General features: G+C 45.3%; 1 protein-coding gene across 3 annotated transcripts; it reads left to right on the top strand.

Annotated features, from left to right (window-relative positions):
- The first annotated feature begins 5,213 nt into the window (after positions 1-5,213).
- On the top strand, positions 5,214-52,186 carry NIPAL3 (NIPA like domain containing 3). Of its 3 annotated transcripts, none has more exons than XM_087446561.1 (12): positions 5,214-5,281; positions 8,561-8,906; positions 25,147-25,215; positions 26,843-27,014; positions 29,847-29,906; positions 33,359-33,504; positions 36,325-36,421; positions 38,809-38,944; positions 40,856-40,944; positions 42,430-42,493; positions 44,251-44,345; positions 48,321-52,186. In XM_087446561.1, the coding sequence occupies exons 2-12, from the start codon at positions 8,814-8,816 to the stop codon at positions 48,518-48,520; spliced, it is 1,221 nt and encodes a 406-aa protein (XP_087302687.1). In that variant the 5' UTR covers positions 5,214-5,281; positions 8,561-8,813; the 3' UTR covers positions 48,521-52,186. The 3 variants fall into 3 exon arrangements, with proteins under 3 accessions (XP_087302687.1, XP_004425792.1, XP_087302688.1); XM_004425735.3 differs by having other exon boundaries at positions 5,217-5,306; XM_087446562.1 differs by lacking the exon at positions 8,561-8,906 and having other exon boundaries at positions 5,224-5,306.
- The last annotated feature ends 13,742 nt before the right edge of the window (positions 52,187-65,928 follow it).

Below are 65,928 nucleotides of genomic sequence, written 5' to 3'. Positions count from 1 at the left end.
TTTGATCCTTTCAAGTTTATAAGCTTTGTTATAGTGGATCCAGAGCAGCTTTTATTCTGGGAATAATTTATCCCCACTACTAAGACATGATGCTTCTGTGAACTCCATCCATTCCCCAGCTAATACAGTGTCTCTCCATTCTGGGTTATGGGAACATGAAGTATCCCAAGTTCTGTGTAAGCCCCAGAAATTGTTCAGCCTGCTGCTTTCTAGTGGTTCTTTCCCCAGTCTTAGTTTCTTCTCATGAATGGGAAGATCACTACTTAGCCCAAGACTTGAGAAGAACTCTCTTCCTATTTCTAAACTTTTTCTGTGTATGTCCCGTCTCTCTGGTGTTCTACTCTATAAATTCCAGCCTCTTTGGCATCCCTGAAATCTCATTTTTATCTGCCCAACTCAGAAAGCTAGGCTTTGTTTGGGTTCCCCCCTCCTCGAACTTGGCCTGAAAACTGGCCCCAGCACTAAGACGGGGCAATTGTAGGGCTCACCTTGTTTTTCTTCTCTTAGGGATTGCAGTACTAACTAAGCTGCCTGTTGTCCAATGTCTAAAAATAGTTGTTTCCTATATTTGTCTATTTTTTAGTTGTTAACAGCATGAGCATGATTTAATTTCCATAGCAGTTAATCTTTCATGGACAAACTTGAGTTTTATTATTTTTTTCTAAGGAACTTACACCATTTATAAATACTAATAAACGAAGGATTAAATAAATGATGTTATGCTCTACCAATACTTTTCTCCTTTAGTATTTGTTCCTCACTTTATTCTGTCACCTTCACAGTAGCAATTCTCAATCTTTTTTGGTTGACAATCTATAATAAAAATTTAATATTTAATAGAATTATTGGCAACACACTCAAAGAAATTAAGAGATTCAAAACAGAAACAGATCAATAATGATCACAGCATAATCATTATTCCAGTATAAGAATGCTTTGCTGTGTCTAGAAAAGCAGCCACTATTCACTTACCACCCTTTGAGGCTGGTTTGGTGTCTTAGTAAGAACTATCTACTTCCCTAGCTGCAGTAAAGCTGTTATTTTTTAAATGCATTAGTGTGCTAGAGTTATGCATGATTAGAAAAAAATTTAAGCTTCTTATTACAATGGTAATATGTTCATATTGTCAAATTTTTGGAAAATATAAGAAGTTAAAAAGATTTTTTCAAACAATCTATAATCCTAACACCCAAAGACAACACTATTAATAATACTTTTCAGTCTTGTTACTGCATACCTGTGAAGCCAGGATGAGAGCAGGTATAACCCAGGTGTGAACGGAGCACTGCCCAGATATGCCTCACTGGTGCACTTGCTTGTACAACTGTTCATGACAGGATGTCATGGGCCTGGAACCTAAGAAAGAGCAATGAAGATATACCACCTTCCTAATCAACAGCATATGTTTAAGCAATTCCCAGGTGAAACCACTTAACCTCCCAGGTGAGGGCCAGTGCAGTGATGAGTATCCAGTCCTGGGTTCAAGGTTATTCTCTGCCACTTAGTAGTTCTGATTTAAACTTTTAAGCTCATTTCCTCCTTCATAAACTGAGAATGATAACAGTACCTTCCTCTCAAGGTATTTGTGAGGATTAAATATGATGAGCCACATGAAGTAGTTAATGCTGCCTCCTCTATGCTTTTATTAACATTAGTTTTTAATGTATGCACAGAGATAATGTATTAACAGCTTATAACTAAAGGTATCATTTATTGAACACTTACAGTCCTAAATGCCTTTTATAGAATACTTCATGCGAAACTTACAATAACCCAGTGAGGCATTATCCCCAGTTTACAGATGAGAAAACTGAAGTTTAGAGGGAAGGATTAAGTGCCTTGCTCAAGGTCACATCAGAAGTCTGACTTCTGCTCACTCTTAACCACTATAATAATCTCAAAGGCAGCACATACTAAACGTTAATAGGCTAAATTTTGACATTTAGCACCCCTGAGTGGGTAGGATTGGTTTTTGGAAATTAGGATATTGCATATAGCTTTCAAAATACAAAACAAATATTTGAGGCTATCTTGAATATTCACAGAATGCTGGTGTTCCCTGGAACTCAGTTTGGGAATTTCTGAGGCAGTTCACTGTGGGGTGGTTCTCACTGCTAGAAAGTTCCTGCCTGTATCAAAGCTGATTCTTTCTCTCTCTCTCTCTCTTTTCACTCATCCTAATTCTAACCCTTGGAATCAGCTCAGAATGAGTCTCATTCCTCTTCCACATTGGTGATTTTCAAAATACAGGTCATAGCCTGTAGTATTTTGTGAAGTTTTGTTTTTTAAGTGCACGTGTGTGTGCTGGGTCACAATATGAAATGCACTTCTTACCATGGGTCACCAACAAAAAGTTTGAAAGCCACTGTTCTATATGACTATTCTTCAAGTATTTGAAGGCAGTTGTCATGTCCCACCATCTAAAGATTAATCCTCTTCTCCACAAGGGACCTCTTCAGCTTCTGCAATCCCTCCTTGTAGCATGGGGATCCCTCCCCTCACTATACTGGGCATCACTCTCTGGCCCTGTCACCCGATTTGTCTGGGTCTCTACTCAAACCTTCTTAGGGATGACCTCCTTGACCACTCTCTCTTAAGAAGTACCATCCCATCTCTCTCCAGGCCCTGACCCTGCCCTGTTTTTCTCAGAACATTTTTCACTACCCAACATGGTATTTTATGTATATTTCTTTCTTTACGATCTTCCTCCCCACCCCCAATAGAATGCTTATCACTGAATCCCCAGTGTGTTTCCTGGCCCACAGTGCCAGAAAAATGGCACTATGCTCAACAAACATTTGTGGAATGAAAGAATGAATATTAGAGGAAGACACATTTTAGCAATAATATATATAGATGTACTCATAATACAACTCTTTCCTTCAGGAGCTACATTCTATTAAGATTAACTCGATTACAACTATAGGCATGTTTTCATTCTGCCATCTCTATGTTTAAAAAAAAAAACCTTTACTATTTATGTTATAGTATCCCATATTTTATACATTTATATATGTATGTTACTGTGGAGGGTATATCAATATGTACCAAGCCATGTATACTGTTATTTTATGTGAAATTTTATGGGATTTGCATGAGTAGTTTTGACTCTATGAGATTTTTATCGACTCAGTTATAATGTTATCTTGGCAGTATTTCACATTTTTCAAAGCACTCTCAGGTAAATAATCCATTTGATATTTTTCATAAGCTGAGGAAATGTGTCAGAGAGCTGGAAGAAACTTTAGCAGCTAGCTAGTGACCACTAGATTCCAATCTCACCCTTTTGTTTTACGGATGGGTAAACTGAGGCCGACAGCAAGGAAGATGTTTGCAGAGGGACACCCAAGTGGATCTGGGATTAGAACTCAGCTCTTTGTGGTCCACCCACTGCCCGGCACCACAGCCCCCAAACGTTTGTACACTCGCAGAGCCTGAGGCAGGGGAGTCAGATGCCCACGCCCCTCACAGGAGCTCCGTGGGGGAAGGCACCGTGGTTATTATCACCACTTTTCAGGTGGGGACTCTGAGGGCACACCTCCAGGGAGGGACGCCTCCAACGGTGACTTCTCCCGCCCTCAGGGCACCACCTAGTAGGCACCGGAATTCCGCAGGCACCTGGCAGGCTGGGGGGCTCAGTGGGTGTCCTATGAGGTGTGCCACGTCCTCCTCTCCACGACCTGGGCGCGCCTCCTCCGACAGAGACTGCCTCCTACCTCGTCTGGTCCGCTGGGCTGAATCTGGCCTGTGCAATCGGCCTGTCGCTATGGCAACCACAGGCCTAACATTCTGGAGTCTGCCTCTGTCCGCCTCCTGAGTAACTCTAGCCAATGGTGTCCTCTGTTTCTTTAGCTTGAAAAGTGGTTGGTCAATCGCTAGAGGGGTTTCAAAAACCGCAGGGAAGCTGCCAGAATTTTAGGGTTCAGGTTAACTACTTCAGGACCAATGGAGAAACTTAATAGGGGCTTATCTAGGCAACCCCTCAAAAATCTTGTGATAGACCAAAAGCCTTAGCATTTTGCTCACCCAGAAATCCTACTTCAAGGAATAAACCTAAAGAACTAACATTTATCCAAGCCCTGTTTATAATAGCAAGAGAAAAAAGAGTGATGTGAACAACCACCCAAGGGCAGCCTTGTGGTGTCCCATGAGCCCCTCTTTACACGCTTCAGAGCAGTGACAGTGATCTTGTCATTCCCCTGTTTAGGACCCTCCGACAGCTCCCATTTAAACTTAGGATGAAATCCAAACATCTTATTATAAACTGTCCATGGCCGGTCCCTCTGCCCGCAGCCCCTACCACCCACGCCCCAGAAAAATCTCGTACCAGCCACGCTGTCCTTTGGGCAGTTCCTACAATATGCCAACCTCGTTCTGCTCTCAGGTGGTCCCTCTGAGCTCTCTCTGCCTCAGGGTCTGAACCATAACCGGCTCTTTCTCCTCGTTCAAGTCTCAAGTCTCTGCCCAAATGTCCTTTCTTCATCTGTAAAATGGGCAGGAGCTCAATGTTTCACTCAGGGGGTTGTTGTGAGGATCTGAAATGAAATGCGTGTAAGTGAAAAAGTGTAAGCTCCATGCACGTGTTAATGATTACAGTTGTATATTACAGAAACATTCTTGAGTGCTAGGCTCACTGGAGGACCTTAAGTACTGCTGAGCCGCGGACGTACTGGGAGGGTTGGTATATAGTGCAGCCAACAGGTGTTACGGGAAGGCAGACAATAAGAGAGATATATGGCCCCGAGGCTTTTGCGGGAACCAGATCTTGAAGAATGTGCAGGATTTGAATACATGGTGAGAGCGTGCAGGAGCAAAGCCCGGGAGGCGGCCCTAAGGATACGAGGAAGGACACCTGGCAGGCTGCCCACCCGTCGGACAGGCGGAGACAAGCAGTCACCTGAGCTCTCCAGCACAGCCGGAGAGGGGAAGCGCGGTTTGTTCCCACGCCCTTCCCGTGGCCGCTAGAGGGGACCCGCTCCAGGTGAGCGCAACGCTCCGGCCGGGCGCAGCCTCCGCAGGTCTCTCCCCCTTCGCTTCAAGCAAGCTTTGCGGCGCAGCCAACGCCCGGGGGCTGTCCCGCCCACCCGCCTCGCCGCAGCCACTGGCCTGCGCGAAGTGCCCGCCAGCTTCTGACTGGCAGGCGGCCTAACAAATTAAGTCGCAGCCTTTGAAAGCAAAACACTACAGCGTCCAGGCAGCTCTCAGTTCGGAAGGAATTAAGGAGGCTGTGCCTCCGGGTTGCGCGAAGAGTCCGAGTCATTTCTCGGGAATCTCTGATAAGGTGGGCCTTGGCGGAAACGCTGCTGGTGAGTAGTGATTAAGACGGAGGGAGGGGGGCCTTGAATTCAGCCTTCGTTTCAGGAAAAGCGAAAGCATTTGTAATCACCTAACGTGTCCTAGTAGAAATACTCTTCCTTCCTGCTGTCACCAGCCTTGTCAGTTTGGGTCTCGTCGCCTCAGAATGTTTTTCCCATTTTTGCCTCGAAGGTGAGAGGAGAGGGGGCGTAGGTTTGCCCTTATAAAGGTGATGCCAGGCTTTATCAAATCAGGAAGTGAAATGGAGTAACGTTGCCAGAATTATTCTTCTACACGATAAGAAGAATATTCTGGCGATAGCGGATGGTGGAGTCAGCAGGTGGATGCGGCGAGGCGTTCTTGACCTGTGCTGGCCGCTGGAAGTTGTAGTTTCCAGCCCAATGGGAGGAGACTGAAGAGTGTAAGCCTTAGTGAGCCAAAGCCCAGGAAAGGGAAAGCTCTTTGCATGTTACTGGCGCTCACCAGCCTTAGGATGAATCGTCAGGTGGTGGGAAAGGGCGTGTTTTATTTTTTCAAATAAAGCCGAATTCTGATACGGATCCTACTCTTAGCAGCCATGAGCTATGGTTCTCTCATCTGTAAAACCTGCTCTGTGGGTTGGTGAAATAATTCATTGAGATAAGGGGTGGGGGGTGGAGTGGAAGCAAGCCCCTCGTGAATTGTTTTTGCGTCCTTGAGTCAGTAGATCCTGTGCCCACTGATGCCTGTGAGGGCCTCAGAATTAACGGGCGGCTGGCAACACAGAGTTGGCTACTTGCCTCTTGGGCATATGTTAGTCATGGAAAAGTGCTTTGAAGTCAGGAAAAGAGAGTCACTAGGCAAAAAATGTGTGCCTTGTAAGGGAGGACAGCTTGCAAAGAGTTCTTCCAAGGCCTTTAGTCCAAACTCCCACCCAGCTGAAGGAGAATCTTCTGTTTTTGATGTCTCAGAGGCCTGGGGGTTCCTGAGGCAGAGAGGAAAGCTGCTTTTTTAAAGCGAATTAAATGACAACCACCACCCAAAACAGAAACCCACCTGGACAAACCAGCTGGGGTCCAAAGAAGGTTAGGAGGCCTGGATTCCCATCACCCACTTGGCGTGTCTCCAAGGCCCACATGCTTTCTGTGACATCCTGTGGGTGGGGCTGAGTATATCTGTTGTATCTCTGGCTTTGTGGTTGATTAGGTGTGAGTAAGCCTTTCCGTTCTTGACTGTGAAGTGGCCACAGTGCACCAGGTGCACTGCCTTTAGCCAGTCAGTAGGTACGTATGGAGGTCACTGTGCCAGGTTCTAGGCTAGATCTCCAGAGGGAGCAGGTGAACAGCGGATTCAGCAAACGCTTGCCCAGTTTGTGCTCCACGCCCCCTTTAGCTCCAGGTTGAAAGCCCCCCAGGGAGCCCTAGGCCACTCTTCCTTTCTAAGGCTATTATATTAAAAATGTTAAAACAGGGATACACAAATTTAACACAATGGTGCTTTTCACACACACATAAAAGTATAGTGAAGAATAATTATGTTTTTCACAAAGTTGCAGACAGATATTCATAGGGCTTTACAGGGAGCTCTGGTTATGGGATGTGAGTTATAAAGTTGTCTGATGAGTGTACCTCCTGTATGTATATATGGAATGTATAACCTCATCTGGAGGCAGCAGCAATAATTTAATTTCGAAGCTCTTTGAAAAAGTGAGATCTGGACCAAATGGTCTTCATGGCTGCCCCGGTGCTTCACCCTGTGTCTGGTGTCTCCTAGATGCCCGACACAGTGTTAGCCCTATTTGAAATATGACTGTGCTCTTCACACTGGGAACCAGAATACCTGGGCCTAGGGCTAGATAACAGAAGGAACTGGAAGCTACAGGAAAGGCAGGAGGCAGCCTTCTGAAGCCTCAAGGCATAGCAGAGACTGTGTCTGTTTGGCACATAGCAAGCCCTCAAGAAATATTTGTTGCCTTAATGCATGAGAGAAAGAAAGGAATATTCAGGGGCTGGCCCAGTGGTGTAGTGGTTAAGGTTTGCGTGCTCCGCTTTGGCGGCCCAAGGTTCACACGCTCTGATCCCAGGCACAGACCTATGCACTGCTCATCAAGCCATGCTGTGGCGGTGTCCCGTATATAAAGTAGAGGAAGATGGGTGTGGATGTTAGCCCAGGGCCAATCTTCTTCAGCAAAAAGAGGAGGATTGGCAACAGATGTTAGCTCAGGGCTTATCTTCCTCACCAAAAAGAAAGGACTATCCATGGGTAAATTAAATAATTAAACTGGTAAGAATAAAATTAATACTAATAATAGCTGCCATTCATGTAGCACTCTCTCTGTGCATACATGTTACACATATTGCATCAAATTCTCACAACAACCCTGTGAGAGGAACATCTGTGTTTTACAGCAGAAGAAACTAGCTGGAAAGTTAAATGACTTGGCCAAGGTAAAAGAGGTAACACATGACAGATCAAAAGGAATGTAAAGTATTTTTATTTTAAAATAAACATAGATTTTGCAGTAAAATCCAAATTTGTATGATTTTTTTTTTTTTAGATATAAGAAGACCTCCAAGTTAGCACTTGTGGTAGGGTGTTTTGGCTATGTCTCCCAGAACACTAGGGGAGTTCTTTCTTTTTTTTCTCTATTTGGTAGAAAAGTTTAACATGCACTGAAAATATCAGTCCAATGAAGTTAACGGGAATTACCATGATTGCTGGTTTTACTTGCGGTCACATTATTACCCCCACTTTACAGATGAGGCGACTGAGTCTCCCAGAGGTGAAGTGATCTGGTCACACAGGTTTTCCACCTCCCAGTCCAGTGTTCCCTCACCTGTGCTAGGCTGACCCTTGGTAGCAGCCCAGATCTTCCATCTTCCACGGAGATAACTTTTCTTCTCATTCTTTCTTTCCTACGTTGGAACCCAGATGGTTCCCTTTTCGTGGCAGTGGGATTTTTTTATTTGGAGTCCTGGAGAAGTAGATATAGGCAGTATTCTACTTCTTATGTAGAGGAGCCTATGGAAAAAGTCAGATTTAAATTAGGATATGATGGGAGGAAGGAAGCAGAGGGGGAGAGGAAAGGGAACTTTTAAGGGCCAGGGAAAAAGTTTTGAGATAGATGAGCCTTATCTTTATTAAGGGGCATGATATAAATTTTTCACTGGCCTCACTTCTCATGGCGATTGTGTTTTGTCCTAACAGTGTTGTCTTCTCGGGTAACAAAGCTGGGCTCAGCGTTTCATTGTACATGCATTTTTAATGTTCCTTCCCATCACCCTAGAGCCGCACCAGAATCAGGAAACACACCCTTGTCTGTCTGCTTGGGAGAGACAGAAGTTGGCACTTCTGAGTGAAGATGAGGAAAAGGCTGTAAACCAGCCAAAGGAGGCTTGAAGTACTCTCTGGGTGTGAGAAAGCGATGGCTGGTGGAAGGAGCTGAACACCCCAAGGAAAGATGGCTTCCAGCTTCAGTCCCGCTTAGCAGCAGCTCCAGCTCCCGAGGCAGGCCTGGCAGGATGTGCCATTAGACCATCATGGACGGAGCCCACGGTGCAGCCCTGCAGCTGCAGCAGCTCCTGCCCACAAGCAGTGCCGACTCTGCCAGCGAGGGCTCCTTCTCCTACAAGGCAAGAGCTTTTTTTGGTTTTGGGTAACACAGTACAGCATTGGCTAACAGACATGTCCAGGGTCCGCATGCCTATTGCTGGCAGAAACAGACAGGCAGGAGAATGTGTAATCAAAAGAAAAGAAACACTCATTAAAATACATAAAAATAGAGAGGTAGAGAAATATTTTAAAAGGATTGCATTCCCACTTAGAAGATTTGATTTTTTAAAAATCACCTACTCCATAACTCAGAGACAACATTTATTCATATTTCAGTGTATGAAATATATATATATATATATATATATCCTTCCTGATTTTTCCTGGTAGTACAAATTTGTGATCAGATTGTACATAAAGTTTTGAATCTTGGTTGTTTCACTTAACCTTGTTTGTGGAATATTTCCAGTGTCAGTGAGTAGTGATTGAAAGCATGCTTGTTGAATGATTGCCCGATAATCTGTTGAGCTGCTGTTTTACAATTTTCTGGACAGATCCCCTACTGTTGGATGTTCAGATTGTCTGTAATCTGGGGTGACTGTAAACCCTGCTGCAGTGAACATCCCAGAGTGCATGCTGCTTTGCCATCTCTAAGATGGGTAGCCCTGGGAGAGGCAGTCTCTCCCCAGTCAGCGAGGTTACAAATGCCAGAGCATCAGGAGTATGGAAAATAAGAACATAAAGTTAATACAGTTGGCCCTGTGATGAATGGATACCAAATAGACAAATACAGAATCTAAGAAAACACAGGACACTCGCCCTGATGAGATTTCTAATAAGTTTCCATGTTAATCACATTTAATTCTGTAACTGAATTATGGAAATATTTTTGTGCCAGAGCAAAGATAAATAGGTGTGATTCTACCAAAGAGCTTAAAAACTGAGGTGGGAGACAGGCATGTGAACAAAGAGCTATGAGCTGGCTGAAGTACCAGTGGGATAAAGGGAAGAAGACCTGGGTTCCAATCCCCTCTCTGCTCCTTCCTAGCTAAGTGATGTTGGACACGTGGCTGAGCCCCTCAGAACTTGTTAGGGGTAGAATGGTGGTAGTAACACCTCCCTCCATCCCTCATCCCTCCGTGCATTGTGGATCAGTGAAAAGGCACCCAGCCCAGGGCTAGGCATGCGAGAGGTGCTTGACTCAGAACTGTCTCTGGTTACAAAGAGAAACAGATGCAGGTGCACAGAGCAGAGGAAGGTGTAGTTAATTCTGCCTGGGAGTGGGGAAGGGGTTTTTAAGAGGAAGCTATCTCCTTCCTCCTTGATTTTGGTTACAAGGAATAAAAACCCATTTCAGAGAAGCTGAGGCAAAAGGGAAAATTATTATAAGGTTACAGGGTAGCTCATGGAAACCAGGAGCAGACAGGGCAATGGGACTTGGAAGGTGCTGGAACTCTTACCACCACCCTCAAAAGAGAGAAGATCTGATTGGCCCAGCTTGGGTCAGGTGTCTACATTGGTCCAATCAGTGGTGGCCAGGGGGGTGGGGTCACCCAGCAAACATGGTTTCTGGGGCTTCATCACTGTGGGGAGCTCTCAGAGAAAAGTGGTCCTGTGGGCCTAGCAGGCTGCCCCAAAGTCATCTCTAACCGTTAGGGAAAACATTGAGAGGCTCCAAGTCCAGCTTGATCAGTGGGATGAAGTCAGGAGCAAGCAGTCTGCCTTGATTTGCAGCCCTGCCCTCTGCCCCGCCCAGCAGAGTGGATTCTGGTTGTTGGGGGAGGGTGGTCTGTGAAAGAGAGAGGACAGATGGAGCTGCCATCCCAGCAGGCCCCTGACCCTGGAGGCTCTGCCTCAGCCTGGAGGAGATAGGCCTCAAGTTCTTCTGTTTAGCAAACAGGCATTTCAGCTGAGTACCTGCTCTATGGATGCCTGTGCTGGGTGGGGGCGGGAGCTGTGTAGATAATTGAGATATCTCTTCCCTGAAGGAGCATACAGTATAGGAGGGAGGTGGGGGAAGCCGTTTCCATAAGTATTTACCCTTCAAGACAGAATTTGCGGCAGAAATAGTGATACAGCAGAGTGTTAAGAACATGGCCTTTGGAATCAAAATAGAGATACAGCAGAGTGTTAAGAACATGGCCTTTGGAATCAAAGACCTGGCTTCAAACCCCAGCTCTGTCGCTTTGTGGCATTACAACTTGGGGAAAGCCTTGTTACTCCTCTGCAGGTCGGTTTTAAATCCATCCTCTAGGGTGGTCATTAGAATGACCTAAATGTGCAGCCTAGGGAACCAAAGCTGCCGGCACCTCCCCTGTGTTCTGCCTGAGGAAATCCTGCCCAGCCTTCCAGCTCCAGCTCAGGTGTCACCTTTTCCACGAAGCCTTTGTCAGTCTTCCTGGCAGGAAAATACAGTCCTTTATCTGCACTTTTATAGCCAATTCAAAATTACTACAGTAATCATTATCGTCATCATAGCAGCTAACCTTTGTTGAGTGTTTACTGTATGACAGGGACTGTGCCAATCCTCACAAAAGCCCCGTAAGATAAGTACCATTATAACCCCTTTTACATGTGAGGAAAATGGCACAAAGAGGTTAATTCACTTGCCCAAGGCCACACTGTCAATAGCTAGTAAAACTGGGATTCGAATCACGTCTGTGCACTGCCAAGGCCGTTGGTTTTATCCTCCACTTCCTGCTGCCTGCTTGTGCCAGGCACTCTACGAGGCCCCTCTCTCCCTGACACTGGTTATTAAGTGTTGAGTGGCGGTCATGGAGGAGGTAATGCCTCACCTGCTGGAGAAGGGAAGCGTCAGGGAGCTGGCCTGCAGCCAGTTACAGGTGTAGCAGAGCCTAGTTGACCATTCTCCTGCATCCTTTGTATTTGAATGTGAGTAGCCCTTGGAGCCAGCCAGCATGCAGTTTATGCTTAACTGTTAGCAGTCTGAAGCCCAGGGATTGGGGGAGGTCGGTTTAAGTAGCAAGTGATGAGGGGCTGGCCCGGTGGCACAAGCGGTTAAGTGCACACACTCAGCTGTGGCGGCCCGGGGTTCGCTGGTTCGGATCCTGGGCGTGCACCCACACACTGCTTGGCAGGCCATGCTGTGGCGGCGTCCCATATAAAGTGGAGGAAGATGGGCATGGATTTTAGCCCAGGGCCAGTCTTCCTCAGCAAAAAGAGGAGGATTGGCAGATGTTAGCTCAAGGCTGATCTTCCTCAAAAAATAAATAAATAAATAAACAAATAGCAAGTGAGGATTGGTCTTGTTACCATGGTATTTCAATAGGGACAGATGTGAAGCAGACCTGGGAGCTGGAGATCTGAGTTGAGGTTTCACTTGGATCCCAATATCCAAACAAGGGTTCCTGCCTCTGTGACCTTTGGCTGCTTTTCTGGGCACAGTTTATTTTCTTTCGGAGTTGTAGCTGGTAAAGGATCAATGTTGGATCAGAGAATATCAGAACCAGAAGGATCCTGAGAGCAGTTGCTTATAATAATGATAATAATAAAAATGAAAACTGTAAAAATAATAGTAAAAGCTAGATTTGTTTTAGTATTTATTATGTGTCAGGTGATGTTTCAACATGTGCCTTATTTCATACAACACGACAATTCTATGAGGGTTTCCGATCAGCTCCGCTTTTCGGAGGGGAAGCTGAGGGTCAGAGAGTTAAGGTAGTTCCCCTGAAGTCACACAGCAGTAAGTGGCAGAGGCAGGACCCCAGCACACATCTGCTGGTCTTCAAGGTCCACACAGGGAAGGTGGGGCAGTGAGAGAAGTGACTGATTTTGTGCCTCCTCCCCTCGATATTTGGGTCTTTTGAAGCCACAGCTTGAAGCAGCTGAGTCTGAAATCCTGTTTCCTGCACGTAGTTTTGCCCTCACCCCACCTCCCTCGTGAGTAACACGTCCCATTCAGGGGCTGCGCTGTGAGTACAGTGACCAGAAGTCCTGGTTTGTGCCTCATGTCCATGCATATTAATCGAGTCCCCTTTCTTTCTCAAAATGGCCCGATTTCGACTATATATGTCCCAAATATAAGGTTCCTGATGCTTGGGAGGCCTCACTACTCCCTCACCTGTAGTATATTGGGGACCAAAGTGTGGGGAGACCTGTGTTCAGGTCTGGCCCTGCCACTTGCTCACTCTGCGACTTGGGCCAAGTCTTGGGCCTTCGCAGGTCACTGAGACTCTCCAGCAGGGGCAGCCCCCACTGAGGTGTTAGCCTCCAAACGCCTCCCTCCTCCCTGCCCTTCCAACTCAGCTGACCCTACCCAGTGAAGTGGAGAGACAGTTGGGAACCCACTGAGGTGTTGCCTCGGAAGAATCCTCCCCATCTGACATTGCGGGTGAAGGAGCTCAAGAACCAACGATGCCGCAGGTGAAGACGCTGGCCTGAGGCCGCCTCAGGGCAGTTCTCACAACCGGCCCCTCAGTGGGAACACCATTTGTTTCACTCTACACCTTTTCTTAAGGGAGAAAATCACTGATTCTGAGGTCGAATCCCTGTTCTGCCTTAGCCGTCCACGTGTCCTTATGAGCACTAACACTTTAAATAACTTCCGTGAGAACATGTAGGGTGGGTGGTCCAGAGGCGGAAGTTGCCCGGGTACCGCCTGTCACTTCCCCTCCTGCCCGCAGACCTGGCGACCCCCATTTTACAGTTTGCCAGCTCTGAGGTTTGGAGGAGGAACTCCACGTCAGGAGTCCTGCTGGTTGTCGCCCCAACTCTGCATCGTCCTTTGCCAGACGCTTGAGGGCGGCTAATAGGTGTGTGTTCAAACTGTGTAACCCCTGGGCTGGTGGGAACGTCTTTGTTTGACTTTAAATGCTCGTAAAATTGAGCCAATCACCACTTCACAAGGGTTTGGGGTGTAATCAGTGTTGATGAAGCCGTTTGAAACGGTTGGATGAAAGGGCGTTAGTTATATTGTGCTCTTACTAACCTGTCTGTCTGTAGCCAGTTATTATGCATGGAGATTAATATGCTTGTGGAAATGGCTCTTAAAAGAATCCTCAGCTGCCTGTGTCATTAGTGGGAATGTAGCACTTACAAGGTGGGGTTATTTTTTTCCTAATTTATTTTGCCACCTTTGAAGGACACCTCAGAGAACTTAATGGGAGACAATGTGGAGGAGTAATTCCCATCAGGATACAGGAAGTCAGACCTCTAGCTTCAAATCCTCCATCCTCACCTTGGGCAAGTTATTTCACTTCTCTCAGCCTTACTTTGTTCATCTATAAACTCCTTCCAACTTATGTGCTAAAAAGAGGACTCATCATAATACCCACTTCTTAGGGCTATTTGTGGCCTAAAGGATGCATAGAAAGGGCTTAGGGCCATGCCTGGTATATATATAAATGCTCTGTAAATATCAGCCTTTATTATCATAGTCACCTTTTAACTGTGCTTTTTGGTTCTTAAATTGTGAGTTTTACAATTTTCATTTCTTGGTTTCACCCCTCACCACCCTCCTCCCTGAAATAGCATTGATTTGTCTGTATGGCCTAAGTGGCTTGTTTCCCTTCTTTGTCTCTTTCCTTCCACTTGGCAAGTTGTGAACAACACATTCTCAGGCAGCCTTGTGGATTTAGTCAGCATCTCATCAGAGGACAGCGTGGTCTCTCTGGGTAAAAACAGTATAGCAGCTACCAGTTACAGATTGAACCATAAGAAACTGCCGCTTTTGTAGGTCAAAGATGGTCACATATTGGCAGTCTCATATGTTTTACCTTAATATTAAGTGCTTTCTCCAAATTATCTCAGGAAGTTCATGCATCAGCCCTGAGGGAGGGGTGCTGTCATCCCAGCTAACAGAGGAGTGTAGGGTTGGAAAACTTTTCCCTTCTTCCCTTCTAGGTTCTTTGACTGGTCTAATAATTAAATTGACATAATATAAATTAACAGGAGAAAAACAAATTTAATTTCATGTATACGGAGCCCCATTAAAAAAACATATGAGGGGCTGGCCCCGTGGTGTAGTGGTTAAGTTTGGTGTGCTCTGCTTCGGCAGCCCAGGTTTGTGGGTTTGGATCCTGGGTGAGGACCTATACCTCTCATCAGCAATGCTAAGGCGGCAACCCACATACAAAATAGAGGAAGGTTGGCACAGATGTTAGCTCAGGGCAAATCTTCTCACCAAAAAAAAAACGAGAGAGACTCTCAGGCAGTCGGGCATTTGAGGCTTGTATACCATCCTGAGCTAAGGAGAAGAGAGTAGGGGTCTGGGGCTTCAAAGGGGAGAAAGATAATTCACAGGAAGATGAGAAGAGCAAATGTTTGGTAAACAGATGTTTGCCCTGCCATGCAGACAAGTCTTTCTGATATAAAAAGTTATCATATGTCTCTTCCTGGTCCAGGCCACCTATCCAAATTCTTTTAGACAGTTAAGGGAGAGGCAAGAAGCTTTTCCTGAGTCTGCTGAGTCTTAATTGCCTTCTGATCAAAACAATCCACTTGCCCTTTCGGGCTGGTGAATGCTGCTCCCACTCAGGAGAAGGAATGTAGGTTTAGCAAGGCACATATCAGCCAGGCTGCCTGCCCTTGAACCTGCAGCTGTGTGACCCCCATGTGTCCTCTGAACAGCCCTTGCTCGGGTCTTGGGTCTCTGCACAGTTCCTGGAGCCTGTTTCCAGCTCTCCTTTGTCTCCTGTAAAGATGATAAAGCAGCTTTCAGGAGCTGTTGGAGCCAGAATCCTTTTGTCTCCTACCTGCAGTTCCTGTAGAATGGCTGCCAGTTAACCCTTTTTAACAACTCCTCCTCCTCATTAGCACAGGTAGATGAGTCACTGGGCAGAGCACCTGCCTGGCCTGTGCCCTCTGAAGAAACACCGTGTTTCCTCACCCATTCTTTCAGACATCTAAAACGTAAAACTTTTCTTACAAGGTTAAATATTTGCAAAGTATGTAATTCCTGGTACATTTAAATACTGGTTTTTTTTTAAAAAACTTACACACACTTAACTGAAGCCCCCCGGAATATAAAGACCACTTGATGCCTATCATCAGCCTTCTGAGAAAGCTCTTCTTTTTTCTTTTTTCTCCTGGAATTTGTATTTCCTTCTCATTTTGCCCACAGAATTTTATCCCAAAATTGTATCTATCTTTTAACACTTAAAAATGTTACAGACACCTGTCATACTTCTCTACAAGAAAGACTGTAGAGTATTAATCAAATTTCATTTTAAAAAATTTCCTTTGACATAAATCTCCTAAGTATTGATTCAATCTAGAAGTTTTTTTTATGGATACAATTGAATTAAAGCAGATGATTAATGCACTATGAATTTTGATAAAAATTTTAAGGAAAAAATAACATTGTATTAGAAATGAGTATGCGAATGAGAAGAATGGGGCTTTTCTTTTCAATATTCAAGACAGATATTACTGGTTGCTAGAATGAGATAGAGTTTAGCATCAGTTCTGTTACAAGTTTTGGTTTTTATAGCTAGACATACTGAGAACCTCATTCATGTAAGAACTTGTAATAGAAGGAGTGTTGTTATAACAATATTACTAAGTTCTTTACACTCCTTCCAAGTTTTGTGCTAAAAAATCACATAGTGATAAACTATTTTTATTGACCTATCAGCTAACAGTATGATTTGGGCCTCCTTCATTTTTGTTCAAAGCAAAGTACTAGACACACTTAATTTACAACAGGATGTGTTTTGTTTTCGCAATTTCTGTGAAGTTTACCAAAAAGGCATTATCATCAATCATACTGGTGACTTTTTTCACTTAGAGACACATTGGCTTAACGTGATATATCCAGAAAGGGTTGGGGAAATTGAAATAGTTCATTTTACTATACCTTTGCCTATATTGTATTGCAATACATATATTTAAAATTATAGCATATAATGCAAATACTTACTACAAATATTTGTGCCTATATTATAACTTATAAATTTGATTGTAATGCTTTGTCATGTGCTTGAGTATAGATATAACCTAGTCTAGTATAGTATACATGCTTGAGCTGCCGATATAACCTAACCAACAAAGCTAGTCCTTAATGTCCAACCGTCAGTCAAATCAGACTCTGATTTCAGAATATCCCAAAAAGGGCCAAAGTGTCCCCTTTTGATGTCATGCCTTAACAGGAATATGTATGAGAGAGGGAAAGAAAGCAATTCCTTGAATGGGTATTTGTCACCAGAGAAACCTCCTGGGAAACAAAATTTCAAAATTCCCCGTGGTTTCCTGGTGGTTTTACAACTTGGGGCAATGTGCCAGAGTAAGAGTCTACAGGAGTGAAGGACAAGCCTTTCTTTGATGAAGTGGAGAAAGCTATTGTGAAAGGTGAGACAGGGGAGCCATAGGGAGCTCGGAACAGCGTAGAAGGAAATGGGGATATGGTGGGCGAATCCCTTAAAACTGCCAGTGTCTGCAAACCCTTTGTAGAAGAAAGTCTCTGCGGCCCCCAATCTGAAGAGTGTGGCCTTCTAGACCTTGCCACCTGGTTTCTGGTTTGGAAACGTAGTCCTAATCACGTCACTCAGAGCCTCCCTATTATCTCCAATCTCAAGACCAAACCCTTTGAGACAGAGAAGCCCTCTCCAATCTGGCCAGCCTGCCTTTTAAGCCTGCTTCCTGGACGCTCTGGTTTCCCCCCATCTTCCCTGGATGCCTGCCTCAGCCACACAGAAGCCCTCACCTCATGTCTCTCACAAGCTCTCACACACACACACACACACACACACGTCCCCCTCTTATCTCTCAGTGCCTTGAGCCCTTTTCCCCTGGGTCTTATCCTTCCACGTCACCTTTCCATTCCTCAAAGGCACCTTGCTCATTCCCGCCTCGGGAGCTTCCCATGCGCTGTGGAATGGCTTTCTCCACCCACCCCCACACTCTAGGTCTGCAACCATTCCTCAAGACGTCTCCCCACACACTAGATCAGGGCCCTGTGCTTCTCCTCCGTAGCTCTGACTGCAGTGTGATTAAATAGTCAGTTGTTTAATATACACTACAGGAGGACAGGGACAGGGCGTGGCGTGTTTACAGTCTGCATGGCTCGCACTAGGCACTGAATGAATGAATAAATATCTGGAATGCCATTCCTCCCTCCTCTGTATTTCCAGTGCTCTTGTACCCCTCTCTAATATATTGTAATATTTTAAGTATCTGTATTCTGCACTAGCCCGAGAGCCATTGGGTCCAGAACCAATTCCCCAGTCCCTGATAATAGCTCCTATTTATTGAATACCTATCCTGTGTCAGGCACTATTCTAGAGCTTTATATATTACATAGTTTGACATAATAGTTAAAAGCATGGGCTCTAGTATCAGACTACCTGGGTTCCAATCCTGCTTCAGCCACTTACCATCTACCTCTCACCCTCTGTGCCTCAGTTTCCTCACTGTAAAGTTTGGTAATAATAGTACCTACCGTATAGGGTTATTATGAGGGTTAAATGAGTTAATATATATGAAGCACTTAGAATAGTACTTGGCACGTAGTAAGTGCTCAGTAAATGTTGTTGTTTGTCATTATCATTGTCATCATCGTTTCTAGTCCTTACAACAAGTCTGCTCTATCAGTTTCCAAAGGCTGAGCTCTCTCTGGTAGACCTGACTGCCTCCCACTAGCACATGCCTGGCACATAGAAGGTTCTCATGATGTCCTGTTATTGGCTGGTGGATGTTTCTAACTATGACAGCTAATATTTATTGAAAGCTCTGAGAAGTCCTGTAGTAGAGAAATCTGTTTCTCTGAACCTGCTGGCTTGTGCCAGGAACTGTGCTTTATCATTTCCGTGGGATTATCTCATTTCATTCTTGCAGCCACCCTGAGGGTAAGTACTCTTAGTAACTATTTTATTGTTGAGGAAACAGATGCTCAGAGATATGACAAAGTCAGGCTGTCATGAGTGATGGAGGCTGGATTTAAGCTGAGGTCTACCTGACTCCAGAGCCTGGCCTCTGAATAACCACCCTCCCACCCACTTATTATTCTGGAGCAGTTCCTTAGGGACATAGTGTCCTCCCAAAGTTTCCAAGAAATCCTGTCCCTTGCAGGTTGCCTTCTGCAGACCTCTTCAGTCCACAAATGTTGGTTGAGTGTGTTGGGTATGCTCACCCTCGGGCTGGGTGTCATGTGGAGGTTGGAAGAGGCGGCCAGGCATATTAAAAGAACTCAGATAATCACTAAGAAATTAACTCAAAAATATATAGTAAAAGAAGTGCTAAGGGAATTAAAATGGTACAGTAGAAAATATATCTAATACAAAACAAGGCAGTGATGGAGGAACTGAGGAACACAAAGGGACATAAGACATATAGAAAACAAATAGCAAAATGGCAGAAAGCCTTCCTTATTGGTAATTCTATTAAATATAAATGAATTAAACTCCCCAATTAAAAGGGAGAAATTGGCTGGCAGAATAGATTTTTTTAATAATTTTATTTATTTATTTATTTTCCCCCAAAGCCCCAGTAGATAGTTGTATGTCATAGCTACACATCCTTCTAGTTGCTGTATGTGGGACGCGGCCTCAGCATGGCTGGAGAAGCAATGTGTCGGTGCACGCCCGGGATCTGAACCCGGGCCACCAGCAGCGGAGCGCGTGCACTTAACCGCTAAGCCACGGGGCCGGCCCAGCAGAATAGATTTTTAAAAACATGATCTAAGTATATACTATTTACAAGAGACTCAGTTTAGATTCAAAGACAAAAATAGATTGAAAGTAAAAAGATGTTCCATGCAAACAGTAACTAAAAGAGAGCTGGAATGGCTATACTAACATCAGACAAAATGGACTTTAAGACAAAAATTGTTATGAGAGACAAAGAAGGACATTATATAATGATAAAAGAGTCAATCCATCAAGAAGATATAACAATTGTAAAATATATGCACCTGTAACTGAAATGAACAGCTTTATGAGGCAAAGATAAGTTTTAAAGAAAAGTGAGGCTTTATTAAAAGGTTTGCAAACTGGGAAAGTACACCTCAATCTGCAAGTTGATAGGTGAGCCCCCCTTGGTCTTTGGGTGGCTGGTGTTTAAAGGCAAAAAGTGCAGAGTTTGCAAGGCTAAGGCTGAGTCCAGTTCTGATTGATTGCGCTTCCCAGCCACCATGTATCTTGTTCCCTGGGGCTTTCTAAATATCCTAACTGTAGGGAAAGACTACTGCATTGTTCTCCAGCCATCTGGTGACAGTCAAGGTTAAAGTGTAATTTTTTATTTCTGTCCAGAGTTCAGCTTTGAGGTGGTCATGGTAACCATCATGTTGACTCTGGCCTTGTTCTTATCTTTTTCTTTTATCACACCTAACAGAGCCCCAAAATACATTAAGCAAAAATTGACAGAATAGAAAAAAGAAATAGACAATTCAGCAGTAATAGTTGGAGACTTCCGTATCCCACTTTCAATAATGCATAGAACAACTAGCAGAAGATCAGCAAAGAAATAGAAGACTTGAACGAGACTATAAACCAGCTAGACCTAACAGACATCTATAGAACATCCCACCCAACAATAGCAAAATACCCATTCTTTTCAAGTACACATGGAACATTCTCTGGGATAGAGCATATGTTAGACTACAAAAAAAATGTCAGTAAATCTGAAAGTTGAAATCATACACAATACGTTGTCTAATCACAATGGTATGAAATGAGAAATCAGTAACAAAAGGGAATTCACAAATATGTGGAAATTAAACAATATACTCCTAAATAGCCAATGGGTCAATGAAGAAAACACAAGGGAAATTAGAAAACACTTTGAGACAAGCTCATCCTAAAATTCATATGGAAATGCAAGGGACCCCAAGTGGCCAAAACAATCTTGGAAAAAGAACAAAATTGAAAGATTTCAATTTCTTGATTTCAAAAATTACTGCAAAGGTACAATAATCAAAACAATGTGGTACTGACATAAGGACAGACATACAAATCAATATAGAGTCCAGATATAAACCTATACACCTATGTCAGTTGATTTTCAAAAAGGGTGCTAAGACCTCTCCATGGGGAGAGAATGGTCTTTTCAACAAATGGTACTGGACCAACTGGATAGTCACATGTAAATGAATGAAGTTGGACTCCTTCCTCATATCATGTACAAAAATTAACTCAAAATGGATCAAAGACCTAAATGTAAGAGCTCAAACTATAAAACTCTTAGAAGGAAATATAAGTATAAATTTGTAACCTTGGATTAGGCAATAGTGTTTTGTTTTGTTTTGCTTTTTTAGTATCATCCAGGGTGCTTGGTTGAGACTAGGGCTAGAGAATCCAAGATGGCCTCACTCATGTCTGGAGCTGGAATGGCTTAATCAGCTAGCGGTTGGCTGAGAGAGCTGGGCCTCTCTCTTCTCTTGGTGTCGACCAGGCCCACTCATATATCTGGTCTCCGTGTGGCCCCTCTCTCTTCCTGTGGGTAGGCTGAACTTCTTTACATGTGGCTGGGTTCCCCTCTGAGCAAAAGTAGAAGCAAAAGGCCTAAGCTCAGAAGTCCCAGACCATCATTTCTGTCTCTATTGGTCACAAAGCCAACCGGGATTCAAGTGGTGGGGAAAAAGCCCCCTCCTCTTGATGGGAGTTGCGGTGTTTGCATACAGGGATGGGAGAAATGGTTGGCAGCCATCGTTGCAATTTCTCACAAATGGTAACCCCAACTTTGGGACAGTATAGCTGTGAAAGTAAAATGGTAAAAGTCCTGCCTCTCCACTAGGCCTCCACTGATACCACCCCAGTGGGGAGGGGAAGGAGTGCTTCATTATTGCCAGATAGGAATAGAAGTACAGTCTCTACTGACGCTGTGAGGTGGGAGGAAGTGCCTCACCACTGGACACTGTCTCCCTACTTGGCCTTCTCTGATAGTCCCAGCAGGAGAGTTAAGGTGCCTTGTTACAGCCTCGAAAGGGTAGAAATCTTGGCTCCCTCTTGGCTTATGCTGGCATGGGTGAGGTGGGGTCATTTTATTTTCCTATGGTATTTGGAGTACAGCAATTATTATCTAGAAGTTTCCCATCTTGCTTATCTGCTCATCTCCTGCTCCTTTGACTAAAGAGAGTGGGCTTTTCTGGGGACTTTTTTTTGTCTGCGTCCATTGATATTTCCAGGTTGTCAGTTTCTTCAGCTCCGAGTGGGAGCTATATGAGGCAAAAAGAAAGCCCAGAGAACTCACCACCATGTCCTTCCTCAGGTCCCCAGGTCCCTAGTCTGTCTGGCTTCTTCTCTCTACCTTTCAGAGTCTTCTTATGTTTGCTTTCTAAATCACGTCCGGGCTTTTTAGTTGTACACAGCAGGAAGCATAGGAAAAAGTACGTCTACTCCATCTTGCTGGAAGCGGAAGTCCTGTAATTTACTTTTTAAATGGAAAGTTATAAGAGAATTTTATTGTACATAAACAGCATTGAAATATTTAAGAGAACTTGATTCCTTATATTCATAGGTGTAATTTATTAGACTTATAAGAATTACTTAGTTCCTTGATAAAGGTTTTGTTTCTAAAAAGCTAGATTCATGAGTTTGTTACTTTTATAGCAAATATAATTTTTAAACAAAAAACAAAATAATGCAGATAGCCATTTTTGTCTACAAAAGCCACCCCTCTAAGAAAAGAAAAGAAAAAATGACAACTTATGTTTACTAGGAGTTCCCAAACTGTGTTCCATGAAGCACTGACTCCATTAGGCTTTTTGGTTGCAAGTAATAGAAACTATCTCTTAAGCGAAAAAGACTGTGGGGCTGCTCCCAGAATCAAAAGAAGAGCTAGAGAAGCAGGCTTCAGGAAGGACAGGAACCAGGAAGAGTGCAGTGGTCTGGCTTGTCCAGGCCTGGCCTTGCGCAGGAGTGAGCCCGGCCTTTTTTCAGCCTTTGTGTTTCTCAGTCCAAGATCTGGATCCTAGAGAGAGAGTTTCTGACCTGCCTGGTTTGGACCAAGCTTGGGTCATGGGCCCATCCTTGTCCAGGGGAGGATGGAGCACTGTGAATGACAGTCCCAACAAGACTGTCCAATCGGGAGTCCTCCACAGCACAATCAGGGTGCTATTACCAGAAGAAAAGGAAAGTGATTAAAATGTCAGGCAGGTAAGAAGCACAGACCCCTTTAGCTCTGAGATCCTGTGATCCTACAGGGAAGATATGGTGTCTCTTTAATTCTATTTAACTGAGAAGAGACAAAAATACATGAAACCACAGAGATGGAGAAGGACTGAGGGAGTGCAGCTCAGGCTGTGAGAGCCATCTTGGGAGGAAGTAGAAGCGGCTCCCTTGGGTCCCATGAGATGCCCCCAACGACCTCCCGTTAATGAGCTATTTTATCAAATGAAGTCAGTCAAAGCCAGTTTCCCATCTGGCCTGATCATTCACTTGGTTTCTGTTGGCAGTCTGGCCTGATCAGAGGCTTAGGTCAGGGCTGGAGAGGCCCGTAGAGGTTATCCGCGCCAGCACTTACATTTTCCAGACAGGGACTCACAATCCTGATGAGGGGAAGGGGCTTGTCTAAGATAGTGCAGGGATGAGGCCGCAGAGCTGGAACTGGAACCCAGGTCTCCTGGCTCCCAGCTCAGCGTGTTTCCTCTGTGCTGCAACGCTGCCTCTTACTGGGGGAGATGTCATGGACAGCCGTGGCGGTTTCCATCAGTAGGCCTCCCGCTCCCTCCTCCTGCCCTATCCCGCAGCCAGCTGCCCCTTCTCAGGAAGCGCCCTCAGCTGTCGAGGCCCTCAGCACTCCAGGAGAGAGAAGGGAGGGGGATGGAGGGTTGACTTCTTCTGTTATTCGTCGCTAATTATCTGTCCTTCCAGACGGACTGAAGGGCTGTGTTTTTATTGTTCACTGCTGATGCACTAGGGCCTGGCCCAGGCCCTGAAGAATGGGCAGGTTTCACAGGGAGGGCAGCTGGATGGGAGAAACCTCTTGAGCAAAGGGGGCATTGGGGGAAGCCTATCCTGGGAAGGGAGGATTCATATTTGACTAAAATAGAACATTTGTTTGGTGTTTAGTGGTGGAATAATGCTGCAGGGTGTTTTGGGGACATAATATGTGTGGTTTAAATGCTGAGCCAAGTACACTTTGACCCAGCAGTCCCACTTCTAACAGTTTATCCCAAGGGAATAATCTTCATAAATGCACAAAAATGTGTATACTGGGATGTTCAATCACAGTGTTGTTTAAAAAAAGAGACACAGTCTAAGTATCCAATAATAGAGAAGCAATGATAAAATATGGCACATCCAAAGGATGTTTGACATTTATTTGACATTTATTAAAAATGATGAATTAAATATGCCTGACAGGAGAATGTTTATAATATCTTAAGTAAAAGAACAGGTTCTAAAACAGATTTTAATCTTATTTTTATAAATTAAATTAACATTTCCATTCATATCTAAATTTATGGATAGAAAAAAAGTTTACAAGAACAAGAACCAAAATGTTTGCAGTAATTATCTCTGGGTTTTAGAATTACAGGTGGCTTTTCTATTTTGTTAGAAAACATTTCTTTGTTAGAAAAAAAGGTTCTTTTCATTTATATTTCATAGTTATTCTACAATGAATATGTGTGGTAATTGTTTTTTAAAGTTAAAAATGCCATGCCAAGGAATCTGAACCTTATTCTTAAGGTGATGGAAATTAAATTTTTGTAAATCAAATACTTGAAAATGCCCTAAGCAATTTAGCCAGTTAAAAGAATCTCCTTGAGACCCCTCTGGGAACACGAAGGCTCCATTGATAAAATGGCAAATTATATCCCTTCCTGTGTTTCTCCCATAAATTCTGATTTCTGAATGTTTTTTTCTTGAGCCAGACCCTGACAAGTCAATACATTAAGGGGACTAGTAGAGCAGATTTAGGCCTTTCACCATCAGACAAAGGATGGTGCCTTCTGGAAGTGTCCAGTTCAGGGCTGTGTTGTGAAACCATCAAGGCAGCCAAATCACCCTTGGGTAGTAAAATTCCAGCACAGGGTCTTTTTTTTCATTTTGTGAGGAAGATCAGCCCTGAGCTAACATCTGCCAATCCTCCTCTTTTTTGCTGAGGAAGACTGGCCCTGGGCTAACATCCATGCCCATCTTCCTCCACTTTATATGGGACGCCACCACAGCATGACTTGACAAGCAGTGTGTCAGTGCGCGCCCGTGATCCAAACCAGCAAACCCCGGGCCGCCACAGCGGAGCGCACGCACTTAACCACTTGCGCCACCAGGCTGGCACCCTCAGCACAGGGTCTTGAGTGTGGCTTTGTGGTGGTGCTCTTCTGGTTTGTTTTGGGACAGCAAACACTTGGGTTTCAAATGTGTGCTGGGGCCCCTTAGCTTAGGCCCAGCTCATATCTGCTCCTCTGAACTTTCCTTACAGGAAAACTTGATCGGCGCCCTTTTGGCGATTTTTGGACACCTTGTGGTCAGCATTGCGCTTAACCTCCAGGTAAGTTTCAGTCGCCAGCACTGTCTGGGGCAGAGATACAGCCGATAAGCCAGGATGTAGGGTGCAGGCCCAGCTGCCTCCTCACTGTGGGATGTTGCCTGTTCCATCCCTGGGCTGGGCCCAGGACAACACCTTGTGGGTTGTTCCAGAATGTCCCTTGATTCTTTGCCCCCACTTCATCCCGCCATCACCCATAACACTCATGACAGTGCTTTCCATTACTTAAAAGTCTCTGGGGGTGCCTGGAGCAGCTGTTGTGGATGCCCCTCCCCAGATCCCCTTGGCCCATGAGTTCGCAAGCAGCTGTGGCTTGGAGTAAGCTGATAGCTTGGAGAGCTTCTCCTGAGGGCACACGGGAACTGGTTCCACAGGCATAGCTAGGAAGCTTGGTGTGTGTGTTGGGTGGCGGGTGTGGATAATGCCTTCAACCAGTGGGGGATGGGAGTCAGTGGATAAATGCCCCAGGCTCCATCCTTGGGTAGGATGGTTCTGAGGTGAGTTCACAAGGTTTCTCAGAGGGTCCCCAGTGGGACTGAGGCCCAGTAGCCCAAGGCCCTAACTGGCCCATTAATGCCCTCTTCATTGGTCCTTCTCCCTTCCCTGTCTCACTTTCCTTCTCCCTTACTTGTGTTTCCTGGAATCACCTCCCAAATCAACTACCTGCTCCTGAGTCCTTGTCTCAGGGGCTGCTTCTGGGAAACCCAGACTAAGCCTTGACACCTGCGGACAGCATAAATCCCACTGCACGCTGGCCAACGCCTCTGGTGGCGCTACTTGGCTTCCAGCTGCGGTGAGCCGCTCTCCCTCCCTGCAGCAGGCACGTGAACACGTGTACCTGGTACATCTCGGGTCCCACGCACACACGTGTGTGAGAGTGTTTCTGAGGCCACGTGGTCTCTTAGCTACTTGTCTGGTTCATTCTACAGACCAGCATCTCTGCTTCCGTATCTGCTTCTGTGCAGCCCACATCATGATCCTCCCCAAATGGCAGCCTTGGTCCTCTAAGTCAACATGACTTTCTAGCTTTCCTTAGTCACTGCCTCAGTTTCTGTGTCCCCAGTTCACATTTCCAGAAAAGAGAATATTGGCCATACTTGGGCCAGGTATCCACCTGAGGGGGAGCAGGGTCCACTGATGCCCACAGGGCTGCCTAGCAGAGCTGCCAGCGCTTGCACAGAAGGGAGTGTTGCTGAGCGGGCATCCTGAACATGGGGACGCCTGGGCCTTGCAGTAAGAGGGAAAAGGTCAACTGAGGCCAGGCTGACGTGGGGGTCTTTAGACCATGGCTCCCACCCCAGACTGCACATTGCCTGTGATGTGCATTAGAAATGCACATTTCCAGGCCTCATCCACACCTCCCCTGAGAGTGACTCTAAGGATGAGACACATGTATTTTTTCAAAGCTTCCCGGGGAATTTTTAAGGCTTCCTAGGCAGTTTGAGAACTGCTGTCTTAGAATAGCAATCTAGAATTTAGATCACTACTGCTTGACTGCCCTCTGAGTAAGGACTCCAAAAAACCTGACAAATCTTCCCAAATAGAAGTGAGGGGTAGGTTTAGGATACGTGCATTACAGCATCTTTTCCCCAAACATCTGGGCAAATTGCATTCTTTCTCGGATTTCTAGAAGTACTGCCACATCCGCCTGGCAGGCTCCAAGGACCCCCGGGCCTATTTCAAGACCAAGACATGGTGGCTGGGCCTGTTCCTGATGCTGCTGGGTGAGCTCGGCGTGTTTGCCTCCTACGCCTTCGCCCCGCTCTCGCTGATCGTGCCCCTCAGCGCTGTCTCCGTGATAGGTAAGACCAGGTGCCCCCTCCCTCCCCTGAGAGTCGCCGCCTGTGTGACCACAGTGTCACATCCAGGATCAAAGACACTTGTTAAACAATCCAGCTATTGCTTTGATAATAATAGCTCACACTTAACAAAAGGCTTCACACACACCGGGCCCTGCTCTAAGCACTTGGCAGATATTAGTTCTCGTCCTTCCGGCAGCCTTTTGAGGGAGATACTGTTATATCCCCATTTTACAGGTGAGGAAATCGAGGCACAGACTGGTGAAGTTACTTCCCCCAAATCACACAGCTAGTGAGGGCAGGGCTAGGATACAGACCAGGTTGTCTGGCTCCAGAATCTGTTTAAATTTTTTTTTATTTCTACTGCGGAAGGAAGATAAACCTTAACCCATTCATCCTAGCACCGTTAAGATAACCTAAGCTTTTATAGAGTTCAGATGTCTTCTGCCTCTAAGAAATGCACATCCAGCTTATTCTCTGATCTTTTTACATCAACAGACACCATTTTTAAAACATCATTAACTTTCTCATCTGCCATTTTTCTATGATTTTTGTAATCACTGAGCCAGTGTTTCAGAACATTTGAACCAACTAAAAGACAAAGGAGCTTTAATGTCCATGAGGTCATAGATAAAATAGAATTTGGAAAAGAATTCTTTTCTTCTTAAATAAAAGATGTTAGGAGATTAGTGAACAATAGCTTTTTATATATAGGAGCAGGGCCAGTGAACTCGCTTTGGAATGTTTCCTCCCATCTTGCTGGCAGGCACTTCACTGCCTAGAAACTCTTCTGCTCTTAAGGGAGAAAATCATATTTTGAGTCTTAATGCTCCTGGAATTAAGAGAGTCTCTTCTCCACCAGGGATGGCATATGCTTAGCAGTTATGTGCCCCTCCTGTACCCACGGCAGACATCACTAATCAATCACAGCATTCCTTCCTGGCGAGCCTAGATGGGGCCTCAGAATTCCCAGAGCTTCAGGCAGTCACTGCCAATTACCAGGAGTTGGCAAAGGAGCAGAAGCCTATTTGTGTTCCCTGATCCTATTAAAAACCCCTCTTTTTCTTGACCAGGGTTGGTAAACTGGCAGCCCACAAGATGAGTGAGGTCCAAAGACACACTGTGTTCTTTCCTGCACAGTATGTTTTTTAAATATAATTGGAATGCCTTTAGTTGAGGCAAGTGGTCTGCCATTGTCTGAACTTTTCCCTATTGTCCTACATCTGGCCTGCTTTCTACGTTTGTGTTATTGCCCAGCCTCAGCAGGTGTTTAGCTTCGTCCTCTGCCCATTGCTGACCTCTCCAAAGGGCTCTCAGAACCTTTATGCACTATGAGGACTAAGTGACTGACTGACTAAGTGCTTTAAATATTAGTCTTTGAATTTTGATAAAGATCAAATAATCAAATTCTTAAGAATAAGAGGCTGAATTATAATGATGGGACTTCAGGTATCAGCCACAGGAAATTAAGGGGTTCTTAGAGCTTCTTAAGTCACCCAGTGAAATTAATATTAAAAATAAATAAATATTAGGGGCCGGCCCAGTGGCGTAGAGGTTAAGTTTGTGCGCTCTGCTTCCGTGGCCCAAGGTTCACAGGTTCAGATCCCAGGCACGGACCTACACACCGCTTATCAAGCCGTGCTGTGGCGGCGTCCCGTATAAAGTAGAGGAAGATGGGCACAGATGTTAGCCCAGGGCCAATCTTCCTCAGCAAAAAAGAGGAGCATTGGCATCGGATGTTAGCTCAGGGCTGATCTTCCTCACATACATACATACATAAATATTAAAAATAATAACTACTATTTATTGGGTACCTATTACTTATCAGTCACTGTTCCAGGTACTTAAATAATAATAATAGCAGCTCAGTTATTGAGCATTTACTGTGTGACAAATGATTTATATATATCATCTCATTTAATTGCCCCTGTAACTCAAGAGGTAGGTATTTTCAGTGGGGCTGATAAACCGACTCAGAGAGAGAGAGAATGAGAGAAGAATACAAAGAAGAGGAAGGGAAGGTGGGAAGGAACAGAAAAGTGAGAAAAGAGAGAAGGAAGACCTGATTTGTAGTGTTTTTTATCTATATGGTGTAAACACCCCCACTGCAGCTAATTTCAAGCTACCAATGGTTTCCTGAATATTTAACAATCAGCCAGCTGGTGCAAGCTGGACCCAGCACACTATTTCCTGGACTAGGAAACTGAGACCCCAGTAAAGTGACTGACCCCGGGTCACAGCCAGAAGAGGCAGAACTGAGAGAGTAATCCAGGCCTGTTCACGGTGCATGCCAGCCCCTTCCTTTAGGGCAGTCACAGGGAAGTTTGGATGAGTCTGCAACTGTGGCAGAGTCACAGAGAGAAAGGAACCAGGGGAAGATGTCGGAGGCAGGCCTTGCAGTGGAAGAAGCAAGAGCCCTGGTCTCTGACAGTCCTGGTCCAAGTCTAGCCTTCCCTTACCAGCTGCATGATCTCGAGTGGGTCCTTCACCTCTCTTAGCCTCTGTGTCCCCATTTTTCACATGAGAATAATAATAGCACCCACCTCAAAGGATGAACATGCCAGAAATAACTTGTGTAAACTGCCTGTCGCACAGCAAGTACTGAACAGAAGATGCCCCTGGCCTTGTAAGAAATCCTCAGGACAGCTCAGAGAGGGGCCTCCCTTTCCAAGATGGAAAACCGGAAGGGACTGAGCTCTTGGGAGCATGAGTGAGAGGTTAGGAAGGACCAAGCTCCAGTGCAAATGAGCCAACCCAGAGGGCGTGGGGGAAGGGACTCAACCACGCGTGTGACTGACGGCGGCCTCCATTCTCTTCCCTATGCTTTTTTTATAGCTAGCGCCATCATAGGAATCATATTCATCAAAGAAAAATGGAAACCTAAAGACTTTCTGAGTAAGTTCACTGATTTGAGCCCTGTTCTTAATTTTATGCTTGTGCTTTTTTCATTATAAAACCAGCTCATCCCAATTCAGAGATCATCTCTCTCCTGTTCCCTCCTGTGGTTCTATATTCCACCCTCCTCAGCCTCCTGAGAGCTGGGTTTTTAAATCGGTGGTTCCAAACCTGGCTACACATCAGAATCCTCCATGAGACTTTTTAGAATGGACTTCCATTCATTTTCGTCAGTCAATATTTATTGAGCGTCTATTGTGAGGATTTTAGGAGGCCCAGTAAAAGGCACCCTCTTCCCCTAACTAAGTTCTAAAGCAATGGAAAATAAACACGGAAGTCAAACCCAGGAGGTCGGAAGTCAGGCTTTATTAGTACTAAAATCCAGACTGGAATGTGCAGCTTAGCTGTTCAGCCAAAGGAACTTGCTCTCACTCCCAACCCCTACACCCCAGCTCCCAGCTGGACCTGGGGCCGGCCTCCCAAGGAGAGATCTGGGTTTACAGAGTGGAACACTTGTGTAGAATTACTGCCTCACAGTCTGGGGCAGAGAAGGAAGGAAAAAGAGCTCAGCCTCAGTGTTTAAATTCTGTTGATTGATTAGCTCCACTCAGATGAGAAAGGTGGACCAGTGGGCACGAGGTGGGAGTATCAGTCCAACGGAGGTCCCTCCACGTGCGAACCTGAGGAGTGAGGAAGGAATGTCCCCCAAGACGCCTGCTAAGTGCCACACTCTGTTGTAAATACCAGGAATATAGCAGCAGGGCAGATGGGGTTCCTCCTCTCATGGAGATTGTAGTCTAATGCGTGTGTGTTGAGAGAGAAGGCATACAATAAATAAACAAGTAAACAACTAAATAAAATAATTTTAGATCATAATGAGTGCTTCAGAAGAATGGAATACTTCTTGATGTGGGACTGGAGAGATGGGGATATTTTGCCTAGACTGGGCAGGATTAGACTCTGAAAAGGTGAAGAGCCCAGACCTAAATGATGCTAAAGAGACTGTCATGTGGAAGGAGCAGCAGGTGCAAAGGCCCTGAGGTAGGAATAGGCTTGGCGTGTCCAGGATCAGTAAGGCCAGTGTAGCTGGAAGGTGATGAGTAAGGGAAGGAGGACATGAGAGCAGAGCGGCATGGAGGACTGGATGATGGAGTGCCTTATAAGCCATGCTAAGGAGTTAAGGAGGGACATGATGGTGGGCCCAGGCTCTGTCCTCTGAGATTTTGAAGTCTGGGCTGGGGCCTGGGCATTTGCGTTCTTATAAAGCTCCCCATGGTGAAGTATATATGTCAGCAACACGCTTTGAAATGTATCAAAAAAATAAGATGGCTTGATGAATGGATGGAGAGATGAAGAGAATGGGTAGATATGTGATAAGGCAAGTACCATAAAATGTCGTTGAAAATGTAAGTGGTGGGACTAAGGGTGCTCACTGTACAACTCTTTCAACTTTTCTGAGTGTCTGAAAAATTTTAAAACAAAATATCAGGGAGAAGAAGCTCCCGAGATGCTGTGGACACACAGCCAGGTTTGGGAACCACTGTTCTGAATCGTTGGTGTAGAGGAAGAACAAGGTGGAGCCGGAGGATGAAAGAGGAAAGAATCTTAGAAAAGAAAAACGCAGATGATGCAACAGATGATGCCAGGAAGACTGAAAGACTCAGGCTGATTTGCAATAGTCCTGGTGGTGGGGCGAGGGGGACCCTGGGCTGGTTCTGAGGCCAGTGTATAGGTTTATGTCCCTTCCAGGGTCACTCTAGATAGTTCCTGAGTGAGAGCCATGCTAGTCCAGGCAGTCCCCTATGTAAATTGGAAAAAGATGTCCCTTCTGGGCATCTGTTGCCCTGTGGACACATGCCTTAGTGAGCAGAGCATGGGCTAGATTTTACCCCTCCTCACTCCTTTAGCTAGGGGCCCTTGTGCAGTGAGCAACCTGCACAGCTGTCCATGGCTGTCCTGCCTAAAGTTCCATTAAATTCAGCGAACACTCGCTCAGTGCTAGACCTGTGCTGGATACTGCGGGCACAGAGATGAGTAAGATCTATACCTGCCTAAAGAAAACTTAAGACACAGACTTGTGTATCTTAGCACAGAACTTACTATGTGAAGTTTAACCATGGTTAATTCAATTATTGAACAATTGAACAGCCAGTTTTTGAGCCCTTCCTACATTTGTGAGGCCTTTAATGAAAATAAACACATTTAATATGATATCACATTTTGTGGAGACAGTGGAATGGGTATAGTTAGTTCTATCCCAGAAAAATCCAGAGGCTTGTGGTCGCCATGTGTGCAGCTCAGAACTCACAGCCCTTTTCAGCTTGCTTGGGCTGGACCTCGAGAGAGTTTTCACCAACCCTGCAGCGTTCATCTGTGTGACAGGACCCTGGGGAAGAGTCGGGGACTCTTGTCCTTCACAGGGGCATGTCTCCTGGGCCACTAGCTGTCTCTAACAGGTCTACGGAGGAGAATATTGATGGTATTTACGTAGTTCCCTCGGGAGTAAGTTAAATAGCCACTTGGGAAAGGGTGAGGTAATTTCAGAAAGGTACATAGGTAGGCTCTGAAGGTTTGCTTTTGAAGTTTTTTAATTTGGTTTTGTAGCTTGCGCATAAAGTGATTCTAGCTTTAAAATATTCCCTATAAATACACGTTGAGACCACAGTGCCATACCAGAATGGCTAAAATGAAGAAGAAAAAATAGGCAGTTTTCCTCTCATGCTCTACTGGTGGGAGTGTAAGTTGGTACAGCCACTTTGGAAAACCATTGGACAGGAACTGCTAACCTGAGCATCCACATCTTCTGTGACCCAGGAACTCCACTCCTAGTGTTATACCCAACAGAAATACATATCTGTGTTTCCAAACGACATGTACAAGAATGCCCGTAGCAGCATGATTTGTTATAAGCCAAGACTGGAGACTACTGAAATGCCCGTCAACAGTAGAAAGGATCATTTGTGTTGTAGTCACACAATGGACCACTTACAGCAGTGAGGATGGAGGAGGCCCACTGCATGCCCCAACACAGGTGAACCTCACCAGCATCATGTCACGTGAACACAGACACAGGAGGACATACTGAGCGAATCCATTTAAATAGAGTACAAAACCATGCAAACCATCAGTAGTAGTAGAAGCCAAGCCAGTGTTACCCTGGGGCTGGGGGCTGGTGATTGGAAGGGGGATCTTGATGTCCTGCTAATGTTCCCTGTCTTGATCGGGTGCTGATTACATGGGTGTGTTCACTTTGTAAGAATTCATCGAGCCTTTGTTTGTGTGCATGTTACACTTCATTAAAATTTTTTAACATGTTTTTTAACAAGGTAACCTATTTTTTAAAGTAAAGAAAACCCAAAAATGCAAACACCAAGAGGTGTTGCCCCAGAAGCGCATCCTGGCCTGGGGCCCGCCCCGTGGCGAGCCCTGTGACAGCCTCCCCTCCCCCACAGGGCGCTACGTGTTGTCCTTCGTTGGCTGCGGTTTGGCCATCGTGGGCACCTACCTGCTGGTGACATTCGCACCCAACAGTCATGAGAAGATGACAGGCGAGAACATCACCAGGCACCTTGTGAGCTGGCCTTTTCTCTTGTACATGGTAAGAGAAGCCTCTGGTCCTTCCACCTGAGATGGCGAGAGGGGGGATTGAGTCCTAGAAACCAGAAACCTGAAGGCCCAGCAATAGGGGATTCCCACGAATTGTGGCGTATTTCACAGCACTGAAGACCTTGCTCGTGGAGGGTACGTAGTTCGCGGGGAAATGGTGTTTTGTATGTCCTGAGTCATGTCTGAAACTGCATGTATAGTATGACAGCTTTATTTTTTAGAGGTATTTGTAGGTGTGTGCATATAATGTGTCTAGAAAGGACACAAATTCCATCAGTAGTTTCTCTGGGAGATGGAGTTATGATTGAGTTTTTATTTTGTCTTCATCTTTATGTATCATCCAAAACTCCTTTGGTGAGCATTTAAAACTTTTATGGTAAGAAAAAAAGTTAAAATTGTAAACAGTTATAGAATGTTATTTATTTATTTTGGCCCAGTATCACACAGCTGATAGAAACACGGGAGACACTGGAAACTTCCGTCTCCTAAACCCCCAGCCACAGCCCCGGTTATATCCTGTGCTAGGTCTGCGAATAGCTAACCGAGGAAAAGATCTAAGGTGTTTGGTAAAGCTACTGGTGTACTCCTGTTCCACGCCTGGCACCGTGCTAGACACTTTTTTATGTATCATCTCAGATTCTGTCAACAGAATCTGACATGATAGAGTACAAAAGCAAGTGTTTTTCTCTCCATTTTATGGATGAGAACACTGGGGCTCGGGGAGGTTAGCTAACATGCTCAGTCCTGGAGAGCAGAGCTGGACTTGAGGCCGGGCCCGCGTGGCCTCAGGTGCCGCCTTCCTTCACCAGGGCCTGCTGACGAAGGCGTTCGCTGTTTTCCCTCTGACGCGAGCAGCCTGGGGCTGCTCCAGAAGCCCCGGAATATCCTTTCTCCTCAGACTGCCCACAGGCAGAGGATAGAGCTCCCCAAACTGGGGTGTGTCACCTCCCTACCCCCAGCCAGCGCCAGCGTTCACCTGGTCGGGGTGGAGAGATGTCCGCAGGACAGAGCCAAAGACCCAACCCTTCAGGAAAAGCTCTACCCAGAACGCAGACTTGTTTCTCAGGGACTGCTGGCCTTGGCCAAGTCGCTTAACCGGAAGCTCTGACTCCTTCTCTGTAAGCTGGAAACCACCCAGCAGTTGGCAGGTGCTGGGCGACTGACTCAGTTTGTCTTCCTTCATCATGTCTGTAAGGCCGTGCTGCCAGCTAGAGAGATCTGGCTGAGTCAAATTCAATAGATATTTATTGAGTGTCCACTATGTGCCAGACACTGTGGATATAGCACATAAATGCGACGTGCTCACAGAACTGACGGTCTCTCAGGAGGCGCCAGCGTCTACACGGCCACCTTGCGATAGAAGACCAAGTGCTATTCCAGCATTGATCTAGGCATCACGAGGAATGACTGAAAAATCGGGCCCCCCCGAATGCACGCACGATGGTTGGAGATGTTGATGAGTAACTCTGCATCTGCTTGATGGAGTATTCAGTGGCAATTAAAGATAATTATGACAACTTCACAAAACATGAAAATTGTTTATGGTATCTAAAAATGGCCCTATACAAAATTGTGCGTTGACTATGAGGACAAGTAGATAAAATATGTATTCACTGTGACAAAGACAGGAAGAAACAGGAAAATGAAAACAGCTGTGTTTTATGGTCTCTAATTATGAGGAATTTTTAAAAATTTTCTTTTCAAAATGCCCATTAATGTTTCAGAATTGGTTTTTATAACAAATAAACTGTGATAGGAGGTTGGGGTAGGCACATGGAGCTGAGCCATTGTCGAGTTTTTCTGCTTCCGTTTTGCTGGGAGCTGGGGCTGGCTTTACTTCTTGGAAAAGTGTTGCGACATGTCTGGGCCTTTAAGGAGTAGAAAGGACAGGCCGTTGATGCGAGCGGGGGAAACTTCTCAAACGTCAGACTTGCCGTTGTCTAATAGTGAGATTCACTGACTGAGCACCTTCTAGACGCCAGGCACTGGGCCTCCTGTCTTCAGGCGGTGAAGCCCAGCGGAAAGCACGTGGGCCCTGGAGCCGGACTGTCCAGGTTCAAATCCCGGCTCTGCCGTTTACTAGATTGCCATAGTGCCTGCTTCATAGAATTATTGTGCTGATTTAATGAGTTGAGTGTAGATAAAATGCTTTCAACAGTGCCTGGCGTATTTCTGAGTTTAAGTGCTAGCTGTACTTATGGCCCTGCAAGGTGGGAATTATTATCCCCGTTTCACAGAGGAGGTAACCGAGGTTTAGAGAAGTTAAGCGACTTGTCCAAGGTCACACAGCCAGTTGAGAAGCAGATCCAAGTTCAAGCCTGGGCCTCCCTGAGCCCAGACGTCCTCTTCTTTCTGCTCTACCAAGCCGCACACATCGGCGCTTGGTTAGGGGACAAGGGGCGTGTGTGCTTGTAGACTTAACCAAAGAGCTCTTCTCCTCGGTGGACAAGCGTCTGCCTCTCTGACTGCCCCCCGGTTTTAAGGGGGTTGCCCATGGAGCAGTGAGGTGGGAAGAAACCTTGGCCATCCAAACAGGGTGGATCTGAGGCCAGCAGGTCGCCCTCAGCCCTCCCTCGAGGTGGACTCCTTCCCGGTATTGTCCAGGGGTTAGAGAGATTCGCTCAGCGGTCCCCCCTTTTCCACAGAACATCTGTCAGGCGTTGGGGGAATGCTGGGTGTTGTAGTTCCCTTTCATCTCTGAGGGTTGTGCCTGACGAAACCAGCAGCATAGACTCCGGGAGCCCGCCAGGGTCTCCCGGTCCCGCCTGTCTCCGGGGCCCCCGCTGACCGCCCTGCTTGCGGCTCTCTGCAGCTGGTGGAGATCATCCTGTTCTGCCTGCTGCTGTACTTCTACAAGGAGAGGAACGCCAACAGCATCGCGGTGATTCTGCTCCTGGTGGCGCTGCTCGGTAAGCGGGGGTCCGGTGATGAGCGTTTGCCACCACCAAGTGGCACCACAAGGAAACGTGGGTGTCGTTTACAGAGCTGTGGCCTTGGGACCCAGAAGCGCTTGAGGCCCGCTCAGGTTGGTCCGTCCCCTGCGGCGGCTGCAGGAGCTGGGTCCCTGCTGACCGCAGGCGGCTCCCGCCGGTCCCGTCACACTGCTGACCGCGCTCGGCGTTCTTGCTCAGATCCCGAGTCTCCTAAGGGCCGGGAGTGGTGCTGGACACCGGCTGTGCGGTGAACAAGACAGAGCCCGGCCTCGGGTGCCGCCATTCCAAAGGGAGCAAACGGCAGCAAACAAGTAGGCAGATACACAGATAATCTAAGTTCGGGCAACAACTAAGAGAAGAAGAAGAAAGCAGAGTGAGGGTGAGGTGGGTTAAGAGGTCATTTCAGAGAAGTCAGAGCAACTTCCCACAACTGAGTCCTTCAGGGTCCGTGTAAAACCTATCAGGTTAGGAATTCATTCTGGATTCAAAGGCAAGAATTAATTTCTCTCTCTCTCTTTTTTTTTTCTTTCCTTTTAGAGATAGGGGTGCAATGGGGGAAATGGCTCCTAAATCAATTGAGGCAAGGCTCTAACCCCGCAGAGAGTTTGATATACTAAATAGAGCTGTGAGAAATACCTGTTCTTCCTGAAGGAGACGTGGAGGCGGTGGGGGTGACCCCCCACTGCTGCCTCCTAGTGACTCTCCCCCTTTAAGCCACACTGTCCTCTAAAAGGGGCAGAAGAGAGCACCCGGATCTCAGGGGGAGAGGGGATTAAATGTGATGAGCACAAGGGCCCAATATGTGTCATTTCCCTTCTGTCCTTCCCACCTCGAGCCCCCACTCCAGCAATCGGCCATAAACCACAGAGTTATGTGTCACCATAGGACACAGTGCCATCATTTTGTTTTCAAAAACAGCTTTATTGAGATATAATTTTCATACCATAAAGTTCACCTGTTTAAAGTGTACAATTCAGTGGTTTTTAGTATATTCACGGAGTGTGCGACCATCATCATAATTGAATTCTAGAACATTTTTGTCACCCCAGAAAGAAACCCTGTGCCTATTAGCAGTCACTCCGCATTCCTGCCTCCTCCCAGCCCCTGGCCAACCACTCGTCTACTTTCTATCTCTATAAATTTGCCTTTCTGGACATAGGATATAAAAGGAATCACACTACGTGGCCTTTTGTGACTGGCTTCTTTCACTGAGCATGTTTTCAAAGTTCATCCCTGCTGTCGCATGAATCAGTAGTCCGTTCCTTGATGATCCTGTTTTCAAAGTGGACTGGAAGATCACAGTCCCAAAAAGTTCTCTCCTGGCGAGTAGGAAGGCCAGAAGGTTCTGAGGCACACTGGCCATTCCCCTTCTGTCCCCTTCTCACTAACAAGGGCAGCCTGATGAAAATGCTTGCCTTAACTGGCCGGCCATGTTTGAAAACTGTAGTCTAAGTGGCTGAGGGGCCCAGATGTCGCTGTGTGTGACGGGCTGTTGGTAGGAGAAGGCAACATGAGCAGAAGTTGAGAAAAATAGGAAAGCAGAGCATTTCGGCCAGAACAACGGGCTTCATTTGTACCATTCTTGGGAGTTGTTTCTTTGAACTGCTGCTTTGGCATGGGGATCAGACAGTTTAGAGTTAGAAGTCATTTCTGCACCACCAGGTGAAGCAGTGGTCTCCGTAGTGAGGTGACCAAGATGGCCCACTGGGTGTGTGGGAAGAAAATATTAGAACTGATATTTTTACCTCCACCTTTTAGGTGATTCTTCCTGCACATTTTATAATGTACATATCATATAAGCCCAGTGTTACACGACTATAATTTTAAAATAAATAAACATATTTGAAAAGTATGTGCATATGCATAGGGGTATGCATTCCAAGCATTTGGAGACCTCTGGTCTAAAGACGTGTTTTTAAAAATATAAATGAGTAAGCATTAAAAAAAAAAAAAAAAACTCTTGAGCTCTTTACAGGCCATGTTTTCCTGTGATTGCCATGAGAATGATACTCACAGGAGGTTAACATATCCATTCAAAGATTGTTTTGGCCTCCCAACATGTTCCAGGCACAGCGCTGCCACTCTGGGGTCCAGAGACTGGAACTCAGTGCCCTTTCTTGGTGGAGTTTAGAAGTGACATTTGGAAATACCTGTCGGAGTTTTGCTTTCCTCTCTTCCTTCACGGGAGAGGCACAAGAGATCTGATGCAAACAGCGTCTTCTCACCGTGAAAACCACTGCGTTGGCTCTGCCAGTGTTCCCTCCATCTTTTTCACCAAGTCCTTTGGGGTTATAAACTGACTTTCAGGGTCTGACTCCCTCCCTCCCCCTGAGGCTCCCACACATCCTTGTCACCTTCTGCAGGCTCGATGACAGTGGTGACGGTGAAGGCTGTGGCCGGGATGCTTGTGTTGTCCATACAGGGGAACCTGCAGCTCGACTACCCCATCTTCTACGTGATGTTCGTGTGCATGGTGGCGACTGCCGTCTATCAAGCTGTGTGAGTTACAGATCCTTTTCCTGCTGGGTCTCGCCACGTGGGTCTCTTCTGTTTTCCAGGCCTGATTACACTTGGAAAGGCAGAACATTCAAATGCAGCCTGTCGCCAGGGTTTGGCATCCACTGTGGAGAGAGAGGGGTTGCTAATTTGCTGCGTTGTCACGTGGAGGGCTCTGTGAATGACGCTTGAAAGACGAAGCCTGGAGTGGACGTGTTTTTTCGCTCTGCCTCAAAATATGAGAAATACGTGCTCAGAGGCAGCCTCACTTCCCACCTGCTCCAAGGCAGGCGTCCGTCTCAGGGACTTCAGAAGAAGCTGTGTGTCCCCATGAGGCACCAGTTTGTCTGCTAGATAGAAAACAGAAAGTTGTCATTTCTTGTCCTCAAGAAATCTTCCCAAGTAGAAGAGTGAGGTCATCGTTTCTCTCTCAGGAGCAGAAGTGCTGAGGGTAGGCCTGGGCCTTGTTCCCGTCTGAGCCCCGGTGCCCAGCAGAGGGCCTGGGAGGGCATGTGAGAGTCCTGCGTGGGGACGGGAGGTGAACTGTGCAGGTTTCAGTGTGGTACGTGAGGCTGGTTCGCCCTGGGCAGCTCAGGCCCCGGACTCCGGCAGCCTGGCTCACCGTCCACCAGCAGTGGCCTTGAGGGGATGGTAGGAATGACCACTACTGAGCAGGTGCCCGGTGCAAGCCGGCTCTACTGTCACTGCTTTCACAGAAATTTGTGAATCCATTTCATCCCCACAACACCCCTTCGAGGCAGATGATAGTATCCTCATTTTGCACGTGGGGAACTGCAACAAAGCGAGGTTAAGGGGCCAGGAAGTAGGGAACTGAGATTTGAACCCAGGGGTCTGGCTCCCCAGCCCACGACACCTTCCCCTCAGCCTCTCTAAGACACAGATTCCTCATCCGCAAATGAGAATAACAACAGGCCCTACCTAAGAGAGTCACAGAAAGCTCTCCGCACAGTCCCCAGGATAACATCCAGTAAAGATCGGCTTCTTTTATGAGGATTATTACCATTGCTGTGTCCATTCTTACTATTCTCTGTCCTCCTGCAACAATTCCAGTCGTCACCGCTGAGCGTCTGCCACGTGCAAGGCTCTGTGCGCTCCAGGAGCTACAAGACGAGTCAGATGCCCAGCCCGCTCCTGGGGAGTTTCTCGCTCACCAAGTCAGAACACATCCACTGAGGGCCTACTGTGTGCCAGGCCTGTGCTGGGCCTCCCCACACAGAGACGTGACAGTAGTCACTGTCTTCCAGGTGCTCACAGCCCCGGTGAGGGGACAGCCCGGTAAGCAGGTGATTACACCTGAGTGGGCAGTGTGTTACGGTGTAAGCAACTCTGCAGTAACTAAAATACCATGCAGAGAGTGGACAAGGGATATGTTCCAAAGTGATGGAGTGTTTATCCTAGGTGGAATGATTTGGAATGACTCTAATTTTCTCTCTTTTTCCTGTATTTATTGCAGTGAGCACATTATTTTTGAGTTAAGAAGAAAATTTGTTTAAAAAACTAATTGCAATGATAGGCAAAACGTGATCAGTGCTCTAAGAGTTTCTTGGAGTGTTTAAGAGAGCGGGAGTGGCTCTCTTTAGTGGGGTGGGGATGCAGGGGACACAGAGGTGAGGAGAAGGGATTTCCCGTGATGAGAACCGTGTGGTTAAAGCTGTGAGACCGGGAGTGCACGGCCCACTGGGGGGGTGGGGACAGGCCTCAGGCTGTGTGTCTAGGGGAAGAATGGGAGCAAAGCCTGGACCCCAGACCCAGAGATACACAAGGATGGCATCTTTATGAACCAAAGGAAAGTGCGTCGTCTTCATACTTCAAACCAGTCCCCTGTCATCAGCTTTCACCTCAGACTTCCCAGCATCCCCACAGCCCGCTGACTGGAGTGCTTTTGTGTTGAAGGTTTTTAAGTCAAGCCTCGCAGATGTACGACTCCTCTTTGATTGCCAGTGTGGGCTACATTCTCTCCACTACTGTCGCTATCACAGCAGGTAAGGGTGGCCGATCGCTAGGTTTCTGTCTTCTACCTTAGCAGCCTACGTTACCCCAGCGTGGAGGGCGGAGGCTCCCTCTCTGTCAGAAGGCCAAGTCCACTGACTTGTTCTGTCCATTGGAGATGCGTATGGTTTCATGGAGAAAGTACAAGATTTAGAGCCAGAGAGATCTGAGTTTGCGTCCCAGCACAGACACAGAGCTGAGTGGCTCTGGGAAAATCACTTAACCTCTCTGAGCCTCGGTTCCACATTCATAAAATGGGAGTAATAACACTTACCTCCTAGAATTGAAATATGTACAATCCAAACGTCCCCTACTTTGTATTGCAAGGTTTCTTTGATGATTTTTGTCGTCATCTGCTAGCTCCACAACCTCCGTTGGCCAAGTGAACACAAATTTCTTCTATATGATTTTTAGAGATCACGAGCATATGAAGTGTCTGTATCATAACAGGTGCTCGATAAGCCATCATTATTATTTATGCCCCTTTTCTTCTACCCCACCTCCAAATTTTTTTTTTCTTTTTCTTTCTGAGGTGGCTTCAGGGGCTGCAAGTCTATCAGTTTATGTTTGTTTGTTTTTTAAGTGGCGATGGTGACTAAAATCTTCAAAGTATAAAGGCCAATAAGAACGAATGTGCCTGGCCTGGCCGTAAAGCCATATGCTTTGTCCTGCATTTCAGAGAAGTGGTGCCCAAATCCTGCTCGCAGAGGTGGGAACAAGCAGGGCACACAGCCTGCCAGGGCCTGTGCTGTGAGCAGCACCAGGAGTTGAGTGGGGCATTGACCCAGAGCAGCCGGAAACCTAATGCAAAGATTTGAGTCGTGGTCAAGAACTTTGGTCCAGTCGAGGTGAAAAGGAATAGCAGACACCAAGGTTGAGTCAGAAACAGAAGTCGAGGCAAGGAGTCAGGAGCTCAGGAGTACAGCATGAAGCCTGTGGAGGTTAAATGACCTAGACAGACTGGCTGCAGGGTGAGGGTGGCAGGCCCAGGTCACTCCCACGCCGTAGGCGTAGACCTGCGGGCTTGACATCTGCCGGCCACGTGAGGTTAGAAAGCTCTGACAGCTTAAAATGAAGCCTTGTTCATCCATCTTAAGAAAGATGGGGGAAAGGAGTGTGTGTGAAGGCTGGTGGATAAGGTCTGCAGCTTACTTCATAGTATTGTTTCTTTGGGGGAAGCTGGGTGAAGGGTATATAGGAATTCTGTACTGTATTTGAGAGTCTAATATTATCTCAAAATAAAAACTTGAGAAAAAATAGATGGAGATAAGAGGGGCCTGGGAGGGGGAGAAAGAGAAGACAATCTGTTCCCCTAAATGGCTTTTATTCCATTCCTCTAATATTTTACTAGGCGCAGGCATAAGATTTTTTGGTCGCTTTGGTTTCCTGCAGGAAAGAGAGCTTAGCCCAATCCCAGGCAGACTGGCAAGTAGATTTGAAAACAGCTCACCCATGTCTCCTGTGATTTGCGGCCACAGGTGCAGTGTTTTACCTGGACTTCCTCGGGGAAGACGTGCTGCACATCTGCATGTTTGCGCTGGGGTGAGTTCCGCCTGCTCTCTGGCCCCGGGCATTGTGTGTAGAATTCAGGCAGCTGCCTCTCTCCCCGCATTATTACTTCAGCCTCTCAGGCAATCCTTTAGAGCCAGTGGAGCCGCTGGGATTGGAGCTTTGTCCCTGGAGGTGAGCATTTACCCCAAAGGGCTTTATCTCCTTCCCCTTTCTTCTCTTTTGGGCTTTAATTTCCTTGTCATTTCTAAAATATCACATTTTGACTCATGAAAAGACACTCGACCTCATCTCAGATCAAAGAAACGCATATTGAAACTACATGAGACACCATCATTTTGCAAAAACTAACAGGATTGATAATATTCCAAAATGGCAAGAGGATGAGAAGACCAGCTCTCTGCCACACTGTGAGAAATTCTTTAATGCGGGAGGACAATTTGGCAATATCAATAAAAATTTTAAATGAGACTACTTTTTGATGCACCATTCCATTTCTAATCATTTATCTTAGAAAAATCATTGAAATGGGACACAGACACATGTATGAGGCTATTTATTAATTTTAAAATTAATCGTGTAAGCAAATAATTGGAAGCAACCTAAATGCCCAGTGGTAGAACACAGGTTAAATAAATTATGGTGTATCCCTATAATAAAGCGCCATGCTGCCATTTTGAAAAATTGAGGCCAGTCGTTAGGTGCTGGCATGGAACCAAGTGTAGGATGCATTAAATGGAAAAAGTTACATATTTTTATGTTTATTCTACCCTATGATCCAGCAGTTCCACATCTAGATATATACCCACAAGGAATGAGCACATATATCGACAAAATGACTTGTACATGAAAATTTATGGTTAGCTTGATTCATAATATGCCCAAATTGGATACAACCCAAATGTCTTATCAACAGGAGAGTGAAAAACAAATGGTAGTATATTCAGACAATGGATTCAACACAACAGTTAAAAATAATGAACTACTAATACACACAATAAAGTGGATGAATCTTAAAAACGTTTATCGAGTGAAAGAAACCAGACATAGAAGAGAAACCATTGCATGTCTGAACTCACAAGAAGTTCAACAACAGGCAGATCGAATCTGTGGCGTCCTCTGGGGAAGGGTGAGCGTGATTGGGAAGGGGCACAAGGAAACGTTCTGGGATGGAGGGGATGGAAATGTCTTCTCCACTGATCTGGGTGGTGGTCACACAAGTGAATACACAGGTAAATTCATCCAGCTTTATATTTAGGATTTGTGCATTTTACTGCATGTAAATTATACCTCAATTTTTAGAAAGTGTGCTTGTTTATCTAAGCTCTAGGGAAAGGAAAAAGACACAAAAAAGATTCTGGAAGAATATATGCCTACCTGGGGGAAGTACAGGGCCTTTCCAATTGTTACTTTCTCTACTCCTGTATTAAATTTAGGCCATAAAGAATTTTTTTAATTAAAAAAAAAAGAAACCTTTTTAAAGGCAAGGTTCTGAGATGCGGGCTAAGTGGAAGTGAAGAACCACGCGAGTTTAGCCCAGGAGAGTCTGATTTACTCAGATGAAGGTTTGTGTGGAGTGGAGGGCGTGTGGGCTGCACTACCTGTTATTATTCATCTCGAGTCTGCTCCCTGCTGACCTCAGGCCCAGCAGCCTCTCCTGCTCACCAGCGAGCCCCCCGCTGCAGCCTCAAGCCCTCTTTTTACCTTTTTCCCGTGGCCTGGGTTTGAAAGTCTCCCTCCCCACCTCACTCCGGCCTTACTTCTCTTCCTCCCTTCTCTCTCTTCCTCAGGTGCCTCATCGCATTCTTGGGCGTCTTCTTAATCACACGGAACAGGAAGAAGTCCATTCCATTTGAGCCCTATATTTCCATGGATGCCATGCCAGGTAACGCTCAAACCCCATGTGTCCTGCTCGCCAGCCCATCCATACAGAGTGACTGCTACTTCCTGTTTAAAAAGAGGCAACCAGCCGCGGAGTTTGGTCCAGGGAAGGTGTGCTGTGCCGTTATGGTGTGACTGTCTTTTTTCTTTTAATCTCCACGTGCAAAAGAGGAGGCAATGGCTGAGGCGCCTCAGTTGGTTTTGAGCACATCTTGCCTGTTCCCATGTCTGGTGTCGGGTCCTTTAAAGATGATCCTGATTCACACTGGATATAATGATGATCGGCAGCACCAGGCTTCATGTCTGCAAAAGGAATTCATTGAGTTGGAGTGGAATGATCAGAGAGGGGAGGGAAAATAGGATGAATGAAATTCAGATATTATAATCTTATTCCCTAGATTCCACAAAGGAGTGGATTGTTCTGGAAAGCCTAATTTCCCAGGGAGCTGAGGGTTCACACTGAGAAGCACAAGTTCAAAGGCCTTTAAGCCATGACAGTAATGTAAATGTGTGAATCAGCCGAGTGCTGCACAATAGGGAGTGGTGGGGCCTGTGGAGAACTGGAGAGTGCCTGTCCAGCCTAAAGGGATTCAGATTAGAAAAATTAAGACATGGGACCTGCCCATCTAGGTTTACTGACCTAAATTCTATAGGGTGCCAGTGATCACCAGCTTTCACTCTTTAACTCACAATTAATTTTTATTTTTGACACATAAGATGAAACTCCCTCCAAAACAGAATCTCTCACCCTTCATTAAGACAGTCTCATGAACAACATATACTCACATTGATGGCATAGAGTGCTGCCTAATAACTTTATTAATAACTCTGTAATGCAGATGTGTTCTCAGGGCTGACTGAGGTGCCCCTACTTTAAATGGCCCCAGGGTTTGTGTGTCTACTTTTTATATTATTTCCTCATCTCTTGCTATAAAGCTATTGTCTGTCATTCTTGTTGTTACCAGCCTGCCTGTGTATAGCAACTCGGTGTCAATCTTCTCATTTGACCCAACTTGTTCGAATTGTGTATAAAAGTAAAATAAATAAGCTCTGAGTTGGGACCTTAAGGTTTCTCCTCAGAGTTAAGTGCATGAGCTCTAGTGCATGGACTTTTTAAACATCTAATCTGGCTGCTCAGATGCCTTTTTTGCTTACTTCCTTGTTTCTCGGCTGTGTTCCGGATAGATGAGGGCGCTGGATAGCTGAATTCCAGATAGGTGAGGTGTCAACTCTTGTGTGTGTGCTAGTATGTGTATGTATATGTGTGTTTGTGTGTTAATGAACTGTGTATGTGTATATATCTATATAAGTATTTGTATATGCATATATATAGTTGTATTTTCTGGTAGAAAATAGAAGGTAACCTAAGGTAATCTTAGATATCAACATGCCGTGGTCTGTTTGTGGATGTGGCTCTCGCTTCCTCTTTGTCCACTGTGACCAGTGGGAAGTCAGATGTTGAAGAAAGGAGACCTTGCCCTGTTGCTGTGGCATGTCAGGACCCTTCTGAGCAGACTTGTGTTCTGTACTATGAAGAGCATGGGCTTGGAGTTCAGATGGCCTGGATTCAAATCCCAGCTCTCCCGCCTAGCCGCTGTGTGACCCTGGGCACCTGTCTGGCTCTCCCAAGGCCTCTGACCCTCACTTGTAATTGGGATTCCTTCTTTCAGAGGAGTGGATAATATGTAAAGACCCCTTTCACAGTGTCTGGGACATGGTAGATGCCTGGTTAAATTTGGTTTCACTTCCCTTTTCTTTAAAAAACTTTGAAAATGTCAAACACTTGTTTGACCTGATGACAGGTAGAACATGAAGAATAAAACTGCTTGGACAGAGTTGCTCTTCTAGCTACTTGGTCTCCCTGGTTGGCATCAGGACCTTGCTTTTGCTTTACCTAGATTCGTATCTTTACAACAGACCAGTAGCTACTGTGCAGGAGGCATTCAGATTCCAAAAATTCACTACCTATTAAGTAATTCTGGCACCTGTAAGACTTCTAAAAGATGAGGGCGAGAAGAGCAGGCCCGATGGTTAGGAGCTGGCGGGGCGCTCACAGCTGGGCCTTGGTGTCCCTGGCTGAACATTAACAATTTCACAGAATATCAACATCAGACAAGGCCACTCTGTGACCGTGATGGATCAAGATACAAACAGGACCGCTCAGTTAGCATGTCTGAACACAGACAAAACATGAACGTTGTCCAGACAACAAAAAGGACCAGCCATCCCCCTGACGTGAGTGACAGCTGCTGCTTTACCAATCTCAGCCAGCCTCCATCTAGCCGTCTCCCCTTCCAGATTATTAAGATCCCCAGTTACAGAATGATCCCCGCTTCCTGACAGCATCTAATTCAAAGCAAAGCCCTGCTTCCTTAAACCCTCCCCAAAATCACCTCACACTAGCCCAAATCCTATGTTAGTCTTTTCTAACACCCTCTTACTGAGGCACCCCACACTTCTCCATGGTGTCCATCTCCCTCATTGCAAGGACTCCATAAACCCAAATTTGTTAGACTGTAGGTGTGTTCCTGGTGGTCTTTGGCTGGAGAGCATTGACCAAAAGCTAAGCCATGCCCGGAAAGCCAACTCTCTTCCCTGAGGAGCAGGCACCCCTCATCCTCTTCCAACCCCCACCCCGAAAAGTCCAAACCAGAGACTCTTAAACTATACCCTTCAAATGACCATCAGCTAAGGCTTGTGCAATGTGGAAGCAAAGGGACTTCCTCATGCTGGGTCTTCCCAGGCCATTTGCAAAGTGGAGAAGAGCATGAGCTTTAGTGTCAGATCCCAGCTCTGTTTCTCATTAGCTGTGTGACCTTGGACAAGTTTCTACACCTCTCTGAATCTCTGTTTTCTTATGCAGAAAATGAGGACAGTAGTATATCTCTGTCATAGGATTTGGGGGGATTAAATACAGGTGTATAGGAAGGCCACAGCATTCCAGTTAAGAATGTGGGCTTCAGAGCTTAAACCACCCAAGTTTGAACCCTGGCACTGCCACTTACTGTGACGTCAAGCAAGTTACTTAACCTCCAACTGCCTCTTTTTCCTTATTGGGAGTTGTGAGGATCAAATGCAATAAGACTTAGATAACTGTTCAGAACAGTGCCTGCCACCAACGGAACATTCAGTCCACGTTAGCTATTACCATTATTGCTGTTGTTACTATCACTATTTAGAGCACTCGGCCCTGTACCCAGGGCATAGGGAGCAGGCAGATGTCGGCTGCTATTATCATCATAGTTCCATGGAAGACACTTTGCATTCAATGTCTTAGGACTCAGCCTGGGGGCCAGAGAATTTGAGGGGTCTTAATTCCCTGCCTGGAAAAGAGTTGGCCTCAGAGAAGACCATGTCCTGCCTGATGAGGAGAATTGTAGAATAAGGTTAAAGGAATTGATGGTGAAAGTCTTAGCCCTCAAATGTAGGTAGACATCCAATATCAGTGTGCCCAGAAGTAATAAGCAAAATCGCACTTTACCCTGTATGTGGATCAGGGATGTTAATGTTAAAGGTAGAAACTCTCCCTCTGAGCATTGTGATGCATCTGTCACCATCACGTGTCTGTGACACAAAATTTACCCTCTTCTCAACAGCGTAATGAAGTTTTCTGGATCTTGATTTCATTCAGCAGAAAAGTGTTGGCATCTACCACGTTCACAGCACAGCGCTGGTTCCACTCTCCCTGTGGCCCAAACAGACATTCCCACCTCCTTCCGGGCCAACCGATGGTTTCTCTCGACAGTGGCTGGTCTGGGTGCATATTTCCTGAAGATTCATGCCTGGTTGCTTAGCAACTGTAATAGTTCTGGTGTATATTTATGTGTGTTCTTTTTTCAATCTAAAGCATTCAGGAAATTGACAATGCACATGATTAGCTCCCAAGCACTATAATTAGTGTGGGTGGGATGGAGGAAGATACAGCCTCCTTTGGCCCCCTTACCACATAATGATTTGGGGAAAATGGATTTCATTTCAGGTATGCAAAACATGCATGACAAGGGGATGACAGTCCAGCCTGACCTCAAAGCTTCTTTCTCCTACGGGGCCCTGGAAAACAATGACAACATTTCTGAGATCTACACTCCTGCCACGCTGCCCATCATGCAAGAGGAACACGGCTCCAGAAGCGCCTCTGGGGTTCCCTACCGAGTCCTGGAACACACCAAGAAGGAGTGAGCCCCCCTTGAAGGAGATTCACCTTCCTCCATTTATAGCTGCTCAGGCCATGCTGACCGTGGTTCAACCCTTGATTCTAAAACTTGCCTTTTAAGTCTTATTTTTTTTAACTGAGAACTCTATGGATGGGGATCTTGAAAAGCCTTTGCTGTGGCAAAGGATGTGTTATCTTGGTCTTGGAAATTTCAAATGTTGGGGCTGGGGGTTGCGGGGATGGAGGCAGTATTCCAGGTGGGTGGTACGGAATGCAGCCTCTGCCTGGGTTAGCCTGGCTGGATTTGGAAAGCCTTTATCATCCTCGAGGATGTAGCTGAGCTTCCTCAGTCAGTGACCCAAGGTTGCCACATTCTTCAGAGCTAAAGCAAGGCAGAGATTCTGCTTTTCCTTTCCAAATCCAGTGACAGGCTGGAGACCTCTAAGTCTAGTCTTCCCCCACCTCACGTGCAGGCCGGATCTCTTCCCATCTCACTCATGATTCCCTGTTTGCGATAACGTTTGTGTCGCTCTCCCATGGCAGAGTGGGCCAGCCCTGGTGGAACGTTCTGTCATTCGCCTGTAGGGAAATGCACTTTGCCTTCCAATTGTCTGTGTCCCTCCAGTGAAAATGTGCTTGATGTGTTTATATTGGATCTACTCTGCAAACTAATTTGTTTTTGGTTCTGTGAACTACATGATTGCTTTTTCTTCCCCCAAAGGAACTGGGAAGTTAAAAGAAGGGGGAGAATAAAAAGGACAGAGGCAGGGGTGATGATACCTCAGCCCATAAAGGAAGAAAAATCCCTTTTCATCTTCTAGAAGGTGACTGCATCACTTATAAGAGGAGAGAGAGAAAATCTGCATGTTTTCTGTGTGTTTTCCTGCACGCCAGTGCCCTCTGGGAAGATGGGGGGCGGTGCTCATTTCAGAGACAGCCTCGCTCATCTCTCCTCCATCCTCTCCTTTGTAGAGCGACAAACCAAGCTTGAATGATGGCTTAATTTCCCTGGAGTGGATGGGGACTCTGGGTCCTCCTCCCTAGGGCACGTCTGGGAGAAGCAAGCATTCTCAGAAATGGGGCTGCTGCTTTCCTTCTGGCTACGTGCATGATTGTCTTCCCCCAGACCCACTGTATGCTTTTGAGAATGGCAGGTAAAGGTTTGCAAACTTGAACGAGCATAAGGATCCCCTAGGGAGTTTATGTGAAATGCAAATGCCTATACCCCAACCATAAATACTCTGATTAAATGGGACTGGGGTGAGGCCCAGGAGTCTGCATGCTTAACTGGCAGCACGGGTGCTTCTGATGCAGGTAATCCAAGGATCACACACCTTGCACGCCTAATAATGGAAAGAGATGGACTGCTAAAACCCCTGGGGGCCCACGCACACCTGCGGGAAAGTTGAAATTACTATTTCTTGTTTCCTCCTTGGGGTTCTTTCGGCAGGTTGAATAATCCCCTTAGGATCCGTGGCATTTCTCCATCCAGTGATTACTACTTAAAACTACGCTTACTGCTTCCCTAGGCAGCCGTTAATAGGCAGGATAACAGTGTTAATAGACCAGTGTTGATAGATCATTAACTTTTATGGATTGTGCTTAATCCTGATTTAGTACCTTGACTTCAAAAACTGACATCTGTTGCCTGTGATAACTACTTCTGTATTGTGTCTTAACCACTTCCGTATTGTGTCTCCCATGCCTAAGAAGGCAACCGACAGTGACCTTTTTTCCTTTAGGACAGATATCAGCGTAGTTCAATGATATTTATGAGGGGTTTACTATGTCTTAATCATTTGGATGGTGAGGGCTACAAAGAGTAAGACGTGGTTCCTGCCCTCCAGGCAACACAAATAGCCAGGAAACTATGGCGGGGCCGACTGAGTGCGATAGCCGCCACAGAAAGTGACAGTTGTGAGGCCCTGTTCAAGGTCAGGCCCGAGCCCAGAGTCGGGTTTTCGGAATTGGAGATGATTTGGGCCCCACTCATTGATAGGTGGTAAATCTAGCTAGATTTGAGCAAAGCGTAGAAAGTAGAGTGATCACCCCCCAGGCAGAGGGGCCAGCATTTGCAAAGACACAGAGATAGGGAGGGGGAGACGGCAAAGAAAGGAGAGCCAGGGAAGGTGGTGGGAGATGAGGCTGGAAAGATAAGCAGTGGAGGCCAAATCCTGGAGGGCCTTAAATGCCTGGCCAAAGAGTTTAAAGTGTATCCTAGAGGACACGGGAGCCGTTGATGGTTCATGAAGAAGAGAATGACAGGATCAGCCCTGATTGGAAAGGAGACCTTATGCAGTGTGGAGGAAGAATCTGAGGGATAATAATTCACTTTTCACAGTCAAGCTGCAAGTCTGTAAGAAAAAAACACAAAAGGGGAATTACAATCCAGCTTCACTGCTATTCAGATTTTCCAGGTGATTTTTCTAAGGTGGGCGGGGTGGGGTGTGAGGGCAGAGTGGATGAAGGGAAGGTGAGCGGGGAGGCCATTTATGTTCAAACCCAGGTGATCAGTTGGCATATTATGTGCTCCCAACCTTACTCTGCCCCCTTCCCTTTTTCTGTTGTGGGCCTTTTAGCCTCGAGCCAGTGGAGAATGAGACGAGTGGATAAAAGTGCAGGTCTGCTGAAAATCATGGGTTTAATGCCACCGAGGCACCGCTGCTGGGGCCTGGGCAGCCCTTCTGCCTTCAGGTTTGGGGCAATGGCGTCGTCCTAGGAAGCTGAGCTACAGGAAGGCTGAGCAGAGAGCTGCATGGTGGTTTCCTGAGTGGAAGGCGGGGGCGGGTCACCTGGGTGCTCAAAGAGTAGCTGGTGTGGGGCTACGGTCTCCAGAATTCTGCCTCTGTCTTGGGCTAGCTTCTCCCAGTCTTTGCCCCCAGGTGTAAATGGACTGTTTGCTGGTGGCAGGTACGCAGCACTTGCTGTTAGGACAGGAGTGGAGGAGGGTGTCCACTTTCCACTCTCAGCCCTGATCTTTATTTTTCCTTGTGGCTCTGACACCGCCAAGCCCTCTCGAATGCTCCAAGCAACATTAAATGTCACCCCTCCATCCTTCCTAGCAGCCAGTACCTAAAGCAAGGTCACCAAACTTGGGTTTAAACTTTCCAGTTGTTCTCTGGTCTTCCTCTCCCCATCCCACTCTGTGCCCCTCTGGAGAGGCTGCGACTTGGGGTTTCCTGATCAGACATTAGCACCAGTTCTTCACAGACTGGTGCCTGTGGGTTTTGACAAGAGCTCCGCCCGCTCCTCCCCCTGACCCCTCCCGTGAAGCTGCAGGTCTGATGCCATCACATTAGGCTTCAGGTCCTGTGGGGGTTTGCAGAGAGGAACTGAATGCTGAGTGAGGAAGGGAGGACTGACACCTCCACTGCTCTTCTGGTGGAAACTGGCCAGCTGGACGGTGCTGTGTGGATACAAGCCATCCGTCAGGGTAGTGTTGGGGCACCTTCACCCTGCAGCCTTGTGAATTCCAAATCTGGCTCAACCCCGGCGGAGAGGCAAAAAAATGTACTGTGTGTTTCCGAGAAGCTATGTAAATGAAGTCACCTTAGAATATATATTCTATGTGGATGCTTATATTTTGTTAACTTTGTGACTAATATGGCATGTCTTATTTTTCAAAAAATGTGTGTGCTAGTTGCAAATAACATTATGAAGTGGTATTTAATTAAAAAAAAATCTATGTGCTACCTACTGAGTTTGTCTTATTGTTGGCTAACACTTTCTAGAGTTGTCTAGAACAGCACTGTCCAATAGAACTTTCTGCCATGATAGAAATGTTCTATGTGTGCTGCCCAACCCGGCAGCCACTATCGACATGTGGCTATTGAGCACTTTCAGTGTGGTGAGTGCGACCTAGGAACTGGATTTTTTGTTTTATTTAAGTTTAATTAATTGAATTTAAATATCCACACATAACTAGTGGCTGCTGTACTGACAATACAGATCTAGAGATGCCCATGAATGCAGTTAAGGCTGAATTAAAGCATTTTCCCCCCTACAGTGGTTAAGAGCATAGACCCTGGCCATACTGCTTAGGTTTGATTCCTGGCTCCACCACTTATTAACTGTGTGGCATTGGGCAAGTTACTTAAACTCTCTGTGCCTCATCTGGGAAACACAAATAATAACAGTATCTACCTAAGGGTTATTGTGAGGATCAGATGAGTTAATAGATGTAAAGTCTTGGAACTATGTCCAGCATCCCATCAGGAAGTTATATTATATTGAAGGAATGGTTTCTCTGTTTATTTACTTATTCATTTTTAAATTATATAATGAATGCTTGTGATTTTTCTTAATTAAGCAATTCTAAGCACACATGTCTCTCTTCATGCTAAGTTTCCAATCTACAAAGGCAGGTGTGACATTGCCTAAATATTTATTTATACACACATACACAGAGTCATATATTTACTCATACATTTAGTAAGCACTTATTATATGCCACATACTATATTTAGACATCATATACATCTCAATTCACCTTTATAACAAGTCCATGAGCTAAGTTTTAATATTATCCCCATTTTGCAGATGAAGAAACTGAGACTCAGGTCACATAGCTGATAAACAGCAGAGCCAGGATTTAAGGCCAGAACTACCTGACTCCAAAACTCGAGCTCTTCACCCCTCTGTGCTGCCTTCCTGGTGTGGCTGGATCTCGTGGGGTGAGGTCCACCACCCAATTAGGACTTGACCTCTGTCTGAAAAGGAAAGGGAAGTACAGTTCCAGGTAGATGCAGACTTGAAAATCAGGAGGTCATCAATTGAGTCTGTAAGGACCACGTTTGCAATGGCACCGCCATCCAACTTTAATCAGGCAAGGAAATAAAATTCAGTCTATCACAGAGTTAGAGGGAATTTAATCATCCATGAGTCTCAGACTCTTTGATTTCATGAAACAGTGCAATTTAAAAATAGAGATTGACAAAGGATTACCAATTCTTTGTAGTTAATCTACAGAAATTATGGATTTTTTTTTGTTTAACAGTTTTTACTATTTATTAGTTTTTACTTTTTGATTTATGGAATCATAAAATTTCTAAATAGAGATTGCCAAAAGGTTAACTTTTTTTTGTAGTTAATTTTGTTCTCTTTGATATTTTTCATTTTTTATTAGTTTTACTACAAAATAAATTCAGCTTGCTTTGTCCAAACAAAAAAAGGAAGAAAACGAAGTCCAAGTCCTGTTTAGGAGAAAGATTGCTTGGTAAGCAGCACCAGTGTTCTTTTACAGCCTTATTAAATATAATAACGTACCAAGCATTCAAGTGATACATATAAACAATGCAAGCCACAAAACAAATATTTTCTCATTGTGACGCTTTAAGATATTCATGTAAGAACACAATTAGTTCTGTGAAGACTGTCCAGGTGCTATAGACTGAATATTTGTGTCCCCTCACAATTCATATGTTGAAACCTAATCCCCAGTGTGATGGTGTTTGGAGGTGGGGGCTTTGGGAGGTCATTAGGTCATGATGGTAGAGCCCCCATGAATGGGATTCCTGCCCTTATAAAAGAGACCCCAGAGAGCTCCCTCACTGTTTCCACCAACTGAGGACACAGTGAGAAGACTATGACCCAGGAAACAGGTTTTCACCAGATATTGAATCTGCTGGCACCTTGATCTTGGACTTCCCGGCCTCCAGAACCGTGAGAAATAAATACATGCTATTTAAGCCACCCGATTTATGGTATTTTTGTTATAGCAGCCAAAATGGACTAAGACACCCGGTACAACGAGAGAAGATTCATGTGGCAGAGAAAACAGTATCTTCTGCCCTCTCCTGTTTACACTGAAATGTGAATCTTCAACGTTGCACCCTAGAAACTTTTATGCACTTAATTCTCAGGATTACTGCATAAATTACAAAAAAACCCCACAAAGTCTGTCTTTAACTTTCCAAATGCCTGTTTGTCCTTAAAAAAACAGCACCAGAAATACAGCTATGCAGCTGTCCTTCACCCTCTGATCTTATAAAGCCCAGCTATGTAAGCATCACAGGATGATTCAGGAAACTAGAAAGTCTTATATTGTCTTGTACTTATTGAAATATCATCTCTCAAAATTTTCAAGTCACAAACGTTTCTCTTCATATGAAGATGCTAAGCATCTTTGCACGTATTTATGTACTATTTGTTTTCCTTTCCTGTGAACTGTCCACATTCTTTGCCCATTATTCTACGGCTCTGTTGGTCTCTTATTGATTTGAAGGTGCTATTCGTATTTTGCATCTATTAACCGTTTGTGATATGAACTGCAAATATTTCCCCGAAGTTTGTTATTTGCTTTCTGATTTGCTTATAGCATTTTTTTTTTGCTCTGAGAAAGTCTTTGTTTTGTTTTATATATAATTGAATTATTTCTGTATAAATGTTCTTTATATATGCAAACATTTTTATACACATAATTGAATGTATTAATCTTTTCTTTTATGGCTTCTGGATTTTGAATCATAGTTTGAAAAGTCTTCCTTACTCCAAGATTATAAAGCAATTCTCTTGTGTCTTCTAGTCTTTTTATGGTTTTGTTTTACATTTACATGTGAGAGCCTCTAGGACTTTGTCCTGGCATACAAAGCAAAGTATGGAGCCAACTTTATTTTGTCCAGATAGCTATCGAGTTATCCCAGTTCTATCTATGGAATAGGCCAGCTTGGCCCTGATAAATTGAGATGTCACTTATATAGTATGCCAAATTTCATTATTTTCTGGACTTTCCACTCTGTTCCATTGAACTGTCTGCCTATTCATTCACCAGTAACACACTGTTTAAATTATTGAGGCTTTTAATTGAGGCTATGCTTTAGTATGTGGTAGGGCAGGTCTCCATTCATTGTTCTTGTTCAAACTTCTTATTTTGTCAAATAAGGACATTGAACGAAAAAAATACCCTACTATACTATCATTTCATTAAAACAGGACATTCACACCAAAATAGTAAGAAAGGCAAAATCTCACAATAAAGAATAATCCTTTAAACTGAATAATTGAGCTTTATGAAAAATTTAGGAGAGTGTCACTGTTTGCCTCATTTTGCTGCAGGCCTGTAAGATGAGACCAGCATTAGGGAGCCAAAGTTGGTTTGATGTAGCTCAAAGTTGGTGTTACACATGTGAGGGAAGGGGGGCCCCAGAGGGGATGTCACTGGCTAGTGAGTTGCAGACACAGAACAAGAACCCAGGTCTTATGATCTCTCGTCTCATCCTCTTTCCAATGCATCATTAAGTCTTCCTACATCCTACACCCACAGAACTTTGCCCCTGCACCAGGTGCTGTTCTAAGTACTTTACGTGCATTATCTCATTTCATTTTCACAACAGCCCTACAAGGGAGCTGTTCAATCCTTGTTTTACAAATACAGAAACTGAGGCTCAAAGAAATTCAGTAATTTGCCCAAGGCCACTTGGTCTGTAAGCAGCAGAGTCCGGATTCAAACTCAGATATAACTAACTCCAAAGTCTGTATATTTTTAAATCCAGTCCTTGATATATCAAAAGACAACAAGTCTTTTAACCTTTAAATTCTGAATTCATTTTTTAGCATAGAATGCAACTTTCTCTGAGTCTGGAGTAGCATAAGAGCATTAGCTTGTCAATCTTCACAGCTGCCCTGGGACAAGCCATCTTTCTTTCCCTCCGCACACGTGGTATATAATTTCTTAGGTAGTTATTGTTTCACTCAGGACCCAGTCTGGAGACAGAAAGCACACCAGTTATTGGAACAGAAAATTTAATATAAAGAATTGGTAACTAGGTATACAGTTGTTCACTAGGCAACTGAAAAGGTACAGAGAGAACCGCCAGGTAGTGACTGTAAGAAGCAGCTACCACCCTGAGAGCTGGAGGAAGACAGAGAAGAGGCTGGAATTATTGGTTGGAGGAAGGGCCCTGCGGCGCTGAAACTGAGGCTGATGCTGTGTCTCTGAGCTTGACTGAGAGGCTGCATAAAACTGGGATTCAGACCCATGAGGGTCTGTATAAGCCTGAAGACTGCGGATGAAGAAGACACTCCCTGAACTTAAGTGGGAGAGGAAAAAAATATTGAATCATGCCAAAAATATCTATTTGAGGTTCCTGTTCAATACAGAGCCTAAGCATCCCGATTCACCTCCTCTCCATCCCAGAGCAGCTTTGGGCTTAGAGCCAGTGGGTACCAAGAACAAGTGTGCTACGGGCAGCAATCCAAGGGATTAATTGGAAGACTATTTATAGACCCTATGGACACAGAGCAGCATTTGCCCCAGATGGAGCCCTAAGAATTACTGTAAGCGGTGGAAGAGATTTGGCTCTGAATGGCCCATGGTGAGGACAGTGGGGCAGAGAGGGAGGCAGGACAGAGCTGAAGAAACTAATGGCCCTCCATAACGACCAGAAGGAAAAATAAGGCAAGACGGCTCTGCAGGGTTGATAAACACTGCAACACTCTATCCCTAGAGTCAAGTCCTGCTCGCTTTTGCCTGCGTCCTAGGCAGCGTGCCGGCACCTCATGCACACGCCTTAAGGGGAAGCCGACAGACAGACCCTGCTCACTTTCTCAGAGACAAAAATCACCCCTCATGTTCAGGGGACGGTAAGCCTTTGGGTAAACAAACCCACACAACTGCAAAGGAAATCCAACCAACTAGCCCAGTAAGCAACACAGTTCTTTATTCATAAATGGGAGTTGTCCGCCAAGAATCACAAGGCATGTGAGGAACTCCATGAAAGAGAAAGACTAAAATTAGTGAGATGAAACACGAATGGCAGGATAATGTGGACAAAGAGGGCAATGGTCCACAGGGTTCATTAAATTATCATCGCTATTTTTATATATGCTTGAAATTTTCATAATAAAAAGTGAAAAAAAAAAAAGCTGGTTTTGAGCACTCCTACATACGGCAATGAATAAAAGACTTCATACAAAGGAGTCAAATAATGAAGCAAACAATACAAAGCGTGATGAATATTATAATTGAGGGAGTGATGGTGAAATTTCACAGTGTCAGGACTAAGGAAGAAGTAAGAGAGTGGAGAGAGGGAGTTGGAAGCTGTGGAAGGCGGCCCTGGAAGGGGCGGAGAGCAGAGTATGTATCTCAGCCCCAGAGCTGGGGCCTCGCCTGACCCTGCGCCCAGGGTGACCACCAGGAAAGAAGAGAGTTCAGAAGAAGGCAGAGACGACGACTTTCCCATCTAAATTAGGATATCTGTAGGGCCAGCTGCCTAATTTACAGGACCCAGTGCAGAATGAAAATGCAGGGGCCCCTTGCTCAAAAATCAGGAAAAAATACCATTAAAGGGACAATTTTTTTTTAATTTTATTTGTTTTTTTCCCCCAAAGCCCCAGTAGATAGTTGTATGTCATAGCTGCACATCCTTCTAGTTGCTGTATGTGGGACGCGACCTCAGCATGGCTGGAGAAGCAGTGCGTCGGTGCACACCCGGGATCCAAACCCGGGCCACCAGCAGCGGAGCACGCGCACTTAACCGCTAAGCCACGGGGCAGGCCCTAAAGGGACAATTTTTTACCACCCATTTTTATTTATATAAGAGCACTTAACTTGTACGGGAATCACTGATATTATACAATTCGTATTTCGTAGCTGATACATGAATATGTGTTTTGTTCTTACCAGAAGAGTGGAAACCCTGAACAAAACTAACTCAACTGTTTTTATTTCTTTATTGATACACACGGATTCCGCTAACATTCTCTGCCTCAGCTTACTGATGAGTAAAGAGGAACTGAAAAGAGAAGGAATCACGGGTGGCCCTATCTTTCCCTTTCCTTCTAGGTCATCATTTTCAGTGTAAGTGGTTGGCAGGGAAGTAACGCAAGTAAGAAAGACATGATGGGCATCCTTGTCTGTTGCCTCCTTTCCGAGTTTGAAGAAAGTTTGGGTTGGAATGGAAAGTGTGCCCTCTCCAGCAAGTCAGTCCTCCTCCACTCCCAGCCCCCCCTTGCCCCGCCCCCACCGCTGACTCACAGACGTAACAATTACCTTATATTGGCTTTGTGACGCCCCATGGATCCAACAGAATTCTGTGTTCACGGGGGCATCCTGGATGCTATATGCAAATGCGGCTGCAAACAAAGCTGGACCCTCAGATGGCACTTAACTTTCTTGCTCACGGGCATGCAGCATTGTTCCATCAGACTTCCTTTACAGACAGAAAGATGTTCAAAGGTAGAATTTTATTAAGCATTTCAAGACAGCAAAAGCAGAGCATTAAACCAATTGTGAGGCCCCTTTGAGAGCAGAGCCCCGTGCAAGTGCACAGTTCACACTTGCCCGGGAAGCAGGCCCTGGCTATTTAGGGGCTCTCCCAGGACCCCACGTGGTGCCCACTTAGGTGGACTAAAAGTAACAAACTGATAGCTTCTCAGTGTGAAGGATGCTCCCAATCCATATCAATCCGTGCCTCATCTAGTGAAAGAGAGCAAACTCCTATAAGTTCTGGGTATCCATTCTGATCGAAATAAATCACAGTGACTCAAAGAAAGAAAGAAAACAGACTCTCCTCTGTGCGCATTTCCAGTCTGCTGCTGCCATTTTAAAAACTGAAATCTTGTACATTCAGAAAAGGCTCAAAGCTGCACGGGGTACTTTCGAACTAAAAGAGCAAGATAGATGTCAGGACCCTAAGTCATTTCACCCCAAGCCAAATCACCTAAAACCAACAGCTTGATCAGCCTAACGACCCCCTTGGATAAATGTATCTAATTTACGTTTCAATTTTAACCCATACAGCCTAGCCTTACTAGACCAGGACTTTGGCTAACTATACTTTTCCTTTTTATACCCAGATTATTATAGCATAAGCTTCTAATAGCTGGAAATTAACTCCCTTCCATGTGACATTCTCTCCCCCACCCCCATCTTCTCCTTTTTTGAGAGATTCTCAGGGAATGTTCCAGAGTACTGTGTGCTCTGCAACATCTCTTTGGTTTTCCACTCGGATCTTCTTATCTGCCCGTGACCTCTGCTCTCGTAGCCTCTTTGAGACCAGAGTCAGCATGGTCAGCTGCCCCCTGCTGGTGACCTCCAACTGATACACGTACCCCTCACCCTCTCTGGTCCTAGAGAGGAAACAGGGCTTCACACGGGCCTCCCCTTCAAAGCCTGGGACAGGCCCTCAGCAGCCCCTGGAAAGGCTTCTTGTGAGCCCACAGGTCCAAACATAAGTGCAGGAGCCCTTCCCAGGCAGGAGTCTCACCTGGCTCCAGGTGGCCTTCACCCCACAGGGCCAGCTCCCCTCCCCCCTCCTCCTCCACCAGGAATCTCCAAGCAGGAGTCTCACCTGGCTCCAGGTAGCCTTCACCCCACAGGGCCAGCTCCCCTCCCCCCTCCTCCTCCACCAGGAATCTCCAAGCAGGAGTCTCACCTGGCTCCAGGTAGCCTTCACCCCACAGGGCCAGCTCCCCTCCCCCCTCCTCCTCCACCAGCAATCTCCAGGCAGGAGTCTCACCTGGCTCCAGGTAGCCTTCACCCCACAGGGCCAGCTCCCCTCCCCCCTCCTCCTCCACCAGCAATCTCCAGGCAGGAGTCTCACCTGGCTCCAGGTAGCCTTCACCCCACAGGGCCAGCTCCCCCCCCCTTCCTCCTCCACCAGGAATCTCCAGGCAGGAGTCTCACCTGGCTCCAGGTAGCCTTCACCCCACAGGGCCAGCTCCCCCCCCCCTTCCTCCTCCACCAGGAATCTCCAGGCAGGAGTCTCACCTGGCTCCAGGTGGCCTTCACCCCACAGGGCCAGCTCCCCTCCCCCTTCCTCCTCCACCAGGAATCTCCAAGCACCTGAGAATCCTGACCTGACGGGTCCCACGGGGCCCAGAAGAGCCAGTCTTTCCTCAAGAACTTGATTTACATCTGCCTACTCAAAAAAGCCCGACTCAGGGGCTAGAAGAGGCCAGAGAGCTGGCTCACTCTCTCCCGTGTGAGGATACACAAGAAGACAGCCGTAAATCAGGCAGGGGGCCCTCACCAGAACCCAGTCATGCCGGCACCATGATCTCAGACTTCCAGCCTCTGGAACTGAGCAGTAAATTTCTGTTGTTGATAAGCCGCCCGGTCTGTGGTATTTTGTTATGGCAGCCAGAACTGATGAAGACAGCAAATCAGTAAGCTCTTTTCTCTAGGCTCCAAACCCGCCCTTCGAGGGGATGGCTTTGGGATACTGGGGCTGGAATTCTGCAAACCACCTTTCCGCTTTGCCAGCTGCTCCCTGGTAGGGGCCCCTGAGGGAGACTGTGAGGCTCGGGAGGAGGAAGGGACTTGCTTCTCCCTCCCTATTTCCCGCTCCTATGCACATCACCCCAGCAACACTTCCTCACTCTGGTAGAGCAGCAGCTGAAACTGGTTTTGCAGTTCTTTCCAACTCGTGCACAACCAGCTTCACGGCAACCCCCTCAGAGACATCAGCACTCTCTTCTCAGAGGTCTGGGTCCCTCCTCTTATCTTTTTTTTTTTTTTAACATCTTTATTGACATAATTCACATACCATACAATTCACTCATTTAAAGCATATAATTCAATGGTTTTTGGTATATTCATGGATATGTGCAACCATCACCACAGTCAATACTAGAACATTTTCATCACCTCAAAAAGAAACTCTGAAAAGAAAATGCATTGGTGAAGATGTGGAGAAACTGGAAACCTTTGCACTGCTAGTGGGAACGTAAAATGATGCAGCCATTATGGAAAACAGTATGGTGATTCCTCAAAAAATTAAAGATAGAATTACCATATGATCCAGCAATTCTATTTCTGGGTACACATGCAAAATAATTGAAAGCAGGGACTCAAACAGATATTTGTACATTCATTTGTATGTTTGCATTATTCACAATAGTCAAAAGGTGGAAGTAACTCATGTGTCCATCAACAGATGAATGGATAAACAAAATGTGCTGTATACATATAGTGGAATATTATTCAGCCTTAAAAGGAAGGAAATTCTGACACATTCTACAACACGAATGAACCTCGAAGACATTATGCTAAGTGAAATCAGCCAGTCACAAGAGGGCAAACACTGTATGATTCCACTTATATAAGGCACTTAGAGTAGTCAGATTCATAAAGACAGAAAGTAAAGTGGTGGTTGCCAGCGTCTAGGGGGAGGGGGAAATAGGGAGTTATTGTTTAACGGGTACAGAGTTTCAATTTGGGAAGATGAAAAAAGGTGTGGAGATGGATGATGGTGATGGTTGCACATCAGTGCAAATGTACTTAACGCCACTAAATTGTACACTTAAAAATGGCTAAAATGGTAACTTTTATGTTATGTATATTTTGCCACAATTTGAAAAAAAAAGAAACCCCATACCCTTTAGCTATCACCTCCCTGTCCCCCTATCCCCACCCTCCCAGCTGCTGGCAACCACTAATCTACTCTCTGTCTCTACAGATTTCCCTATTCTGGACTTTCACGTGAATGGAATCATACAATATGTGGACTTGTGTGCTGGCTTCTTTCATTTAGCATAATATTTTCACAGCTCATCCAGTTGTAGCATGTATCAGTACTTCATTCCTTTTTATTGCTGAATATCCTCTTATCTTCTAAGTTTTAATAATTACGACCTCTTCCCTTGATTCCTTTTGTCCTAGGAATGGAGGCTGCCTCCTGTAGTTGCTACCCCCGTGATCCCTTGGAGTTCTTTTTAACCTGTTCAGTTACTAGTTAATAACTTTATATCTAGGTGATGGTTCTTTATATCAAATTCTTTCTGTTCAAATCACTGGTGTGATTTCTGTCTCCTGATCAAACCCTGATTGATGGTAAAGAAAAATCAAAATAATTTGAATCCCTGGGCTATTCATGCAGCTGCCGGTTTTTAATGTTCCATTTTCTCCTCTGCTCGCTGTGCCCCATCCACTTCCTGATTATGGTCATCTACCTCTTATTATTCTCAACCCATCTGCAGCTCAAATTAATCAGGAAATAATATCTCCTCCTAACAAATTCAAGGACTGCAGCTCCTTAAAGAGCAGCTCCTTCCAGAGTGGAGTGGCACAGCTGCCCTTAAACCCATCCGCAGTGCACTCTGCAGCCTCGGAGTCTGCAGTCCAGAATGGAACTGATTCTTTGTGACTTAGAGCAACACAGCAAAACGAAATCTTATGCAGCATCCAGGCTCCAGAACGCACCAAAAGACGTTATTTCCGTACCCACTCCTCAAAATTATGCAAGAATGGGTTTTGTAAAGACATATTTCTCTTTATAAAAATGTAATAGGTATTAATTGTCCACATTTTTATTAAGATTTTATAGTTTTCCAGGAGCTTTCAAAAAACAATTCATTTGAGCCTCAAAACCATCTTATGAGGGAGGTACCACCGATATTTCCATTAAGTTGAAAAGGAACCAGGCTTCAAGTTTGTGAGATTCGCTCAGGGTTAAACAACTAGTCAGTAGCACCACGAGGATGTGAGCCTGCGGTGTTCTGAAGACTTTTAAGGAAAATGCATGCAGCCCTGAGGAGGGCGCTCTCACACGCTGCTGAAGTTTGAGAGTTGTGGGAAAGGGGAGGTGGGAAGGAGGCAGTATAAATTGGTAAACATTTTCTGAAAAATATTTGGAAATACATGCACCCTGATGTTCCCTTCCAGATAATAAAACTAAATTATTAAAACAGTTTCTATTAATAGCTAGATCAATGAAACAGAAGAAAAACCTAGAAATATATATGTACTGTGTTTCTATGTATACTAAATTGTGTATATACAAAGCAGTGGGTTAAATGGATTCTTGTTAGAATCTTAGATGTTAGAATCATTGGAAAAAGAATTTAAGTTAGATTCCTACCTCATATTTTTATACTAAAATAAATTTCAATTGATATAAAGTGGTAAATGTAAAAAATAGAAATCATCAAAAAAAATGAAGGTCACTATTAATTAGATGTCAGCAAGGGGGAAAAGCAAGTGAAAAATTCACAAAGTAAATTATTGGTACATTTATATACAAATTTTTTAAATGTCTGTATATCAAAAAAAAGAAAAAATTCAAAAAAGAAATCACAATGAAAAAATTTCAACAAATATAATAATCATGGGGTTACCGTCTACAATGTATAAGGTGTTCTTACAACCAAACCTACAATGTTCATAGCTCAATAGAAGAATGGAGAAAGAATTTGGGCAGTTCTCAAATGAAGTACACACGAAAAATTGTTCATCTTCTCCAGTAATCAAGATGCCATGGGGTTGTTTTTGCCTATCAAACAGGAAAGGCTTTTAAAATTAAATACAATACCCAATATTACTGATGATATGGTAAGACATACACTGAGGATGTGGGAGGGTATGGTTCGCACACCCTTTCTGAAATGCATTTTGTCAGTTTCCAATGAATTTTTAAAATGTTCATTCCTCTTTGCCTGGTAACCTCTTCTGGAAATCTATGCTAAGGAAATAACCATAAATGCAACAATATATTTATATATAAAGGTATTCATCATATAGTAAATTATATAAAATTCTAAAGAGATCTTATTCCAACAAGGAATGATTAGATAAATAATGGAATACACACAATGCAATATTATGTAGCCATTAAAAATCATATTTTAAAATAGTATTTTTTTATAATTTTATTTATTTTTTCCCCCAAAGCCCCAGTAGATAGTTGTATGTCATAGCTATACATCCTTCTAGTTGCTGTATGTGGGACGCAGCCTCAGCATGGCCGGAGAAGCGGTGCATCGGTGCGTGCCAGGGATCCGAACCCAGGCCGCCAGCAGCGGAACGTGCGCACTTAACCGCTAAGCCACGGGGCCGGCCCTTAAAATAGTATTTTAAAATACAGGGAAATGCTTGCAATATAATGTTAAGCAAAATAAATGGGAGATCCAAACTGAATGATTCCAATGATATGCCTAATCTTACAAAAAGATTGGAAGGAAATATATCAAAATATTGAATAGTAACTATCTCTAGACCATGAGGTTATAAGTGATTTCAATTTTCCTATTTACTCTTTTGTTTTCAAATGATCTATACAGGCCAAGCCTAATTTTTATGAGGAGAAAATTAAAAATATCACAAATCGACATCACTCATCTCCCAGCCAAGGTTGAATGTGGTGCTGGTAAGAAGCTTCAGCCTCCAAGGAGTGTTTGGATCATGGTGCAACTCTCTTGTGGGGGAATGACTGATTTTCCAGGAGTGGGAGACAAATGAGAGTGTTACCAAGGAGGCAGGTTAATTTAAGGCTCTTCAGAGAAAGGTATCATCTGTGAGGCAAATCCCATAGGAGATCTCAAGTATGTGGCAGATCGTGAATTTAAATATTTAGTGCACCCAGATGCACATTAATGAGCCAGAGAGAGAGAGAGAGAGAGAAAGAGAGGGAGAGAGGGAGAGAGAGAGATCAGGCAGGCTTCTATCTTCAGCCCTCTTCCCTTCTCATGCTCTCTCATGAGGTGATCTCTCTCACAGTCAGAAGCAGATCTGTTTCCCCCTCCCCCTTCTCTCTTCCACATTTATTGAGCACTTACTATATATCAGAACCAGATGCGGTTATAGGAGCTGGGGATATGTCAGCAAACAGACTGCCCCCATGGAACTGATATTCTAGTTCTAAGGGCTGAGCAGATGGCCGGGGGAGATGAGCAAACTTTCTTAGCACCATGGAATGGGAAGTAGAGGCACTGGGGTCAGACAATTCTGAATTCAAATCCTTTCTCCTCGTCTTACCCTCTGTGTCACCACAGACCAGACACCCAACTCTCCAAGCCTCAGATTTCACACTCAATCAACAGTCTTTATTGAGCACCTACTGCATGCATGTTTTCAAGCTAACAACTAAGGGCATGAAGACCTATGAGATATGGTGAATGTCTGCCCCACACGGAAATGGGAGCAAAGATCTCAGGCTCACAGCCAGTGGACCTATTAAATGAGGCTGTAGATGAGACAGTATGTGACTGGCAGTAGCATTCAATTAATATCCCCTTCCTTCTTTCCTTTGTCTTCTCTCCACCATAGTCTCTGGAGACTCACCTCCCTGGAATCCTGAGGGAGGGTTGGAGTCAAGCCCATGTTTGCTCGAGAAGGAAGTGCTAGCCCCAGCTTGGGCAATATTCCATTTTGCTCTCTTCCATCCTCCCTTATCTCCCCTGAGATTCTGATTCAAGTTTCATCGGCCTTCTGGTGTTTCAGAGCTTGTCTTTTGCATTTCCATCTCTCGGCTCTCTGTGCTACATGCTGAGCAACTTCCTCAGGATGGTCTTTCAGTTCACTAATTCTCCCTTCTGCTGTGGACATCCATTGTGGCCTGAGGCTCCTGGATGGGGTCCATATGTGTTCAGCCTGATTCTGGAGGCACTGCTTGTCCTCTCTTCACACAGAAAGTAGAAATATCTTATAGGATCCAGATTCAAGTCACTGGGCAAAGAACCCATCTGGCTGGATATTTTAGAAAAATCCTCTGGTGACTGT

This window comes from Ceratotherium simum, chromosome 22 (assembly GCF_057802395.1).
Source record: "Ceratotherium simum simum isolate JZ-2026a chromosome 22, ASM5780239v1, whole genome shotgun sequence".
Classification (NCBI taxonomy): domain Eukaryota; kingdom Metazoa; phylum Chordata; class Mammalia; order Perissodactyla; family Rhinocerotidae; genus Ceratotherium; species Ceratotherium simum.
The sequence above is the reverse complement of the archived record's forward strand: the minus strand, read 5'-3'. Positions and strand labels throughout refer to the sequence as shown.

Coding starts and splice junctions, on each gene's coding strand:
- NIPAL3 (XM_087446561.1), top strand. CDS start 8,814: ATGGACGGAGCCCACGGTGCAGCCCTGCAGCTGCAGCAGCTCCTGCCC. Junction 36,422..38,808: donor GCTCCTGGTGGCGCTGCTCG/GTAAGCGGGGGT, acceptor CACCTTCTGCAG/GCTCGATGACAGTGGTGACG. Junction 42,494..44,250: donor ATCTGCATGTTTGCGCTGGG/GTGAGTTCCGCC, acceptor TCTCTTCCTCAG/GTGCCTCATCGCATTCTTGG.